The following is a 50,893-nucleotide window of genomic DNA, read 5'->3' on the forward strand; positions in this document are numbered from 1 at the left end:
ATTGAAACAAAAAGAATGCACGAGAGAGAAAAGAGATGGTCCTGTGTGGAGCAGAGATAAGAGGCGAGAGGGCAAGAGGTGAGGAGAAGAGCGGTGCTGCGCTCCTGATCACAGGAAGGTCTGGCACGGCCCTGTCTGAGCTGAACGTGGTGCCTGGCTGGCTGCCTCCAGCTCCACAGGAAGGAAGGGCACTGGGCTCCCTTCTTTTCCATCATCCACCTCCACCCCGATTCCTTCCCCTTTTTGTCCCAGCTTTTCAAAGCATTTCAGCACTTTTTGTGCAGACTAATAATTTGGCAGACATCACACAGGATTAGAATTGTTTCATCAGGGATGCAGTAAAAGATAAGTTGATGGCATAAAACACATGCATTTGTTGATTTCCAAATCAGAAGTTGCAGATTAACAGCAGGATTTCCTCCTTAATGACATCCACCCACTTTCTGACCGCTTGTATTTTATTTCTTTACACTGAAGCCATTTGAATAACTGAACTGCAGCTCCAAGTGGGGTTTTTTTTTTTCCTAAATGCTAAAAGATCTCATTGTTGGACGGCTGGCTAATTATCAGACTCTTAAGAGAGGAATGCATGGCACACCACCGTGAAGATGTCAGTGCCAGCTGTCCAGACACTTGAAATAATTTTGCACACTGGAGGGAAAAAAAAAACGCTCATATGTGCCAGATTTCCAAATGAACTCTGGAAAGAGAGAAAGTAAAGAGGATGGTTAGGAATTAAACTTTAAACGTAAAGTCCCAGCTACTGAATGTTTTTTTTCCAAAAGCATTTATTAACAATGTGCATAAAGACCCAAACAAGCTGGATTTACAAAAGTGTTATTTATGCTATGTATGCGCTCAAAGATTAAGAAGGCCACAAGCACTATTGTGTCAACAAACCTATCACAGAGATAATCTACCTTCCCTGTTCTCACAGAAACACCACCAGATCACATACTGAGCAGATGTGAGAAGCAAGCAAGTGTAAAAGCCTGCAGAAACATACTTGCTTATACAGAAATAATACTTTTTGTCCCTTGTGTCTGATACTCCAACATTGATGCAAACTCCACAGATGTCCATCAGCTGAGCGTGAGAATCAAATCTGATCACAGAGGATGACCATATGTACATGGTGGGAACTCATGAACATCATATGGCTGGCATTAAGGCCTTCCATTGTGCTGTCTCCCCTGACCACCTGGCACCCCTTCTCCAGGAACTCCTTCATGCATTGTGGTGCTCAGTCTGTCCTTTTTGTCCATGCAGCCACCTACCAGCTGCCTGCCTCTCAGCCCTGCTGATAATTCTGTTTTAAATGGGTTAACTAACATCATCCACTGCAGTAATTGCAAACAATTAGCAGAAGCTGTTCGCATGTAAGCAGCTGTTGCAGATCATGGTTTGATCTACTCCATCTAATCATTACTCCTTTTCACACAGTGATTGTGACAGTCTATTATTATTTGAAACCCTGGCATCAAACAGATCCCCTTCAACTTTATTGCTGCTTGGAATAAAAAGAAAGCCTTTATGTGACTGTAGCCGAAACAAATTACAACGACTTCTGCAAAAGCGCATGTGAGGTGTAGGATAAAATCACTTTGACTAGCTACCGTTTCCTCAGCCTTGTCTTTGTGCACCCTCTAAAGGAGCTTGGTTTTCAAGGACATTTTCATACTCAGCGTGCTCATTCCCAGCATAAGCAAGCCTATAGATGCACCCTTTTGTCCCAGGCATCCCCTAAACGAAGCCCCCACGTTCCCATCCCTCCACTAAGCTTGACCCAGACTCAGCTCCCACGTTCCCATGGAGAGAGGGGAGACAAGGGGCTGGGAAAGCTTTTCTTCCCCCTTCAGAAAGAAGCTTTGTTAGCCCTGGAAGGGGGACAGCGTTGGAGTCGGTGGCTGTGAAGCATCCATTGCACCGGGGACATTCACAGGGACACCTCAAAAGAGGGGGGATAATAGAGAGAGGGGAGAGAGGGGGGTTGAGAAAAGGGGAGAAGAGGGAGTTCTGAAACTGCTCCCTCCGTTCTCAGGGACATCACTCAGGGGAAAATAAAAAGTGACAGAGCAGAGGGAATTCAGCATGGTGAACAGTGTGGCCGTTTCAGTATGTCATCTAGTGACAAGGGGAACAATAAAGCACCGTGAACAGCGATGAAACATCATCATCACCTGCATGCGTACACTGGATTATTGTTACAACTATGCAGTGCGGGCTTAATAACAATGACATAATCTACAAAGTAAATCACTGAAATCTTTAATTTTCGGATTGTGCACGCGCAGTGTTTTGATAACGAGCTGAATGTTCCATGCTACATTTTTCCCATTTACCTGTTGCACGTTTCTGGAGATCCATGTCTCCAGAAGCAGACTCAGCCGGGACTGGTGGAACTTCTTGGTGGTCTTCACTGCGATGAAGATGTCATCCACGCTGATGTTCTCAGCTGGAGGGGGGTCCGCGAACGAGCGTGCGGGCTTCTCCACCTCCCTCCGTCCCCGGGTCAGTTTGGTGAAGTAAGCCGAGAATCCTTTCTTATCCCGTGCGCTCTCGGGCGGTGCGCTCTCCCCTTCCCCCGGCGTGGCATCTTGGAGCAGAGAGCGCGTACCGATGTCCCGTTCGCTCGTCACCTCGCTCACCTGCACCCTGTGATGCTGCACAGCAACCAGGAGCAGCAGCAGCAGGCAGAGACATGCTGTGCAGGCTACTGAGATTGCGGTCTTCTTTCCATTATTTTTCAACATGATTAAACCTAAATACGACTAAAACCTATAAAGCGCCTAAACGAACTCCCAATGCAAAGTCCATATGGTATTTTTTTTCCTCAATGAAACTCAAAAGGACAAACACCAATTCAGTAGCGCCGCATAGCTGTATAACACAGGAGCGAACGTTCACGAGGAACATATATAAGCTTCGACACTTGGCCACGCCTCGTGGGAGGTCCGTGAAGCCAGCGTTCAGCCTGTGATGCAGCAACGGGGCGTGCGTGCGTGAGTGCAGCTTGTCCTTTCACAGATCATGAAAGTGAACGTTTGACCCAAGTAAAACAAAAATTGCAGCTGGTCACGAAGAAAGGTGTGTTTCAGAGACTGCGCCTGGAGAAAAAGTGCATCATCCCCACAATGCTGTGACTCATCAGCTAATAAAAGGATTCTGTTCACCACACTGAAATCACGCTTATTTTTCCCCTCTTTAAATTTCTTTCTTTTTCAAAGTGAAGCTATTTGAATTCGCCCGAGTGTGAACCGGGTGTTCACCAGACAAACAGCCTCCATTGTTCTCCATTGACCTTGAGAGGCCACTAAACAGTTGGCCATTCCTGAACACTTGTTATTCAGATTTTGGCTCTGGCAATGGAGTGCTGGGATGCTGACCAAAAGAGATTCATTTAGACCAACATTCAGCTGGTGGAGTCTCAATAACCCGCAGCAACCGTCAGGTTTAGGCAGTCTGGTCAATCACATGGGCAGTGTTGGTCAAGTTATCAAGTAATCAGTAACTAATTACTGATTATTTCCCCAAAAAGGTAATCCCGTTACTTTACTGATTACTTATTTTCAAAAGTAATTAATTAGTTAGTTACTTTGTTACTTTTTAAAAACACGATTTACAACCTGAATAGGTGATAAAGTGATAGATCTTTCAGCCCAATTCTACTTTTTCTACATAATCCATCATACAAAATGTAATCAAATGGAAAAGTCTCTTTTTAAAACTTGTTTTATTAGTTTTAATCTTTTAACTTTATGCATCAAGCAAAAATGTAATTATATGCAACATTCACTGACTGTAAGAAATTTGTTTAACATTTAAACCTATTTTCTGCACATTCCAGCACATAAAATAAAATATTTTTTTGTGTTTACACTCAGTCTTTCAAATAGATGCAAGTAAAACACGGCAGAAAATAAATAAAATCAAAGACTAGCGGTCCTGTTGCTCTATTTTCACCTGTAAAGCAGGAGTGGGGTAGGCGGAGGTTTGCCCAGGTGCAGGTGAGCCGCAGCGGTCAATTGAAGAATCCGCGAGTTTCTCCATGAATTTCCCATTACGTGGTAGCGTGGTGCTTGCTTGGAAGTTTAGGGGTTTTTTCGCTGTAAAAATAAGTTTTCTTCCCACGCGCAAGGGACACTAATGTTTTTGTCACTTTTTATGGAATCAAACTCAAAGTAAGGTCAGTACTTCCACGCTTTAAATGCTGCACGCTCATACTCTCTCCCGCACTCTATATATTATCCATTGTTGATCTGCACACAGCTGTTGTCACGAACGTGGCACTCGCTTACGTCATTGTCATGAGACATTCTCGCAAAAAAATCACGTTTTTAGTAACGCAGTGTGCAATAGTAATCCCTTACTTTACTCGTTACTTGAAAAAAGTAATCGGATTACAGTAACGCGTTGCACATGGGTTTATTATTATCACAGTGTTCTCCTAAGATGATCAACAGTATCCAAATTAGGATGAAAAACTGCACAGACCATAATGATTGTAATACCAGCAAACTAACAGTGTCCCAAAGACTAGGCGTATCAGGGGCATCAGGAAAAGATCAACAGTCACACTTGTCCAAGTCTGAAGTCTGTGTTCCTGTTTGACTCTCTAAGTCTTTGCAGCAGTTGCAGTTCAAGAAATGAAATCAGTCTTTTTAAAGAATATGCACAAGAACAGCATATTCTCCGCTGCAGGTGTTTCATTCTGTCTAATTCTGAGACACGCAAGACAGAAGTTACTTCTCCGCTCTGTTGCTCCAGACAAGGCTCTTTGTCCACCTTTTAACAGTGAGCACAGAAAGGCGTCTAAAAGAAAGCATGAGAAACCAGACAGAAGGGGCTGTCTCTGTGGCCTTCATTAATCTTCAGTCAAACACCTCTTTCTGCTGGGTTTGCATGGATTTCTTCCTAGCAAGGAAACTGTGTTTTGGCTCTTTAGATTTGTGAAACAATGTCAACTGTTAAAATGGCAAGTCAAAACTCTCTCCAGTCTTAGAAGCCTCTGCTCCCTTTCCCGCCTCCCTCTGGGTTCACTTGATTTCAGCCATTTGAAACGCTTTCAGATGCCTTTCCTCTACCTCCTCTTTGACCTCTCCATCTAACATTACTGCTGAATACCAGCGGTATTAAACCTAGTTTCTTCAGACGAGGCCACTTCCTCACCACATTGACCACAAACCCACAAATAAACACACAGTGTGCTTGATTTTTCCCTTTGAAGGCATCAGTCTGTCAGGGGATCTGAGCCCAGATGATAAAATTAAAGGGTTGCTATATATAGCTCTTCTATTTCCAAAGGAGGCTGCATGTGAAACACATACAGCAGGTAAAGAAACCCAGGATGAAGTGGGACAGCGTGATCACCCAAGCCCACAAAAAAATCCACAAAAACCTGAAAACACACTCGGCTATAAGACAGCATGGAAGACATTAGCTCAAGGCAAGATTTTCTTTCCATTTCTTTCCATTTGTTTAACATTCCCGAGGATGGCTCCATGAATGCTGCTGCTTTTTGAAGCCTTTGTTTATTAGTGAATATTTCAGTTCCAGTCTTCCATGGTATATGCCATGTTGCTTCAGTACCGAATCTGTGACTTTCACACAGTGTCAGCAGACCAGGTCAGGACATTATTTGAAGTTGCCCTTTTTCATATGCAGTCTACTTTGAATGCAATCTCATTACTGGCAACACTCCATTTAGTTTCAGCAAGAGAGCTGCATGGACAGAGCTTGCAGGAGGGAGCATGGATAAAGCACGCTGTCTAGAGCTGTGTTTAAACAAGAACTCTGGAACATGTTAAGAGAGTCAGATTGGAACAGTGCTCAAAGTTTTCTCTTCTGACACATGCAGGAGGTAGAACACAGGACAACAATAATAATATGCCAAATTATTGTTACCCTGGCACAACTGGAAATCACTCTATAGGGCTACTAGATATGCAGCTGATTAAAGATCATCCAACAGTGTGAAAAGAACTAATGTCTCCTTTAATGTTCCTTAAAGTGGGCTTAATAATCAGATCTCAACATTTAATAAATGTTTCTGTGAGTTTTGCATTTATGAGTAACACATAAATCCTATTACTTAGGATTTATAAGTAGATAAATGTTTGATAAATTGAGTATAAGACTCTGTATTTTTGTTCTAAACTGATTTAAAAATAATTATTTAGCTAATTTCCTAAGGTATACATGAGTTATTACAACTGCGTTTCACTTGTCATTCATTTTGGAGGATTTTGTTGCAGTTACTAATATAATTTCTGACATTATAAATGCTAAAAAGGGCGAAATGAAGTATAAACTAGTCAAGTTTGATTACTTTCATTTAACTTGCTGAACTGATCAAATGAATGTAAAGAAGCAAGCATATAACCAGTATGCAGCGCATGTTTCAGATATAGCACACTGTCCAATTTTATAAAAACACTAACCACGGTGGAGGGTGGTACTGGGCACCCTGATCAAAAGTGGGACTGAATCTATAAAAAAGTACAAATGGAATAACACCACACTGAGATGGGAGCCAAGTGGTGGGATCAGTCTTCAGTTCTGTTTATTTTCCCACCGTGGACACACTATCTCTGATGGGATTACAGGTCACACCAGAAGTGAGAGCCAGGGGACCGGCCGTCCGCCTCAGATCTCGGTTTCAGTTTCCCTCCTCATGCTACATTAGCGGAAACTCTCCAAAGACCGCAACCGAGAATGCTTCAGCTGCTTTGAGAGGAGTAAATATGACCCATTTTTCTTGATTTACACACAGAATTCCCAAAAGTCTGAAAGTAGTTCCTTCACGTGAGCACAATGGAAGAACAAAACAGAGTATAATACAAGATAAAGTTCAGATAAAACACGCAAATACTCCCATCCTGAATATTATTTTCATACTGTATTAGTGTGGAGATATTCAGATAGTTTACTTGAAGAAATATTGCCTTTTTATGTACATTTTAGATTTGGTTGGTTTCATGAAATATCTATACTGTCCATCCAAACTGTTGCGCTTGTGATACACTTCTCTGTTTTCACAATAGGATGTTTGTCTCTAAATTGCACAAAACCACCTGTTGCCACTGGAAACAAGACACAACAGCGATACTTCACAAAGCTCTCAGTAAACCCAAGAGACCACTAAAAGCTGATGAATTATATAACAGGTGAATTATTTCCATATCACAATGCGTACTGTAAGAAGTAAGTTGGTGGATGAATAGCCCAGAAAAGCTCGTGTTTAAAAACAACGCAGTGTTATTACATTCTTTTCGATTGCATCAGAGCAACTCATATCCTGTTAATTGTTTGATGCATTCCTTCCTTCTCATTCCATATTGAAAACTACTGCAAATGGGTTTTGCCTAACCCATCTTTTCAACCGCAAAGTTTTCTATGTTTGCTTGCCATCACATTGAGTACACTTAACTTTTGATTTTTTGAAGAGGGAATCAGTAGCAATAAAGTTTTTTCTTAGATAAATATAAAGGAAAAAAACCCACAGCAGTCTGAGCCAAGATAATTTTTTCCTGAAGAGGAGAAAACCATAACTCTGCAGGTCCAGTGAAAACAGGAAACTCACTGCTGGTAGCTGATTTTAAAGTTCCACACACACCGCCGTCATATTCGTTCCCTTCACACTCTCCTCTTTGGTACTACAGCTATTTGCATAACTGTTCAGACCTGACAGTCACCCCCTGTTTCTGCCCTACTTCCAGTCTGTCAGCCTAATGCTTCCCAGCACTCTGTCTTTGTGGCAGCTCTTGTTGTTCCGGGAGCATCAAATGATCAACATATTAAACTGGGAGGACTCTTGTCTATTCTGGTCTGGTCTTCTGCCTCACATCCAAGGCCCCAGACTTAAATGCATTTAGTGGGTTGGCCCCAATTATGGATATCGGCTGGGGGCTGTCATGGTTTCCTACTTGTTGTTTCACCAGTGTTACGGGGGGGCTTTATGTTGTGAAACACCGAGAGTTGGAGAGATATGATCTCTGTGTGTATTGTGGTGGAAGAATAGGGCTGTGGGATCTGATACTGTGGAAATGACAGGGCAGTCTGATGTGTCAGACTCTCACGGGACGGCAGACACAGTGGAGAGAGACTCTGGTGGGAAAGTGCTGAAGTTTCACTCCAGGAGTGTTTGTGTGGGTGTTATATGTATTGTGTCATTTGTCTTTTCTTTTTTTCTCTTTTTCAGATGATCAGGGTAACTTGTGGATTTAGATGCTCACAGCCTGAGTGAAAAGGTTACAGTTTAAAATGTGAACCAACTGGAACAATGTTAAGTTAAAAAAAAAGACAGTTTCCCACAGACTGCAATCGGATGAAGCGTTCTACTTTGTGATTTGTCATTGTCATTTTGTCATAGCTTGCTGTATGGGGGTATAGCTCAGTGGTAGAGCAATTGACTGCAGATCAAAAGGTCTCTAGTTCAAAGCCAGATGCCCCTTCCTCTTAAGTATAAAAGACTCACTGCACAGGACAGTACTTGACAAATAGGTGTTCAGTTGAAAAGGCATTTCAAGACTCACTAGGCGGACAAGTTCATGTTATTGAGGATCTTACAGGGGAAAAACAAAAGCTGTTTTAAAAGTAGATCTAGCAGAGAAAACTCACCCAAGAATGTGCAGACTGCTTGGGATTCTCTTGCTGTGAGGCAACAGCGCTAACCACAGAGCCGCTCTAAACCAGTGATGCCAGCTGACAGAGGAGTGGTGCACCAATACATTATTAGCATCTGAATCCAGCTTGTATGGAAGACTTTTATGATTCCCTCTTTCCGGTGGCTTTGTGACCAAATAAAAACTCCCTTTTGATCTTACCCTTGCAGAGGCTCTTGTCATTCGATCTGTTAACCAAACCTCTGCTACCTCTTTTTCCAGGCCTTTGGATTTAGTGGAGACCTCCTCCAGGCTAAAAGGAAACTACCACTGAACAGTTGTCATTGGGGAAACCTTAATATCTCTAAGATGTCCTGATCCCCTGAGCTTTTTTCACAATATTCACGTCTGATACCACAATACCTCACACGGCGCAACGGCAGATGCTCAGTAATCTCTGCATCATTCTACATCTGTTGCTGTTTATGACTTTTAATGAATGTTTACTCTGCAGCCGAAAGTCTATTAACAGCTAGAAAGAATAAACACCCTGCTTTTAATTTCACAGTCTACAAGGAATCAGTCTTTTACATGTTGTTTTTAGGACTCGTGAGGACTTTCGTTCATGTTTTTGTAATGCAGAGCAGCAAAGTTCAGGCTTTTTGTTTACTGGGAGTGAACTCTACAGGGAGGGGGGTGATATACAGCAACATGAGGGACTGGGCAAATTAAGGAGCCATGACAATGAAAAGCAGATGTGACTGCTGAGCAGTGAAATGACTTTACTGCCATGTGAAAACATTAGACAGTGCAGCAAATACCAGTTAATTGTTGAAGACACTTGCACCAGTAGCTGGTTGAAATCATCTAATTTAAAGCATGTAGGTGACTTTTTTTTCTCTGCATATCTCAGTCTCACAAACTTTGTTTTTATGACTGGCTAATACCCTTAAAGTAGTATTTACACAACTTTGGGGGGGGGAAGTAGCTTTTTTAGCCCATTAGATAACACTAGTGGAAACTTCAGAAGTTTTTCCTCTGTAAAATGAGTAAATTTGCATAACTTAATATAGACAAATGAATCAGAAGTAAAATGTTGTTCTTTTGATTGCTTCGTTGGAATCCAAGGGTTGTTGTTTTCTCATTATTTTCTCAGCGTTGTAAGCTCTTTTAGTTTCATGATCTGATAATAGCTATTAATATCAGGGAGCTGGTGTTAACTGATAGCTGGATGGCTCGGTATTAAAGGATGAAGCTTGCAGTAATAAGGCCAAGTACGGTTTGCCACATGGCATGGTTTGAACATGCCACCTGTCAGGAAATCCTGCATGATTATGGATCCCACAAACACACACTTTCCTCCCAGACTGGCCACCGTGGTCAGCGGAGGGAATCTGTTCTGTTTTTGACTGGGATTAATTCCTGGCACCGTCACTGGTTCAGCTCCAGCCGGGAAACAAGAGCAGCTTCCATCCCACAGGGCAGCGGTTTATCTCCTGTTGTGGGTCCAACTGGGCTGATCCTCTCATATTAAATGGATTAGCGGAGGCCTTATTCTACTGTCAGTAGGATTGTAGAATTTGGGCTTTTTTTCCCCTCCCAAAAAGTTAAAAAATAGTGAATTTGAATCATGTATTTATAAAATCTGATCTGTGTGCTTTTCTTTGAGGTATTTCTGCAGACTAGTGTCAGAAACATGATTTTCACCTGATCTCCCTAAGTACCAGTCATGTTTAACCCGCGTTTAGTCGCGTTTAGTCCGTGGGAAACTGCAGCATTAGTGCTGCTTACAAGCCTTTTGATTTCCCGTGGGAGACATCACGACAGAAGCAGGTTACTTTGGCACCCAAATGCTGCATGGCATGACTGCAATCGAACAGATCATATTATGCAAATTTAGGAAAAACTCACATCAAGGCTGATCAACAGATGCTCACCAAACATTGTGCACAATCACAACTTTACATCTCTTTTATGATGCCCATTGCAAAATTTTTATCAACCTACTGTCCACTTTCTGGAAGATTGCACTTTAACAACAGATAGCTTGCTGCTGGATCTCTGCCAGTCTTGAAGCAGATTCATGAAAGGTGCACCTCCCTGTCTGTAGTCTTTTATATTAATCTCCTTCAGGCAGCCGACTGAATCAGCCTCACGGGTTTCCATACAGGTGCCACTCTGATCACACAGTTTAATAGGAGGCGATGTCTGACCGAGCTGAGATCAAGCTAGCCACAAACAACCCTGACCCTGGAACACAATGCCTGGAAGTCAAGAACCAGGCTCTGTCAGCCTATTTCAGGCCAACAATGTTAACATGATCTTTACAGTGTTCTTGCTGTAATGAGGAATTTGTGTCACTTGACAAAAAAGGCAGATAGTGGGTGTATTGTTGGGGGTTTTTTTTGCCCTTGTCAATGTTATTTAGTTTTGCTTTGTTTGCTAAAAGTTCCCATCCACTGAAATATGGTTTTTAAATTAGTATTTCACTTTTTGACCTTCAATGTTCAAAATGATGTATGCACAGCATTTAAGGGTTGGATTATAAGAACTGCCAAAATTGAGAAGCCCAAAGACTCCAGTGGAATGGATTTTCAGCAGAGTAGGGAACATCTTGTGATACTCCATATGCAGCCAAGCTTTAAATATCCACTGTTTTTCAGTGATTTTAACCACTGAAATTGGATCTTTTGTTTTCCTTAAATAGTTAGTCATAAACGCTAGACTCTTACAAGCAAAGGGTGGAGAGAGAGAGAGATCAAAAAAGAAAAGTAGGCAAAAACAGGAAGAAAAAAAAGTTTTTCAGAAGTTTTAGGAATCTTTACTTGGCCACACTGAGCTAAAGTTTCCTTTGAAGACCTTGAAGGCTGGAGTCTGAAACGATGCTCATCAAAATCTAACATGGTCGAAACTTCCAAATGCATCAGTGTAATTCAGTTTAACTCAAGTGCATCTGCAACTACATAAAAGAAAATTTGACAGTATATAAAAATATGAAATAAAGCTTAGGTTATATCACCCTGATTTCTAGTAGTTTTAGCACTGTGATCTACACCAAATCACCCCCACCTTATGATGGACTGAGATGGGCCTGCTATCGTTAAAGTCTTATGTCCATTCATTGAGGCTACACTTACTTATGGGCCCTTTCCCACAACCTCCAGGCACCTTGGGGGAAGTCATCCATGCATAACTGTGTTCCTTATTCAAAGGCTGAATGTAGAAGTTGTCCCAGAGGTTGGCTGCTGCAAGTGCGGCATTAGCAAAGCACATGCTCGCCTTTCAGAGGGAAACAATACTGCCCTTTGTGTTGGGCCACAAGTGTCTATTTTGATTTTGAAGGGGATCTCACAAGTGGATAGACGATGAGGGGACTTACAGGAACAACACACAGGATACATCAAGGACAGCATGCTACCAGAAAATTAACAAGTCCTCCAGCTATAAAACAAAGTGTGCTTTGCTGCGACATTTAAAAACAGCCACGCTCCACCAGATCTGATATCGGAGGAGATATTATCAGGTGCCTGAGATGGAGAGTAACATTCTCTGCAGCTGCTGTGACAGGTTGAATTTATCTGTATTTTTAACTTGCATAACAGATTCTATTGGGCCAGCTACAGACGTCAAAATAAGAGCTTACTGTAATGAATAGAGGAAACTACAGGATTCCTTTACCCTGTAAACAACAGGAGAAAGCATGACAGCCAAAGCATGCTTGCATAGCTGATAATTGTCATGATCATACTTTTTTTTTCTTTGTAATTGTAGCGATCTTTAAACTTTGGGTGTTTAAGTAAAATTCAGTTTTTCAAGTTAAGCAATAAAGTGTTGTCTTCATCTCCATCCCCCTTCTTATGGCCTCTTCACTGGTTTATAAATAGCAATGACCCATCTTTAAATAGGACATTGCTTTGTCTATTGTCTTTCCATGTCTGTGCTGTCCTGATCAGTGATGCTGAAGAAATGCAGTAAACATCCTCTGACCTGGCTAACCCAGGACTCCAATTCATAAGCTCCCTGTTATTAAACCTTAGTTACATTACTAAATTCTCTGTGTGGTTAAAAGCAAAAGCAAAAAAAATAGCCAGTATTTGCTTTCTGTTTTTAGCACAAACTATTGGCCATATAGCTTCATTTATATGTTTATAGTAGTAAGTAGTATTTATATATAGTATTTGGTATTAAATATTAAAATAATACATCAAGGACAAGAAGAATCATTTTAAGGAGCTTACTGTTTACTTCCTGGGACTCTAATCCCTCATACAGGGGATTACACTTCCTCATACACGGATGTGACATTTTGTCTTTTCTTTACCTTCTTAGCTAAATATACTTTGTTTATTTTGGAAAAACTACGTTTCGGTTTCAAAATCCACTGTGGTGATGTACAGAGGCAAAACTGCAAAAACTGTGCCATCGCCCCAAATCTGTACTTTCTCAGCTCTAAATAGCACACAGAAAAACATCATCTAGTGAGCATATAATAGGATTTAGTAACTAAAAAGTTGAGCAAATTTCCTTTCAGAAGGTGGTTAGAAACACAAACTGAGCTAGAAAGAAAGTAAGAGTTGATATTTACTTAAATTCAGGGGCATCATTTCCAGGGGGGGTTACAAACCAATGAAAAATGCTCTTCCAGAAGTACTGAGTGACTAAGGTTGGGATTGTTGTAACTTGCAGATAAACAAGCAGACAGCTGTGGACACCACGAGAGGATAATTATTTCTGACTAATTCTTTCAAGTCTACATGGATTCTGCCCTGAGGACACAGTTTTTCCAATAAAATGGATAAACTGGCAGGGTATGAAAAGCAGAATGGGCCAACACAACAGTGGCAATTGTGGATCAGAAGGAAAAAATACAATTATGATGTGAAAAACAAAAACTGCTCAGATGAAATAAGTTTGTTGTGTATGAACCGTGTGAAATAAAATAGCATCAGACAAAATACACAATCAAATAAAACCAGCATTTGTTTAAAGATATGCTTTAGTGGAGCTTTTCTTTTCAATGTTGTCTGGAAGTAGCCTCAAATTTAAATAAAACTTAATTTTTGCCAAGTCTTGCTTCAAGAAAAACTTCCATTTTGAACCAGTGCTTCATTTGGTAAAATAGTTTTCTTTAAGTTTGTTGAGATGGTAAAGAGGATAAAAAAAATGCTTGCTGAATTCAGTAAATAAAACATGCCTAGACGTGCCTTCTCTTTTTAACATGATTAGGCTCAGCATCAGACTGTTTAAGAGTAGTCCTTTAAAGGAAGTTTAGGGGTTTGGGGCTTGGGTTGTACTGGAGTGGTGGCTCCCTATTCTTCTCAATACCCTGCTTTGCATTTTCATTGGTTTGAAGGCCATCTATCAGGATCCCCTATAGGCCTTTTCAGAGCCAAATAAAAGGATCACTGTGGACAGACCTGTCTGTGGGTTGCCCAGACATTGGAGACAACAGATGTGTTAAATGTAGCCCTCTCCCCCACAAAAAGCCCAGAGAGCTGGGGCTGCATACTATCTAATGGAGAGGCAGCTTTATGTTAATTGCTGAATGGAGTCAGTCAAAGGTGCTGTGAGCTTTTGGTGAGCATGTTCAAGGAATCCCACATCATAAAGAAATCCTCACTTCCCTCCACTTTCAGGAAGAAAGCACTACAAAGAAAAGGCCATAAAATAGTTGCCGGGGTCTGTAACTGAACGGCAGCATTAGATCCTACAAAAACCCACCATGTAACTTTATCTGGGTGTAAAACTATGCCTGGACCTTGGATCAATGTGACTTTAAACCAGGGGGTGCTGCACTGAGCCACAGGGAATCAATATGGCAATTCTTTTTGTGATATTGTTTACTTTATTATTATCTATTATTATTTTTTTTTTTTTTTTTTTTGTTTCACACATGTTGCAGCAGTAATGCATTCCCATACACAACATTCCTTTCAATTAAAGTAACACTGTTTCCATGCATGAAAAGGAGCAGGAAGAAGAATAAATTCTTATTGATACCTGCCCCCTATCTGTGATAATACAAGTAAGCAACCAAAATTACACTATGACAATTTTCTGCACATAACAAAACAAAGCAAAGCAAACAGAACAATATACTCAACAATGAGCAATACCACTAAATATCAAACTAAAAGGATCATTTTTCTACAATTAAATTCTATTCTTTTCAACTTCTTCATATTGGTTTATCATTTTACTCTAATAGCAGATTTTAAATTGAGAAACATTTATACAACACTTAAGATGATCACTGAGAGAATTCCAGTTTCTTATGCCTATGACTGTTGGACACATTTGCCTTTGTGTGGTTCGAGCAAACCGGTGCTTAAAATAAAACTTCCTTCTTCCGTCCCCATTTTCTGAACACAATACAAATAAACTTTGTAACTTAAGAGGTGGTGTTTTATTTTGCGCCCTAAACATAATAGTTAAAGTCTGTAATTTCACTATGTCTTCTAGTTTTAACAATTTCGATTTTGTAAACAAATTATTAGTGTGTTCTCTATATTTAACATTATGCATAATTCAAAGCGCTCTCTTCTGTAATAAATATAATGGTTTCATATTAGTCAATATTCTCATTGTCTTGTAATCTAATATATATCTAACATTACCCAGGATATAAATACTTTTAGCCAACTTTTTTTTTAACATGTTCAATATGTGATTTCCATGTTGACTGGAATCTATTATGCGGAATGGGAGTCCTTTACCAGACTTTTAGCACAAATGCAGTAAAATAGGCAGAATTCGAATCTTTTAAGGTACAGGTGAAGAATTCATTGCTAGATTAAAAAAATCAGCATGTTGATGTTTTTCCAGCAAAATGCAGGACCAAATTTTAAAAAATCACTATACAAGGGCACAGCTATAGAAACTAGTTAAAATATTTAATTGTGCATGTTTTGCTAATGCAAATTAAGGCATCATAGCTTTAAAAACAGATAATAAAAGTGCAAAGTGCAAATGCAACAGATGTCTACAAAGTGACTCAGTAAAGTATTTGCACACAATAAAGTGCAATAATCCATCTTACTTCATTTCATTTTTTTTATTTATATAGGTCAGGAACTAGTTTAAATAGTAAGTTAGAAGAGCTTACAATATCAAGAACAACAAAGGTCTGAGTTCTTAGTGATGGTGGGAAAGAAGAGCTGAAAGCAGCACCATCTGAGACAAAAAGGACCACATAAACCTCCCTGTATGCAAAAATAATCGAATTGTAGTTTTTAACTGTTCATAAAAAAATATAAAACTACTGATATCTGTGATTCTGACGCCATTATCACACTTTTTAAAAAATAAATTTTGTGGTTTCACAAGGCTCTCTTATTTTGACTCAGTGCTTTGGTTGGAGATAACAATAGAAAACATGGCTTCTAGTACGATAGCAAGCTGTGAGAGCTTGCTGCTGTTTCCCTGCTGGGCCCACGCTTACCTCCTGTATTCCTGTGGGAATCAGGATAATCCTTGGTATCGCACCCTTTTGTCACAGCATTAGTGTTTCATTTTATTTACCCACTATATCTTATACATACTTAGCTTCCTTATTCATAGCAACATGCTGTATACCTTATATTAAAGCATATTTTCAATATTGGAAACTTTATTGGTGTTACTAGAATTAGAAGGTTTAAATTCAACTTCAGCATCCTAGGACCCTTTGTGACACTGAAGGAGGAGGAACAAAGGTTCCTGCATCAAACCCTTCGGTCTAAACAATGGCAGCTTGGCGTGGTTAGCCTGAGGCGAAGCCATCTGCCACTGAGAGTGGAGTCTCTTTGTCGGCTATTGTGGAATGTGGAAGCAGATTGATGAGGGCCGGGTGATTCCTTTAGGCCCCGATGAGGCAGCAGGCAGCACAGAAATCCGAACAGACGCCACTGGGAACTCCCTCTTCTTCTGTCTCCACAGCAGTCACATGACGGAGCAGCCAGACACCAAAACCTGGGAACATGAAAAGGGAAAGTGTTTTCAGAGGTTGATGCAATGTGTTAGAAAAATCAGTAAAACTTGTGTTCTCCAGGATCATTCTAGGAAAAAGGCTTTATTTTGATCTGTTGCAGTGATAGCTTGAAGGAAAATGAGAAGAATGAATTTTCTTAACTGTGCTTCTTTCTCCTCTGCTATGTGGTGTGGGGGACCAAGGCTGGAGCCCTGCAGGTCATGTCCTTGCTGGGATGATGACCTCTAACCCTCTCAGCAGGTGTGTGTGGATGGCCTTTATTGAGAAAGGCCTGTCCAAAAGCTCTGCAGCTTTTGGAGTGGGTGGCTCAGTGAGGGGGGACAGGGCAGATGTTGTATGTGAAATCCCCCAGGGAAAGTGTGCCACCATTGAGGGAAAGGGTCAGGGCAAAAGGGCGGATCTCACACAACCAATACAGCATGCAGCCATGGTTTCCATGGCAGCTTGCTTGCATCACTAAGCTTTCTGTTGTCTGGGACATAAAATGGCAATTTAGGCTCTGGGATCTCTGGCAAAACAAGGCTTTATTTTGTTTCTGGTTGCAGATATTCTGCAGAACTTGGTTCAGAACCACAGGCAGGATCAGGTTTACTTTTGAGTAATTTTGCAGATGAAAGAAATATGAAGTGACAGTGAAACAGGAAAGCAGGACTCCGTGAAAACAAGCAGATATAAAAACAAAACTGCTGATGGTATATTGTTTAATTTTTTTTTTAAGCTGTAGCAGCCTGAGAGGATCTTTATTTACTGTTCAAATCATTCACCATTTTTTTAAATAATTTTTACAGTTCAAAAGTACTGTATGTGACTGTGTGCGTGTGATTTTCTTGCATACTTTTCTGTACACCACACAAACATGAAATCTTTATCTATAAACAGTCACTATAATAAGAAACCTTAATGTCTGTAGATGGTTTCAGCTGGGAGAACTGCAAAGCCACGGGGTGCTGTAGAAAAGGCAGAGATAAAAAAGCAGACCTTGACGTTCTGACAGTTTACTGTGGCTTCACTGTAAGTCATTTCCTTTGAGGTGATGGCTACAGAAGAATCAAGTCTTTGATCAAATCCTGGCTTCAACATCTTATCTCACCAAATGGGCAATAAATCATTCGCTTAACTGAGTGAAAGGCAGCCCAAAGATCCGGCTAAGCTAATTATGTCTTTATTGCAACTTTAAGGGAACTTTTTGTTCTTCAGCTAAAATCATTGGACAGGATTATATGTCATATTATGATAGCATGTTACTCCAAAGCTTGTTAAAGACAATTTATTGTGGGAGTTAAACACAATTACAACTTTTATCAATCTTTAACATCAAAGCAACATTGACTATAAATCTCAAAAGTCTTGCAATGCTGAAATAAGGAAACCACAAAGTATACTGCAGCATCAAGAGCTTTGTTCTTCTCAAAGGCCGCTCAAATAAAGAGCCAGCTTGAGTTATAAATGGCTTGAGGAAACAACAGACATTACAAATAATTAAGCGGAAGCATTTTTTGAGATGGCATTGACAGCAGAAACCTTACAGCATTTTTTCCCCTGCTAAACCTTGTATGTAATAAACCATTGGGCTAGGGGGTCCCTGTTTTCATACAAAGGACCTTTTCTGCAACAGTGCTCGTAGGCCAAATGCAAGAGCTATCAGTCCTGTGATGCATGACATTTGTATAACATCACCAGGGTCACGGCATAGACTGGAGTGGGTCAGGACTCTGGACAAACTGTGGATTTCAGTCGGCATGAAGAAAGCACAGGTCAGAGCACACTTAGATATGCATCTTAAGCCAATGCTTGGCCACAGTGACTGAAAAAGGGCCATCGCTCTATAAAGCTACTGTTGAAGAACAAAAGGAACAGTCTCAGAGGATAAAAGAAATATTATACAATATCAGCAGATGCATCAAAGGGTTCAAAAGTCAATTATTCTGTTCAGAAAACATGAAATAAATTCATTACAAGCCTTTTTAACTCAATAATGCCATAAAACATGGCAATGGGTATATGAGCCGAGAGTTATTCACAATGGTGGGAGTTTTACTATGCTGATCTTGGAATAAATTATATAATAATTATATAATATACTTAAATAATTATATAATAGATTATGGTGTATGTCCTGTATATGAAAAATGGATGGATTCATTGTCACCTACAGGTTAGTGAAGGCCTGTTGTGAAGTCTAAAGCTGACTAGTTTCTTGGGGTTTTGAAACATGGCCCATCATCTGACTCACAGGCGAACAGCTACTCTGCCATGAGATAAATTTAACTCTACTGTTTTTGTTATTCTTTTTTACTTTAAAAGGGACTCTATTTTACAAAATAAGACTTGAAACTACCTGCTGGGGCCATAAACTCATTAGGAAAGAGTTGGATGGATGGCAGTGGTTTGAAAAAATTTAATATTTAGGTCAAGTTTCAAGTTTGGAGCCATTTTTCTGCTAGCCAAAGCTGCATTTCATCAACCATGTTTGTCTTCTGTGGGGCTAACTCTTTTTATATTTGCAGTGTGTACATAACAACTAAAGAAAGGGGAATAGTAACATTAAAAAATTACATCAGAAGCACAAAGGAGATGTATGGTCTGGACTCCAACAATGGACATCTGTTAAAGATTCAAATGTCTCAACAAAACATCATAACCATTCAGCTGCCAGTAATATATTCTAATCTAGGCCAAAGTGGTTGACTGACTGACAGCCAGTGTTTGTTATAAATTCAGTCATGTCCCACTGTCACTGAAAATTGAAATACATTTGAGGTGACGAGAAAATGGACATGGAAATTAAGCCTGAATTAGTTTTTCAAGATGTGGTTTACAATAACTTTATCTGTGGATTATGTGGTCCAGGAATTTGGGCAAAAACTATGTGAAAGGAAACTGAATAATTACATTTACAGGGATTCAGAATTTAGGCAGTGATAAACAAGATTAATTGATGAAACTCTGGCTTCCTCTCTTCCATGCAAAGACAGAAGATAAGTATCTGTATCATCAACTTGTGCCAGAAAGGATACATGTACCGCCAGGCGTCCACGAGCCAACACAAACATGGAAACCTCTTCACTGTCAGAGCAGAGGTAGAGGGAGGAGACCTTCCCTCTGATTAGCTGGAAAGGGTCATCATCCCCTGACATCTCTTTGTCTCTGCAGTATTGACGGAAAGATCCCGATTTCCCAGGTCACTACCGCTGCTTCGTTGGTCTTGGCCAGAGTTTGCCTGACGTGTCTCGGTGTGACCTTTGATGAGACAATGAGAACATAGTCACATATTCAGGAAAGGTGCACATGGAGATTGTGCCTTTGTAGTCGTGTGCTGTAAATACCATCCAGGAATAGCTTTTCTTGTGATATTACAAAAAAAAAAATTGTGGATGCAACAATGCATCAGGCTTATTGGTGTGTTAGTATTTAGCAGATAATAAATCGGTACAAACATAGCATGATAAGTATTATAAATGTATTTTCCCTGTCCCACACAGTAGTGAGGGGTTTACTTTTACTCTCAATACGTTTAACATCTGAGGATGGTGTCAGTGTTTCAGCCATGAAAAACATGACATCGGCCAGCTTTAGCCTCCGGACTCAGCAACAGCCTGGAAAAAACATGATACAGGCCACGCAAATAATCACAGAAGGATATCATATATTGAAATGCCATACATCAGTCGGACAGTCTTCAAAGGCTTTAAGGACTTTACACTTGCCAAGTCATGCCTTAAGGTTGGATATAGAGTCCTCCGTAGATGAAAAATGACAGTTAAGAGCAGTATTCTTTCTAATTATACTCTTTTATATTGGTTTTACACGACTTTGCGGCAAGGTCACCCCAAAGACTGCATTTTACAACAATTCTTAAAATCCTGCGGTTTCCTAAGTGTCATTCCATGCTTTCTTGTTCATGAGTTGTAGTAGTGTAGAGTTCTGCAGTTTGTAGAATTTTCCATATGTTGCCGAGCCTTTAAAGAAGGCTTTTTGAGATGATTCCCTATAGCCTTATTCCCCAATCGGGATCCCACGTGTGTGTGTGTGTTGGCGTAGATTAGAATAACAGGACAAACACTGAGTAGGATGTGAGCCACCCAACTCTGACCTCCATCTGTGCGGTTTCCTCTCCATTCTTCCTGGGTGGGACTCCCCCCAGGAGGTCCAAACTTACACATACCTACTGTACCCCAGTCGTGTCTTCCATAGTGCAATGCTATGACCTCTTGGACTAGCTGTAGTGTTTCTCAAAGTGCCAAGGTTGGGGACGTTCATAGATGTGATTTTGTTGCAGTTGGGCTACTGCCAGCAGAGATATGAATCTCCAGTCATGGTGTAGGAAATCAAAAATAAACTGCAGAACACATTGAATTAGTGGGACCGGCTAGATAATCCACCTTTATCATAACAATTAAGTTAACAGACTTGTTTCTCAGAAAACATGTAGTGTTGACATCATTTATATCTGAGGAACATCATCTTAACACAAGACTTTGTGGGAAATGAGCTGCAGCAGCCTTCAAGGCTAAACAATGAAGCAAAAGAACAGCAAAGAGGCAAAAATTACACTTCCTTATTCTTTTATCAGCAGGGAACCATATATGGCCAAATGATTTGCACCTCCAATAACACTCCAGGGTTGAAAAATCTGTATGCTCTATAAAGGCCTGAGTCAGAGTTACAGCAGAAAAAAGAAGAATGTTTGAAGCCTGGTACAAAAATCACTTTTGTTTCTATAGTGAATATATCCCATCATAACAAACAGTGTACTGGAGCCGATTTACTTTAATAGATAACCAGTTTAATATTTATTAAGGCTTAAAACTGTGTGCACGAGGGTTTTAAATGCCACTGGTCACCAGTGACTCTGCATCAGGGTTAGGCAGTTCATTTTCTTAAGGGGCTGCATGAGAATCTATGAGATACTATTGTGATGGACATCAATAAGCTAAACTCGGTTCTGTTCAGTATTAATTTTATCACTCTATAAACCACTACTGGCAAGATTAGATGTTACAACTAGGCCCTATTTGTGGCCTGTTGAGAAAATTAATTGGCCACCCTTGCTCTATGAGGGTATGAACCGATGTTTTATTGGCTGCTTTAATTTGAACTATGAGTGTGATGAAACAGTTCAAGAGACACTGTTAAAAATAGTTATTTGATTTCAAGTAAAAATTAGAACTAACGAAAGAGAATTAATAACAGTGAAATATCACATCAATTCAATTTTATTTATACAGTGCCAAATCACAACAACAGTCGCCTCAAGGCGCTTCATATTGTAAGGTTGACCCTACAATAATACATACAGAGAAAACCCCAACAATCATATGATCCCGCCATGAGCAAGCACTTTGGCGACAGTGGGAAGGAAAAACTCCCTTTTAACAGGAAGAAACCTCCGGCAGAGCCAGGCTCAGGGAGAGGCGGGATTTATAACAAGTACGATTCAATGCAGATGACTGGAGAAGAAATACTCAATCCATCATGGGAACCCCCCAGCAGCCTACACCTATTGCAGCATAACTAAGAGAGGATTCAGGGTCACCCGGTCCAGCCCTAACTATATGCTTACTATATGTTCATCATGCCAATAAGGTAATGGTGATAGCATCGGTATGTTGATGTTTAGTAGCAATCTTAGTTCATTTTCTAATTAGCACCAAATACAAAGCACGACTAAGGCTGGAGGAAATTTTATTCTGACGATAGCAGCAGGTAAAAGGTCAAAGATCAGTTACAATTACATGATTGATACACAAGTTATGTATCCACTGGGGATGATGAGTTTATCTCTTCAACAGTTGTTAATATCATCCCTTAGAGCCATACTGGTAGCCCATCTTTAATACCAGGCAGTGTGCACTACACCTTTGGATACTGTTAGACCTCCATACTGAGAACAACTGTTTGTTTTTTCCAGTTGTTTATCTGTCTATCTCAGGGGTGGGCAATTCCAGGCCCCGAGGGCCGGTGTCCCTGCAGGTTTTAGATGTGTCCTTGAACCAACACAGCTGATTTAAATGGCTAAATTAGCTCCTCAACGTATTCCAGAGGCCTGGTAATGAAGTAATCATGTGATTCAGGTGTGTTGATCCAAGGTGAGATCTAAAACCTGAAGGACACCGGCCCTCAGGGCCTGGAATTGCCCACCCCTGGTCTATCTTATTCTTCTGAAAGTAGTACTGCATATCAAGAACACTTACAGATACAGAGCTGGTACAAAAGTCCCCTAGAACCAGGCATGAAATGATTAGAATTTGGTAGTCAAAGGTCACTGAAGCTCAACTATTCCTATGCTTATTATGACAGCATTTTAGACAAATTTGTAATGAAATCAAATGAGAAAGTGCTGATATTAAGACCATGTTGATGTTCTTCCTTGTGATGTTGTTATTTTATCCAAAAATAACTTTCTTAGTGCCATAACTCAAGAACAGAAGTCAGATTGTGTCTGTGTTAATTTGTGAAACGTTGTTTACTGTTATGACTACAACTTTGTGTTTTGTGTTTATGGGCAGACAAAAAAACACTTAATACTTTTCATTAAATTCCTTTAAAGTCTCATTTTTATCCAGTATGTGGAGACATGTAAACTCTAACAGCTCTGAGCTGGCTGGTGGTGGTAATTCTAGTTTTAAGCCCTGAAAATATACAAATGCCCCCACAGCTTATGTCTGCTTTTTTTTCACATGCAGTCTTTTAGGTTTTGCATACAGATACATGCAGACAGAGATGCAAGCAAGAATTTGTCTGGTTGGCTGGAACACTTCCACCCCGTTATGGAGAATGGGGTTCAGTCTGGTGTAGATCCCAATCCCCTCAGGAAGTGTGTGCATCAGAGCAAGCAAAAGGAAGTTTACACTGCTGCTCAACAGATCGCTGTTTATGTTGGGGCCACCTCTTGAGGATGCATAGGGGCTTTGATTTTTCAGTGTACCATTAGATGAGTCACTTTTTTCCATATGTTAAATGAAAAGCAAACAAAGTGATTATGTTGTTGTTGCTATTTGAGGGTTACGGACCAGTGGTATGGTGATTCTCTGAGTCTGGAAAGTTGGGAAGGCTTATTGTTAAATCTAAATTCAGTATCAGTTGATTGGAATACTCTAGCCAACAAAAAAGAATCTGAAAGCTTCTTAATTACAAAATCAATTGTTTTTATAGCTAAAGAGCTGACAGCCTCATAGATAAAGACAGAGTGACAGACAAAAACTCACTGACCATTGTATGACCTTTCATAAGGTCAGTCAGAGTTCATCCATTTTCTTTTGCTTGATTATGCTTTTGCTTTGCAGATTAAGCTTATTCTGTGAATACAGTTCAAGTCAATCAGACAGTGATTGACTGTGTTTTTCCTTTTCTATTTGATGTCTCTTGTTTTATCTTTACCTGAAAGTTGCTAAAGCAGAAAAGATTATTGTTGCTCTGCTGATCAGAGAAACTGACAATGAAACAGATTGTCGAGAAACTCTTTGTTTCCTTCCCTCGATTTCTCCACACAAGCATAGCAGTACTTGCAATGATGTCCTTCTTTAATGGGTCTGCCAAGGCTGTGTTATGCATATTCCTGTACTTATATGCCTAAATGCACTTGTCACAAATACAATATGAAACAGCAAATCTCTCAACTACTGTTGTGTCTAATTGTTGATTGTAACATGTTGAGAATGTTTTCATTTGGAATTTAACAGGATAGGAAAAAGTCGGAGAAGTCTTCATTTTTAAAGCAGTAGTGTTATAAAGATCCATACCATTAACTAGGCTCTTGAACCGAGGTTTCTTTGGTCAAAGTGTCTGGATTACTTCTTTGTGTAGCACCTGCTTTGGGCTACTAACCCATTACACAAGCATAGTTAACAACTTATATAAGTGTAAAAGATTGTTTGTGCTAGAGTAGTCTATTAGTCTATTAGTCCTTCTTCCCACAGTTTTGTCCACAAGTGTGGCCTAGCTCCTGCATTTTGCTTATAACAAAAATAGACTTGATGTTAAAAGCCAGGGCTTTTTAATTAAGACACATTTGCATGTTTAGCTAATAAAATGCACAACTGGGGCCAATTCGATATGGTTCATGTCTCAAAATAAAGCAGCTTGAAGCATTTTCTAAAAAGGGTTTTATACCAACTATTGGACGTAAATGTAAAACTTATGCCCTAATAAGTCTCCAAACACAAACACACACCAATCTGCTCTCTCTTCTTACCAAATATGTTTTCATACATGTTACAAAATGCCACTTTGTCCCAAGAGACAAAACATTACAAACGATCAGATTTCCTCTCTTTGAATTATGGCGGTCTTACAGATGCAATCTATCTTAAGAAACGAGATTTGGTGAGAGAAAAATGACGGCTTTGTTTTTTCTGTTGCGGAATGTTTGGGATTGGCTGTTATCTCCAACATGTTTTACGCACTGCAATGAAACAGAGATGTTCTGGCAGCCAGGCACACAATGGCACAGGGTTATCAGCCGTGTCACTTCAGCTTGTCTTGCATTGAAAACACCCCCTCTGTTTCACGGGAAGGTGGTCTAACATGTGCTTGGCCTGCAAAAGAAGTATGTCAGTCGGGGTCATAACTACCACTGAGGACACGGGAGGTGGGTGGGAGGTCATGCATTTTTTGCATTGAAGCGCTAGCATTCATTTGTCACAAAGGGTTTGAATAGGTTTTTAAGGTTCTTGTTTTCAGGCTTCTGTTGGATTGTACATAAAACCTCTCTGAGTAAGAACATTTCTCTAACAAAGACATGCCAAATGTTATTTATTTTCATTGTACCAGCCTACATCAACAACTCTCGCCCATAAACTGAACACAACAATGTCATTTTGATAGTACTTTTCTTTGATGTTACATTGCAGAATTGTTGGGGGAGTTTCTACTGTGTTATGAAGAAGGAAATTCAACCAACTATCTGTGAGGTCTGTCAACATGTGTGTTCTCCTTTTTCTGTCAGTGGAAAAGTTGCAGCCTACATCTGAGCCTCATCCAGAGTGAAATATTTTAATAATCTTATGATTATGGTGAGATTTTTAACATTACACATAACATATGCATGGTTGATTTAGAGTAGGAATCCTGCCAAGGTGGAAAGACACAAGATATCCTCCAGATTTCCTGAACTATGAATCACAAAGCTCTTAAACTGAAATTGAAAATGTGCCATCGTGTTAAATTTTATTCGTTTTAAGCAGGTCTCACTAAATAACCAGCATTTAAGTGGCCTTTAATGCTTAAGGAGGTCGAATTTGTAGGAGATCCCATGTGAATACATTCCTTTCTCTTGACTAGATACAGATTGTATTGCTACAAAGGGAACATAATTGAAATCAGTCAGAGAGTTATTGGGTGTGGTCCTTCCATCTGATCTCTTTTGTTCTCTTTTCAGCTGTAATTTACTAAAGAAACAAGATACTGTTTTTTCCATTCATAGAGAAAATAATAAAGAAACAGGTCATTGTGAAATCCCTTTCACTTCCTTCCCTTAATGTGTGCAGCACACAAGCACAACTAGACCCCAAACAAAGGCTTTTAAAACTGTCATATGTAGCCCACACATTTTTTTTAATAAGCCAACAAAAAGCCAGAAGAGATTTCTGCTGATTTAAGATGATATCATGTTGAAATTTAGTTATTTTCTTTAGAATTTAAGAGATGTCAGTTCATCATTATTTAAGAAGAAACTGGACATTAATTTACACATCATTTGGTTCTTTATCCAATCATCTGCATCCAAAATGTAAACATTTATTGCACTTTTGCACTCTGTGAATTATTTGTACGTAAATAGGGCCATGGCACAACCCAGTATCAGCCATGCTTTAGCTGTCAGGCAGATGATCTCACATTTGAGTCTAGAATACTTTTACAGACAAGTTCATGGTTGACTCAATGACTTCAAGGTGCCCAGGTCTGTAAAACAAGCCCCGATTCCCTGAATGTTGCATACCAGTAAACTGCCCAAACGTCTGCTTTCATAGAACTGCTCACACTTGTTGATAATCAATTAATCAAGTGCATTTGATTAGCGACAGAACCTGCTTGCCAGTTGGTAGTTTTCTTCTCTTTTTTGCAGTTTTTCTTATCATTGTTATTTGGGATGAATTTGTTGGGACGTTTGGGAAAATTGCGGTACTGTTTAAACACACCTGAATGATCCAGATCAGCAAACAGCCAAACTTCTTCTTCTGAGTTGCTCACACTTGCTGATTATTGCTCAATCAAGTGCATTTGATTAACAGCCAAATCCCTGCTTGAAGGTTGGTATGAGGTGTGTGTGTGCTCATCTGCTGTGTTCCGTTTCCACCAAATGCGATGTGATGCTCGCCAAAGGACATTGTTCGACAAGTCTTCAGAAGCTACTTAAGCTGTTCTTCCATTAAAGACAAGAGCCTTTCTCTTGGCAACCCTTCCAAACAAGCCATACTTGTTCACTTTTCTAAACGTAATGTCATAAATTTTAAAATTTTGCATGCTAACTGAGGCTTGTAACATTTGGGATGTAGATATTAGGTTTTTACAATTTAGGACCTGACCTGTCTGACCTTGAGATGAATTTGCTGGGACTTCCAGTCAATTAACTGATGATCAGTTAATTGACTACATTTGATTAGGAGCTACCTATTGGCTGTCACCTAATGTCCTATTTCCCATTAAAGCAAAAAAAAAAAAAGGCTGCATCAAGTCCAACAAAAACTTTATTTATTTATTTTTAAATGACTTCATGTGAGATTTGGGGGAACTTGTGGATTTGGAGTTAAACACCTGTTGGGGAAGTTAGAAATACAGAGAAACAAACCAGCAGCTATAGGATTGACAGTACAGTATGTGCAACTGGAAGCTATTGTCTCCTTAATGTAGTCATTGTGTATAAGCAAATGCATTCACTTCAGTGGGAACCGTGCCCCAGGATCAGTTATGTAAATACATTCTGAACACAGAGAAAAGAACTTGCTTACAAAGTATAAGTGGATTATATTTGACAAAAAGTAAAATGCCAAACTTACTTAACAAATACCCCTTTTATTATTTTTGACCTAGCAGGTCATTTTCCCATCTTCATTTTTACTGATGAGGTACACATTCAGACTGAAGTAATGAAAGTCTAATTAAGTTGGGCAGAGCCCAGTGAAAAATGGGCCACTGTGACCATGTCTGTCTGAGATGTGGGAACTGAGGTCACACATGAAGAGGAGGGTTTTTTTTCTCATGATAAATGACCAAGTGAAAATGAAAATAGTGAAGCACAAAAATAAAGAGGACAACAACAACAAAAAAGATCTTCACAATACTGTGGTTTGGTTAAGTAGGTTGCGCGAACAGAATTTTTAAAATGCAACTAACTGTGGTTACCCAAGGCCACATAGCTATGGTCTGTGAACACTTTCTGAGCTAGATGGCAAGCAAGTGGAATTTCTTCTGTCTATTGTGAAATTAGACTTTAGACTGATGAGACGAGACAAAGAGCAAATTAAATGCCACTGTGGATTTTACATTACATAGTTATAATTCTATTTCCTACAGTGTATGAGGGGCACTGACAGCTGATTTATTAAAAATAATAATAATAAAATAAGATTGCGCTCTAAAAACAGTGGCTGTGAAAGTCAAAACAATCTGTGCTTTAATCACAGACACCACAGTAGTTTGCTGCAATACGAGATAAGAAATAAGATCCACCAGAGGAGGCAGGATGGGGAGATCGATTACTCTGAGGTTTCCCATGATTCTGACTCTCTCCGGGGAGACCGAGCTCCTGCTCCAGCGCTGCGTGGGTCTCTTAACTGTCATTATCACCAATGGGAGCCACAATAGGTCAGGGAGATGAGATAACATTGTGAGCAGTGGAGCAGCAGGTGAGAGGCTCAACAGGGCATGATTAGGTATCCGGGTCCCAGGGTGTAGCATTGCCTGGGGCCTCGGGGGCCTCGGCCCCACCATCTGCCAGGGTGAATTCTTCTCACTGCACAGGAACTGCTCAATAATAGCACAAACTGTTGCTGAGGGGCGTTCCTTTGAGTTTCTCCTGTTACACTTCATAGGGAGAAGTGTTACACTTTACAGTGCAGGTCTTTATTTACCTTCTCAAAACACGAACTCAAAGAATTCAACAAAACAAAAGACTAAAACTTCTGGTATTTCTGTAGTAATTCTGTTATTTATGTAGTTTGTATTCATTAGCAATAGATGCCTGTTCGAGTACAAATGAATATACATTCCATGAGGACACAAATCACCTGGTTTATCTGAAAATAGCACATGTTTAATATGTAATCCAGATTCTGCCTGATCAGGGCTCCAGTGTGAGGCCATCACCCAGCAGGAGCACACCCCGGGGCTGCTCTGATGACAGCCATGCTGGATGGTTCACACATGACCCAAAATTGCTGCTGCACACAACACCCTGTCCTGTGACCCGCCAGCACCAGCCGCCCTTTTGATCTGATGACATGGTGTAAAATTGGAGATGCCCACCGCAGTCACACATGCCAAACATGCAGTTTGTATGACAGGCAGGCATGGACGCCGAGAATATTGAATTAGTAGATGTCGTGTAAATCTGCAGTGTAGCTGCATGGCTCTCGACTTACCAGACAGACCAGGTGAGCAGTTATCAATCAGCGTTTTGTAACAGATACTCTTTGAAGTGTTCGAATTTTGCCCTTCAGCGAACGTTCACTCACATGCAAACAGGAATCATAAGGTTAATAAAAGCATGTTTTTACAAAAGCACCCACAAACTGATGAGTCTGCAAGTGAAGAGCAGCAGCCACATCTGCTAGATCACTTAAAATCAGTTAAGAAGCTCAAGGTGCTGCTGTAGATAACGGACACTGATAACTGTGACCAGAACCTTTAACCTTAAAGACATAGATCTTGACATGCCTATTAGCCACCATATCCACTTTCACTGGCTTTAACTGAAGGCCATCCAAACCCATATTTAATATATATGACTGCAGTGTGCAGCCTGACCACATGGCACTTTGTTTGTGGCCGAGAATCGTGTCATAATAATACGCCTTTGGACCCTTTTTGTCCGTTCAAAAATATAATGGAATGGCCAGATGTGGAGGGTGACCCCATGTTGACCTGTAGTGGAGTCTATAGTGTTTGTGTTGTGCACCCTAGCAGGCCGCCACAGGGAAGTGGTGGGTTTAATGGTTCTGTATTATATTGCAGTAGAAGAAAAAAGTCTGTAGCAATATAATACATTTATCCCTCATAGGGTAGACTTAAATTTAGAGGTGATTTTTTGAGATTCAGGAAACAAGCTTACCTTTGTGTTGAGCAGTCTGTTATTTTGTCTGTAGTACAGACCACAGAGTGAAAGACTTTATCTGTTAAAGCCCAGGCTACTCTGTATTACACAAAACAGTCTCTGCATCTGCTCAGTCCATCAGGTCTGATGCCGTTAACAGCCTCCAAACAGCCCATGATCAGGCTCCAGCTTCGGTGACTTTGCAACCTCCTGCTGGCTCACCAGAAGGGCTCTGTTTTGATTGTTTGATTACCCTCACTGGGATGACCCTTAAAGTTAACATCCCTACCATTAGGTACACAAGTAAGCATGGCTGCAAGCATGCTCCATGACTCTGGGTAAACATGTTGGCAGACTGGAGGAATGTGAAGTGACCTGGCTGTGTGTCCACTGTCATGGCCAGAAAATATATAGATAACAATGTTTAAAGAGTACTATTGAACAGAAGAACATGTTGCAATACTGCTGTTTGCAGATATTAGCGTGCTGAGACCCCTTTTATATGAGTGTGCTAAAAAAAAATAGGCTTTTTACAGAATACATTTGTTTCATATGCACAGAGGGCCCGAGTAAGCCACCAGTGATGGATGCTCTACTAAATTCCACTCTACACAGAATCTATCTTCACTTTTTGTGATGCATCCAAATGGAAACTTGAAATTAGTTTAGCAGAAGCGTGACTGGTTTCTCCATCTCAAAGCTGAGCCCTGAATTGCAGGGCTTGTGTTTCAAGAAGTGAGGATGAAAATGCAAATCAATACAGGTTTTTTTTGTTGCTGTTTTTGAATTCAGCAATCAGACTTGCGTGGAAGAAAATACACAGAACAATGGCACAAAGAAATGTATGTCTGCATCTTGTGCGTCAGAAGTTTTGAAAACTCTTTAGCTTAAATGATTAGCACAGTTTATCTTAGCTTTCTGGATCTATGCACAACAACAGCAACATCGCCAGGCTTATCTACCCGTACATATCCATCACAGTTTTGACAGTCAGTTTTGGTTTATTATGGTTGCTCAGACTTCTTAAGGGATCAGACCTCTGCCCTCAGACAAACACTCCTTGGGAGCATGCTTGCACTCATGTGGGCTGGGGGTCCTTCAGGGCCATCATGCTCCCTGGGGTGTCTGCTTGTGAGAGAGCCTGTTATTCCGAGAACATCCTGCAAGCCCTCCCACCCTCCCGTAGTGTCGGCAATGAAGGAGAGAAAGAGCTGGGAAAGCCCCGGTACAGAGGACAATTTGTGGTTTGAAGCTGGGACACTGCTGTTTAGGTAAACACTGCAGCATGGGTGGAGAGCTACATTATTATTATTACAGCAAAAACAAAAGTAAAAACTGTAATTGAGGGAAATATTTGTTTTTCCATAGCAAAGCTTCAGAAGAACAGCTGCTCAGTCTGCTAATCATTAAATGACTTACATGGCTGAGCTCACATTAACCACTTTCTCCTTTTCACATCATCACCATATGTCCCACAATCACTAGAGCACTGAGAAAAAAGCATGTACTGTTAATAGTGACTCCTCTGTCACGGCACTCAGCTAGCAGACGGTAAAGGGGGTCGGGGGGCTGACTGATTCCCACACAGAAGAGCTGTCAGCTTCTCAAGCAGAAATAAGGACAAATGCAAATGAATCAGCTGAGAAGCACACTTGTTGTGTATTTCTCTGAATCTCAGACACACTGAGCATCTTTGGGCCTTAACAGTACAAAATAATGAGGTCATATTGTGGCTGCAGCATTATGCAAGTGTCATTTTCCATATCCAAGAGATATGATTTGAAAAAAATCAATGTAATGTATTTTATTCATTATCATTATTAATTCAAGCATTAATTTTACATTTAATTACATTGTGGTTTGTTTTGATTTGTTTGTTTGTTTTTTAAGTATAACTAATACCATTATGTTTAATTGTACATACATACAGATTAAATTCAAACTGAATTTCTGTTATTGCTGCTGCCCACCTGCAGTACCTTAATGGCCCAACAGGAGGCCCTGAATCACACCTTTGGAATCACTGAAATAGACATTAATGTTATTCAACAGTAATCCAATATTATTTTATATATTATTATATAACTCTTCTTTCTGTGAGAGATGAAAATGCATATTTTATGCATATTCATAATTCATTTGTACTTTTCTTTGTTTTATTTTTTTTACCACTGTTGCCACTTTTACTTTGTTGTTTAGTTATTGTATTGTACTATTTTGTGAGATCAATAAAGTATATTCTATCTATTGTTTTATTATTATTATTATATTTTATTATTAAAAATTCTATTAACATAATTTTTATTTACAAAGCAAGTATTGTCATTTGTTTCATGAATGATTGCAATCGGACAAAATCTGGTGGCTAATCCATTTACCACATATGTTAGATTCAAGAGTAAATAGATTCAAACAGCTATCTGTTGCCCCCTGCTGGTGATAATAGGGAGATTGGTTAGGAACAGGTTGATGCATTTTGATTGCTTAAAAAATAATTATGAATACATGCTACAGCATGACCCAGTGTTTGAGTGAGACACTATGTGGGTTTTTTGTTTTTTGTGCACAAAACTAATTGTTTTTTTAGACTCTCAAGACTCTCAAGTGGAAAAGTGAGGTTGAAGAGGTCCATTTGCATCTTCCATCTCATTGGTCCAGTAGTCATTTCATAATCTCTTTTGTGCTTTTAGTGCCATGTCTAGCAACTGCATGGATTTAATGCTTTTTACAGGCTAATTAAAAAACATACTTATTAAGCTAAATGTTCCATCATTGCCAAGCTGCTTTAACTAGTCTTCAGTTAGGAAATAACTCTCTTTCAGCCTTAGGACACCCAAGTTATTGAAGGTAGAATTATTTACAATTTATCACTAAAAGCATTTGTAGGCTACTAGAAACACCTGCCAGCTGCAGTAATGTACCTTGTAGGGACAATCTATGGGATTTATTTTATTAAAACAGTAGAGCAGCCACCCTGAGAAAGACCAATAAAGCTGGTAAGTGAACTAAAGCACTGAATATAAAAATATAGATTCAACTTTATCTACTCAACTTCAAAAGCCTCACCTTGTTTGCATTATTTTGTCTACTAGTTTTGAGAAAAACAATGTACACTCTCTTTCATTTCTAAGGTTTAATTTATGAAGATGTAAAACATGTTTTCTGTAGCAGGGCTTACATGACCTCAAACTATAGTCCAGATGAACTACAAAACATATTACACCATGCGATTAATAATCTGACAACAATTTGAATCAAAATTCAAAAATTTCAATTCAAAATTCAAAAAAAATGTGTGTGAAAATCAAGTCCACCCTTATTGCTTACACGGGAAACAATAGGGAAAGCAGCAAGTGTGAGAACATCTATAAAAGAAAATGAAAGAACTTCTATTTTATAGCCCTCTCTTGGCAGTTTGCTGCAGCATTCAGGTGTTAAAATAATGTTGAGGAGATAAATTGTTAACAATCTGGGAGCAATTGTTCCTCGGACTTGGGAACAATGCTCTTTAAATCTTGTAGAGCCAAACGTGAAGCCATCTGTTTGACCAATAAAGCCTGGTTCAAACCTGGTCATGCAACAGTATAATGATTCCAAGCACAGCAACAAACTTACAATAGTTGAAAAAGACAAGAATCAAGATGTTGTATTAGCAAAGTCCACACAATTAAAATGCTGTGCAGAGAAACCCTCACTAATGCAGTAAGAAAGTGAGCCCAAACTCATACCCAATAAAAAGACTGATAGTCTTTGTATGCAGTCACTACAGTTCATTGTGCTGTTTTTAAAGGTGAACAGTTTAGAAACACGCTGTTGAATCTTGATGTATTTTAACTCACTGCTTCTGCATTTTTCTTTTGTTTTTGTTCACTCACAGTATGTTATTTGTTGCTGCTCATCCAGGCTTGTATTTAAATAATTCCAGAACCAGAACTTTTGTGCCCTGATAAATTTTAGAATTGAAAGAGAGTGTACCTTATCATGACTGCAATTCCAGATTTTATAGACTTTTAGACCAGGAAGCAGAGTACCCAAAATTAAAATACTTAATTTTCATACAAGTACTTCATAAATGCATCAATAATATTGTTACAGTGACCATTAATACGTAGAGTGCCGTCTCTTTATTATGCTCAAACTACTGGAAATAAATCCACACAAAAATGTTTTATATTTCAGTCTGCTCCGGAAAATTTAACCAAGATTTTCTTTATTTCAAAATGAGACAAATTAGCCGACGGCAGACATCTCGTTCAAAGTCACATCTAAAACTTCTGGAACTGCTTCTTGGCTCCAGCGGCCTTTGTCACTTTGAGGACGTTAAATCTCACTGTCTTGCTGAGGGGTCGGCACTCCCCGACAGTCACAATGTCTCCAACTGTGACGTCTCTGCGGAAGACAAAACAAACAAAGAAAAAAAAAAAAAAAAAAAAAACCAGTGCAAAGGGGAATTTAATATGGGTATGCATGTCCAAAAATAAGTTGACAGAAAATGTTGTCATACTGAAGCAAAGCTGCATCAGTTTTTGCCAAAGGCAGTGTCGTCAGAGCTTCCTGAGCTTGGAAGACCATCGTGAGAAAAAACATCATATGCAGCAAAATAAGAGGCTTTGAAGGAACACAGTTATTAATTAAAGGGTTATTTAACAAAACATAATGTGAGGTGCTATACCTAAAGCAAGGTGACAGATGGACCGAGAGGTTCTTGTGCCTCTTCTCAAAGCGGTTGTACTTGCGGATGTAATGCAGGTAGTCACGTCTGATGACAATGGTCCTCTGCATCTTCATTTTGGTCACCACACCTTCAGACAGACAATGGACAGCATTTTGTGTTATACCACTTTCTCTAGTCATAAAATGGCACTGGATAGATTTAGAAAACTGCTCTTAGAACTTTTGTCACTAGACTACATCAGTGTTGCCATTAGGCATTGTCGTCAGAACCCAAAGGGCTTGGAAGACCATCGTGAGATAAGCATCATTTGCAGGACAGTGACAAAAAAGGAAGACATGTGGTTTCTAGTAAATTACACTGTTCTGGTTTCATTTAAAATAAAGTTAAGTTTAGGACGTCTGTAAAAACACTTGTCTGTGCTACGAGACATTCAACTGACCAGAGAGAATACGGCCACGGATGGAAACATTTCCAGTGAAGGGGCATTTCTTGTCAATGTAGGTGCCTTCAATAGCCTGGAGAAAAAACAAACATGTTACTGTATATGAATAAGTGATAAGACTATCAAATCTAACATGAAATCATAATCACAAGTTTGCATCAGTGTTGCCAAAAGGCATTGTCGTCAGAACCTTGCAGGCTTGGAAGACCATCGTGAGAAAAACATCATCTGCAGCTTACAACCAAATAGTTTTAAATGTATTTAAACGTTTGAAAAATGCCTTGAAATGATTCATTTACCTCTCTTGGTGTTTTGAAGCCCAGCCCAACACTCTTGTGGTAGCGAGGAAGCTTTTCCTTGGTCTCCTTGCCACCATCTGTGATCAGAACACGCTTTTTGTTCTGGAAGATGGTAGGCTGCTTCTGATAGGATCTCTCGGTCTGGTCAGAAATACAGATCAGCGAGTTAAAGCTTTGAAATAGAAATCACATCACCTTCACCACGCATTTCTCTCACACGCCGCCGCTCGTTAGTCGACTTAAGACTTACTTCCTCTCACTAAACCTATGTTCACTTTTGGTTAATATGACATGCAGCCTAACAAGTTACAGAAGACGTGCCTAAAAGCTAAGACTTAACACGCACATCATGCAAAGAGTAGAAGCCGTATTAATAGGGAATGGTAAGTAATAGCACGCTAAGCTAACCAGACTACCATTCCGGCTACTTGAGCGCTGCACGAGGGAGTACAGAGGAGCAAAAAATGTTGACTATAAGCGCGTAAATGTAGTTTGAAGTGACTCAGGAACAAATATAAGAACACTATAATGGCATATACTTAATTCTAGATGAGTAAAATGTTTATTAAAGTGTAAATATGTCGATTTAAAGTCACCACGCCGTTTTGCCGAACATACTTGTGCATCCGCCATCTTTGCCAGCCGAGTCGTAAAGAGGCCTGTGTATGCGCGCGACGGACGGAAGACACCGAGGTACGGGAAATGACGTTCATTTAGGCGAGGCTAAAAAAAGATTTAACAGACTTTTTTTGGACTAAAATTACAGAGTTATCGTACCACTTTACGTGCGGTAGGGGGCATTATAGTTTTTCCCTATTTCTGTTGCCTATAGTTCTATTTGTATATTTGTAAATTAAACTAGAGGGTGAAAAAGTGAGGGTGGCAAGTGCCGCCCACTGGTACGAACAAATAACTGTTATCACGTGATTGCACGGGAACCAGAAACGACCCAAACAGAAAAGAAGATGGCATCACACCCAGGAGGAGGCGATCAAGGTAGTAGCAGCTATCGTCAACAAATAAAATACATATATTTCGACTCTGACAGTGTCGGTGGGAGTCCGATAGACACAGATAATGTGGCGCTTTAACAGTTAACATTTAGTTTGCCGCTTTATTGCTTGCTAAGTGTATCGTTAACATGGATAGGGCTTAGCTTAGCAAAAGTAGCTAAACGTTAGCTTTTCGTTAGCACTGCGTTGTGTAGATGTTCGCGTTACAAAGAGTAAGCAAACGCGTTTGACCGAAAGCGAAACGTACACATTTGGAAACGGCATCCTTTTGACATTAAAAAAAAATGGCAAATTTCCTCAGTTACGACAGTGTTGAACGCGAATTAACTTAAATTAATACTATCAACTAAATAACTAACACCAGATTTGATGTATTGCCTTTGTATATGTTACGGACAAACAGGTGTCTAGAGTTGAGTTGAACAGGAGATATAAATAATTTACAAAAACAATAGTTTTAAAAACGTGTTTAAACTAATTGTTACGAAAAAAATACCTACGATGAAACTGAGAATTGACGTATAATTTTTCTGTCATCTAAAGTGATCTCATAATAATTTGGCGCAATGCTTATTTATCAGCATTTGAGTCATCTAATGAGTGTCTACCTTTGTCTTTCAGGGAATTCCGGAGATCAGATACTGGAAGTCGGAACTATTTTGTTACAGGAGTGAGTACACACTACACTCTTGGGTAGCAGTTATATGTGGAATATATCATTTTTGTGAAGGAAATCAACTTGATATAAGGGGTTAGGTGTAAGGAGTTTGAGTGCCTTTGTTGACTTGTTTCAGAAGGAAGAGCTGATCACCTACCAATTGCAAGGCTATTTGTTTGATCTTCTAGGTTGTATGTCAACATAAATAGTGAATCTCATGTTGACCTTGACACATCCGTCAGAGTGCTAGTGTCCTAACGTTGGGTTAAAAGTGCTTTGGCACAGAGAAAATATGTATCATATGTGAACGAGGTTTGTTGTAAGAAAACACATTCAACGCTCAAAGAGAGTAGTAAAGTGCTATATATAAGTAACAGTCCATTTTGAAAGTGCTAATGTGCCAAGGTCCAATGATGACAACCAGCTTAGGTAACCAGGTCATCTTAACCCCTTCACTTTGGTTTCTTGCTGTTGAACTAGAGAAAGTGTAAGATGGCTTGCTGTTGTGTATTTGTGCTGTATAGTTTCATCTATGAGCGAGTTCAGAGGCAAGGAGATGGCAATAAGGCAGTGACGAGAGAACAGCTTGGTGGAAGCCAGCTGACTGACCCAAAACATAAGAAGCTTGCTCAGTGCCTGCAGCAGATTGGAGACGAGCTGGATGGAAATGTAGAGCTCCAAAGGTTGGTAACTTGTCTGTGTGCCTCTTCAGGCAACTTTAAAGGCGTGGAGTATTATGATATGCAAGTTTGTTCAACTATAACTGTAATAACTTAATTATTTGCTTACCATTATTCAATCTTTTTCCCTAGAATGATAAATGACTCTTCGCTTTGTCCCACAAGAGAGGTTTTTATGAGAGTGGCCTATGAGATCTTTTCAGATGGAATATTTAACTGGGGCAGGGTGGTTGCACTGTTCTACTTTGCATGCCGACTCGTTATCAAAGTACGTGAAACTGCTATGTTTGGTATTTTAAAATTAATAAATAACAAAAGTAAGGCATGTATTATTGAATTAAAAAAATCTAAAGATCTTCTCTTTACACCTTTACAGGCTCTTGTAACTCAGATTCCGGATATTATCAGAACCATTATCAGTTGGACCATAGACTATCTCCGGGAACATGTGATCAACTGGATCAGGGAGCAAGGTGGCTGGGTAAGGAGCAAACTAATAAACCTAATTTATTAGCAATAATCTATGTGTCCATATTAAATTTCCTGTCTTTTCGGCATTTTTAGGAGGGTATTCGCTCCTACTTTGGCACACCAACATGGCAGACGGTCGGAGTTTTCTTGGCAGGAGTCCTTACCACTGTTCTTGTCATTCGCAAGATGTGAGGGGCAGCATGAAGAGCAGAGAGGAGAAAGACAGCAAGAATTACAATTGAGGGAAATGGCACAGGAGGAAGAAGAATGCAGAAAGAAATACACTCAACAGGAAGAACTTATCTCGAATTAATTGTTCTTCATTTCTGCCTCTTATTCATATGTAAGAATTGGGAGTTGGACTAATAGCGCTGTTGCACTCAAGATGCCTATGCCACTGGGGAAGCGAGCTGTGCAGGATTACGTGCACAAAATTGAAGGATGGGGAGAGGTTGTCAAGACTTGAACAAGGAATGCATTTTAATTAATTTATTTTTTACTTGGTACACAAGTCACTGCATTCTGTTTTCTACCTTAAATGATATTATGAGAAATGTTTTGATCAAATTAAGAGTTTCCCTTGTTTTGTTTAGTTTTTTGCTATTTTTTTTCACAGAAATTGCCTTTCTGCTCTTCCCACTCTCTCCATCCTTTACATCATTGTCTGTATGCTAGCCAATCCACATTCTCATGTATTTGTGAGTGTTCACTGGTGTAAATCTGTAATGTTCTGCTGGCACTGAATGTGTAAGGTGGTCATATTCGATGGAGTTAAAGAGATATTTTTGCGGAAATATTTAGAAAACGGTATATACTAAGAGAACTCTGATAAAAGTTTGGGTTTAATTAACCCCCAGTTCATTTCTCTTCTTCCAGTAGGTGCAGCACCCAATTCTTCTATATAAAGTTATGTTTACGTTTAACATGAATCATCAGATGGTTAAAAAACAGTCAGATAATCTCTCTGAAAGGATAGTAAAAGAACTGCAATCTTGTGTAATATACAATCATATGGTGTTTGGGGGCATTTTGACCAGCATTCTGACCTTAACGTGACACTCAATAATTCTGTTACTTCTCGGTGTTCTTTTGGTCTACTGAAGGTTTGACGCTGCAGACACAGAAAGCAATGGATTGCTCACAGATTCTTACCTCACTTTACACATATTCAAAGTACTGTATTTTGTACGTGAGTTATTCAAACTGCGACTTTGTCTAAACAGCAAAAGTCTTTTTATACGTTCTTCTTGTTTGTCAGTGCCTTGGTGGTTTTTGTTTTCTTTTTTAACTCTGAAATCATTTTGATATTCTCAAGTTTTCACCTTTTCTATATCATATTTGTAAGAGTAAAATTTCCTTCAAGTCTCCCTTGAAATCTTTTTGCAGTGACTTTGTATGCTGTAATATTAAAAATAAATCTTTCAACTATTATCTGTAGCTGTGCTTTAATCACACACAGAATGTTGACTAGGGCTGCCACGATTAGTCGACTAGTCACGATTATGTCGACTATTAAAATCGTCGACGACTAATTTAATAGTCGACGCATCGTTTGAAGCTTTGTAAGATCACAAAGGACGCAGGAATGAGTAGTAGGATTTAAGAGTGTAATAACGGACTGAAACAGAAGATGGCAGCACTGCATGTACAAGGATGCCAGCTGCCGTTAAACCCCGAAGAAAAAGCTGTGTCCCAGAATTCAGCGCAGCTGTCAACAATGGCGGCAGCTAGTTAGTTTTAACTTTACTCTTACGTTTAACATATTTTCAGGCGAGAATGTAGCTGTGTAAACCTCAAATATCTGCTCAGTTTATCAAGACACCACATACTTTCAAAAGCGCTCCGACGTTTTCGGAGACGTCTGTTACCCACTAGCTCGTTAGCTAGGCGGGGGCAAGGCTAACTAGAGCCGTGAGAACACCGGACTCCCGGCAAATCATTTTCAAACCCACCGCCGTCTTTCGCTACTCAGGTTAAACATATATATAAGTCACTTAGATAACTTAAAAATGTTATTGTTTGGCTTTCTTTAGTATTTTATTTGTTCCTGAGTAAATCGGTTTGGCTGAGATTAAAGTTATAGTTTTTTGCACAGCTAAAACTGTCAAGCAGACAGCTGATTATCAGAAGTGTGAGACTCTGGAGAATATACTCCGGTGTCCTGTTATATTTTAGAAAGCAAGGAGTTTATTAAACTTCACCGAAACAATCTGCAAATTTCATTAAAAATTAATAAACTACCATCTTGTCTTTATTTTTAGTTAGCACAAACACTTCAAGCTGTAAGCTAATGATAGTTATATAAGACCAGATGCTGCCGGTGCAATAAGCTGTACGCTGTACGTCCAATGGATGATGATCTGATTAGTCGACTAATCGCAAAAATAATCGGTGACTAGTCGACTATCAAAATAATCGTTTGTGGCAGCCCTAATGTTGACTATACTAAAAAGGCTTACAGCAATATGATCTCATAAAATATGGCTCAGACTTTTTGCCATCAGTCACACCCCCTACTTTTTCTTACGTCAGTAAATCAGCATACCAGCTATTCCTGTTTTCCTGTTCCTAGAAAATGCATATGTTGCTGGAAATGTAGAGACAAATAGAAACTTAGTCTCCCGAGAGGTGTTTGAACTTGTATAGATCTACACAAACAATGTGCTAGTTAGATTATACATTAGTGTCAATTTTTAATGCAAAGTAAGACGCCAGGAAGCACACTGATATTATTTAATGTCCAAGTTAAGACATCAACCTTTTCATTTTTATAAACATAACCCAAGGCTTAGTAATCCAAAGTATAGCCTTCAGATAATTTTGGAGAAATGGTGGATTATCAAACTGGTAAATAATCTTTAGATATTAATAATGTCTTCTCTGGCATTAGCCTTGCTCTGCACCAAAGTTTCTGATAAATATGTCATAGTCATCAGTCACCAGACTAAGGCCTTTCTTTTATCATTATTATTATTATTAATTAAAGGATATTGGATATAACCTTAAAAGGCTGAAAAGTAAAATGAGACCAACTTTATCCTAATAGGAAACCATTATATTTATTATAGTAATAGTAATAATATAATTAGTAACTATATAGCTGTAACTTCTAAATCATGTGAACTATCAATTTATAAGTATTACAAACTTGTTTTTTTTTATGAAATAAAAAGAGAGCTCAAACTTTTTTCACAGACTTCACAGTTTTCTATTTATTGACTCAACATAAACATTGACACATGCAACATTACAAGACACAATGCTAAAAATCAATCCTCTTTTATATTTCATTTTATTTTTAATTTACGATATTTTAGGCAAAAGCAGTTTGTTAAAGTGGAGGCTCACAAATGTTTTATGGTCCCTCACACATCAACAAAAGCCAAAGACACTTGTTCGAAGCACAACATGAAATGATGAGCGGTTAATATGAAATTGCAGCTGGAATAAAGTAGCTGAGGGCTCTATCGAGTTTCCAGCATGCCATCTTTGATTCTCCATCTCCAAGAAGTGCTGAAGTCTGGAGCTGGAAAACAGCGGAGCTCCAGGCCGGACTCTTGTACCTCCTCATCGTGACCAATCTGCTGGCCGTGCTCAGTTTTCAGTGTGTAAACCCTCTCAGAGATCTAAATCAGACACAGATAAACGTCAAACTAGTATAATCTTCTATTTTTTCTACTTAAATGGACAAACAACATATACTTTTTGGATATAATAGTGTGGGATTCTGTGAGTATACCTCACCTGATCACTGATTCCAGTGGCAATATGGCCCACCTTCACCCGACGCATCTCTCTGATCCGGATTTTCTTATCACTAAAGTCTCTGATGCAGACATCCACCCCTGGACCAATCATAAAGCAGAGTGAGGCACATGACCAAAGAGAAAAAAAATTATATACAATTAGGTATCATATTAAACAGAAGAGCTTTTTATCTCACCTTCAAAACAGCAAGGTGGTGGCTGCTGTGTGTGACCCAGGAAATCCAAACTGAACACCTGCACATCTGGCTGGCTATTGTAGGAGAAGACACCGGAGCTGAGGTCGTCTCCTGGGCTCAGAGACCAGCGGCCAGAGTCCTGGAAAAAGGGGAACACAAACCAAACAGTAGGTCTATTATTTCTGCTGTTAACCAAAACAATAGGCCGCCAGAGAAGTTCTTTTAAAAACTGTTCGCCTAACATGTTTTCCCTGATATTTTGGCTTTATTTCTGCTCTGCATTTTGATTTACCTTTTTGTCCAATGGTTCCCAGTTCGAGTAAGGGTCACTGCTGAGGCAAGACAACAACTGCTCCTGCATCTCAGCAGAATGAAGCTGGGAGAGGCTGCTCAGATAGAAATCTGCAAACAAACGAAAAAACAAAAGCATACAGAGTTCAAGCATCTGCCATACTTAACACCTGAAATTAAATACAGCTTAAAGAAAACCTCACCTCCAACCAGCTTCCGTAGCTCAAGTTCAGGTACCGTGGTGATTTTGTTGTCCCTCTTGTGGCTCAGCTCCGAGATCAGCATTTGTGGTTCATGAGGCGAGCCTCGTTTCGATTTCTTAGAATCAGCGTCTGCCTCTTCCTCATCAGTCAGTTTCTTTGTCCTCCTCCCTGTTGTGATCAGCTTTTCCATGGACTCTTGGTGCATCTCTTCATCCTCAAAGTCAGCACTGCTGCTGATGAGTTGCATGGAGTCACTTGGTTTGTTGGTGTTAAGCAAGGGCTCTAAATAGGGACCCTTCACTGGGTTGGTGAGTCCTCCAACTGCAATCAAATCAATAAAAATTAAATGAACTTATGTACCTACGATAAACTGATTAAAAAATGTATAGCAGGTATTACTAAACTCAATGTGGTCAACTGATGGTCACTAAAAAGAGCATTCTATACCATATAAATGCAAAATAACAAACTCTCAATTGTCTGTAAACTCACTGCTGAAACCACCATCAAGCCAGATGCAGTGCAGATTTACCTTCTCTTAGAGCTCTGTCAGTTTTTTCTCTGAGGTCAGTTGCTGATGATCTCTTCAGTGGATCCTTCTGGAGTCCTGCTTTTATAACTTCAGCAGTGAGAGAGCCACAGTCAGGTGGGATCTCTCTCAGAGGCGGGGGCTCGTTAGCAATCTGTAAACCAATCAACCAAGGAAATTCAGTCAAGGCTTGATACGAGTACTCTAAAGAACAAACATCTGTCAATAAAGTATTCGAAGAATACCTTCAAGTAAAGGCGACAATTATAGTATCTTGTCCAAGGCTGACAACCATTGAGCATGTGCAGTAACATACAGCAGCTGCTCCACACATCTGCTTTAGCTCCGCGGGGTTCTCCTTTTATTATTTCAGGGGCCATGTGAGTCTCTGTGCCCTTCAGATCTGTAATCAAATACATTGAGAAAATTGTGAATTCGGACATGTAAGTGGAGAAATTGCACATCTTGCCAAATTACTCAGTGACAAAGTATTTACCTTTGGACCTACTGAGGCTCTGACCCTGATTGTCGAGCCTTTCGGCATGTCCAAAGTCACATAGGAAGGTGTCTCTACCATCGTCCGACAGCAACACGTTGTCGGCTGTGAGAAACAAGTAGAGTCAGTAATCCATTGCATTAATCTGTGTGCTGCTGTGTGATGTCAGTGGTGCTTGGTTGATTTCCATGACTTGTGCTGTGTAGTTTTTAGATGACATAATTAGAAACAGGGCAGCTGCTTAGACAAAACAGTCTAAGACAAAGGAGCCAAATGAATGGAAAATATGAAGTCACACAGGGACAGCTGCTGTGCTAAACTCTTTAATGTGGAATGGATGTGGAAACTAGTCACAAACCGTACGCAGATAAAGAAGAGATGTGGTATTATTGTCTAGCTTTTCCTGAGAAATTACAGACAGCAGATGGCGCTTGAGATACACCACAAAACATGTCTTGTCAGCTCTTAAGATATTCTCTGTCTTTTTTGCTCTTCCTCAATCTCAGTTTCTGTTCTGTTTTTGTGTTTCCTTTGTTCTTCTATATAACCCTTTCCACTTTATTTTCATCTTCTGTATTCTTTCTGTCCATTGTACTTTTTCTCCTCTTCTTCTCTTTCGAACTACTTCCTGCTCTTTGTCCCATCCCCCCCCTCACTCCGTTTTGTTCTCCCTTTCTCTCTCGCTCTCCTGATTTTGTGCACATGCGCCGTGTCTAGAGAACAGCAGTGAGTCACACTGTGGGAAATTCCCAGCCCGTCTTTTTCTCTGTGGTAATCTGGTTTCACAACCCAGGTGCTTGAAGATCAAATCTAGACTGTATCTATGACACTTGTGTTCCAAACAACAGCTGCGCATAGACACAAAATCCTCTGATGAGAACTAATTACAAATCTGACTTTCTCTCTGTCTTTTTTTCAACTTTCCACTACCACAACAAGTAAAAGTCAAGCTGACACATTTCTTAGTTTTACTGTTATTACTATTGTTCTCTAGCTGTTAATGTTCATAATGAAAGTGTTGTGAGGCAGTGCCAATATCGATATATTGTTACTTTTTTGGATTTAACATTTACATTCCATACTTTATCACTCGACAACATCACCAATATTTAGGAAGTCACAGGAACAGTCCCAGTCATTATTAATTTGTACATTATATAGAGATAAAAAGTGGATAAAACTTAACAACTTCACTTTGTGGATTTATTTGCTGTTGTAAATTGATTAAATTACACTAAATTTCTTATAAAAGCTCACTCTTAAGATACGTGTCATGTTCAGTCATAAAGTGGGCACACCAAACATCATAAATATGAGGCTAACATTCAAGTCATCTAAGATTTCAAAGGTATGGTATTTGTATAATATACCTTTAATATCGAGATGCACCACCCTTTTCTTCACTAAGTACTCCAACGCTGTTAAAACTTGAGAGTGGTAGTGGAGACTTAAATCCTCTGGCAGTCGACCACGTTCCACTATCAGCTGGCCCAAAGAGCCTGGAATAACACAAAATGTTAGAGCGGAACAAAGACTGCTGTCTTAGCAATATTTACCAACAGAGAGCATCTGATTAATCTTTTCCTCTGGGTTATGGCTTGTAAAGAAGCCAGCATTTAATGACAATGGAAAAATGTGTCAGGTATATCAATGTTTATCAGGAAGGGAGCTTGCGTCACACGTTTGGTGCAGTTTGGACAAACACTCTTTGAGTAAGGTCAACAGTCATTTCGAGCATCCCAGAAACACCCACTTCCGCATCTCAACACTAATCACATCCGTATTTTTCTGCACTTCAACTCAGTCGACTCAAGTTCCATGTACTGTACATGTTTGTGCACTTAATTGATTCCATCTGTTTCTTGAGTTTAAATGACAACAGGAGTAGTTAGTATCAACAACATACGCTGTGTGTGAAGGGAAGATAGTGGGATTGTTTACCAGCTTTGTGTTCCATCAGAAGGACGACATTAGGCCCCTCTCTAACCACTCCAAAGAGCTTCACCACATGAGGAGATCTGAGGGCACTCCACGCACCCACCTCCTCACTGTTGAACCTCTTCAGGGCAATCTTTAAGAAAAAGATGGAACGTAAAATACTAAGATTATGTACATACTTTTATACAAGACTGTTTTTATACAAATCGATATGCTGTAAATTACCTTTTTGGCAGCAAATTTGAACCCACTGTTCACATCTTCAGCACTGTGTACTTCACCATAGGAGCCTTCCTTGATGAAGTGCTGGAGGACATACTCTCTCCCTTCTTTGTATTCTGAGTCCACAGGCTGAATTTTCTGTCAGGAAGAGACAAACAGGTTAGTTTGGTTCAGCCACTTTTCAAATCAAAACATACCGAAGCAAGCAGACTGAAGCAAAGCAGAACTTACTTCATGATAAAAAATGAGTCCCTCATTGCTAACAGAGTCAGCTTCCGAGAACTCGTCTTCGTCTTCCCTAGTCTCCCTCTCCACTTCTTTGAAAAATGGCCCTGTGTAGCATGGATCCCCCTGACTGACAAGGCCTCTGAGCCCAGCAAGGGCCAGTGAGCAGTCTCCCACACTGCTAAGAGAGTCTGAGCTGCTGTTGTGCTCATATGACCGAACACTGGAGAGGTTACCCAAAACTGGCCAGTTCAAAGGGGAACAGCTTGAGCCTTTGTTGTAAACTTGTTGGCTGTAAAAAGAAGCCCTTCGGGCGTCTTCCTCTGAGCTTTCAAAGCTGCTACAGCAAGAGGTACTGAGATCGCTTCTCTCTTCAACAGAAGAGTCCCCCTACAAGAAGAAGAAGAAGGAAAAAAAAGTTCTTAGACAATATAGTGTTTACATCCTCCGATAAATTTGCTCTAGGCTTAAAAATTCAAGGCCGAAAGAGGCGGGGCTGTTGGAATTCAATGTTTCACTTCCACAATTTAGGAAGGGTAATGTTTACATGGGAACTTCTAGAGATTAGGACCCTATTGTTGAAGATGATTTAAATTCTTTTAACAGCACAGCATACTAAATATTAACACATTTTTGAATCCAGTTTCATAGTCAAGACTCAGAGAGATGTGAAGAGTAACCTCACCAGGATCGGGATCAGAGAACTTCCACTTTCTTGTTCAGGCACTCCAGAAGGCATTCGACGTCTCTGTCGCTGCTTGTCCTTCTTCTTCTGCTGCTTCTTCCTCTTCCCCTTACGTTTCTGTCTCCTATGGGTACTCTTTCTTGAGGAGAGTATTGATGTGCTTGCTTCCTGGATGGTGGCCATTGTTTGGCACGCCACATTGTTTTGGTCAGATGAAAGACTTCAAAAGAAATTTGAAGAAAGCAAAAGGAATTTAAGGCATGTTTACACAATTCAGCACAGACCCTTAAACAGAAATTTAATTTATAATGCGGAGAATGTCCCCAAGATCTTACCTGGTGGTTAAGCATTTAGGGAAGGCACGGAAGGAGCGGTCATAACAGGACGGGCTGAACTCTTGGGAGTCCTGGGTTTCACCTAAACGAGCACAGTGTTAATGTAAAATTGGCTCACAGGAAAGTTCATTGATGTGATACACTATAAAAATAAGATATATTTACATTCTGCCTGAGCAACAATGGTTGAGGTCTTGAACTGCATTTCTTCCACTTGTTCTGCAGTTCCATGTGTCAGGAGTTTAGTGAGTTTATCAGCAGACCACTTTTGCGTAAATCCCATTTTGCCATCCTTCCCCTCATCTTGCGCCTCCTCAGTCTCCTGCTCTGCATTGGAGCATGATGGATATGTCCCCTTCAGGTCAGCTTTTGGTGGTCCAGTGAAAGGCGCTGTTGAGTTGAAGAGCCTCTGTCTCACCGCCATGTTATCTTCTAAATCTGCAAGAGACACAAGCAGCTGATAAATAACGATCTTCCTTATCAACTGTCTCCTGCCTTTATGTTTTGTCTTTAATCTTAAATAAGAGTTAATCAATTTCGTTTTAGTTATAGATGCCAGGGTTGTTTGTGTGGCTATAACCAGAGAGTTAAAAGTAACTTTTTTAGTATTATTATTTAAATATTAATTAGTGAATTTGTCTTTGGTCGAGGGCAACATATTTGGCTCCTTTATAAACCGAGCTTTCGATTTTGATGAACAAGTTACTTCAGAGCTCACAGTGCGTGATATTTATTCAGTTAGTCAGATGCTTGCTGCGACTCATCAAGAGTGACCTTTAGAAATGTTGTGAAGTTTGTATAAGCATAAACCATTTCTCCAAAATGTAACAAAGGACTTTTATCTGCTAATGTGAGCGTGGGAGTGAGGATACCTAAAAAGGGGAACAAATGGATTCTGAAAACTAAACACATCTCAGGTTAAAGGTTGCAATGCATTTTGCTGTTTGTTTTTGTTCATTTTTTCTTAATTTTTCATTCTTAGTATTTTTTCAGTTTGCATCTATGGCACACTTTGCAAATACTTTCCACGGTGCCATTTGCCTGCTGTAATCGAGCACAACAGAAAAGCTCATAAATCTGACTGAAGATTCGACTGAAAGGTTTACGACGGAAATATACACCCATGCATAAACGCAAAAATAATTTGATATGCTTCATTATGGCTCGTTTGAAGTTTAACATATTTTACTGCGCCACACATGGTTAGGAGCGCAGATGAACTGAAACTGTGAAATTTGAGGTGGGCAGATGAGACAGGAAATTAAACCCCGGCCTTGTTTTCACAGTTGCAAACTCTGTCGCTCAGTGCATGCAGTCTGTTTCAGTCAGAGGAAGTAACCTAGGCAATGCCTGGGCTGCACAGCCTGGGCTAATTTGAAATAAAGATTTGCATGGCTGCCTGTTCACACCTTAAAAGTTATCACCAGCACAACAGGTAGGACTGTAAAACCAACACAGGAAAACTACATGCAGTTTAAAAGGCACAAACTGAGAACTACATTTAGAGCACTACAGTTGCAATTAGTTGCATCAGTTTGTCCATTACACTAGCAGCTTATCACACAAAGATTAAGCCTAAATTCTTGACTAAAACAATCACATGCACACTACATGCTTTTGCTGCTGACAACACCAATAAAGTATAGATACAAGTAACAATACAGCAAAAAATAACATCAAAACATAATCAAAATTACGTTAAAGCTGTTTGAGTTTATTAATGATACTACCTTATACGCAGACTTCATGCACCGCAAGATTATCTAGAGCGAAGCAACTCAACTGTCACTTCCGTCTTAAGACGCTGCACCACCACACCCCAATGAATTTACGTGGAAAGGAAATAGAGAAAACCCCACTGCAACAAACAGGCACAAAAACAGACTCTGTATGTGTGAGCCGACGTAGCGGGCAGACATACCAATAGATGCCAGTCTGAACTGCATTCTCAAGTATTTGTTCTGAATAACCTGTCATCGACACGAACTAGGTGCTCCGTTTGCGTGCCTTCATGTTCGACTTTTCAGTAACGACTCGGCTCAGTCGCTGCCGCTTTGCTTTCTGCTCTCTTGATGCTGGCTTTCAGCCAACTGGGGGGAGGAGCTGGCTGACTATGACTTATGGGAAATGCATCTACACTTCCCCATATTCCCCCCTCCTTCTGCTCCCTCTAACAGGGCTGGTTTACTTGCTCTGCCCTCTTGAGTACTACCAATTAAAGGATCAGGTTTGCTTATGGGTATGGTGACAAACATAAAATGTGAACTATGAACTGTGATGCAAGTAGTGGTAATATCTAAACCCTTTCAATCTTTGCATACTATCAAGATACAGGGTTTTAATGAGGAATAAGTAAAGGATATGATTAGTACAGCACAGCACTGAATTCAAATTTGTTCAAAAAGCAAAAAATCAGTTAAAAAAGTTTCTTTAATGGGTGAAAAACAATTTCAATTCTGTGTGCACTTTAAACCAGGTAGTCTGATAATCACCTGGAATGGACAGTCAACTTTCTGTACACATTCACACCACTAAATGTGAAGGGATTTGTGGCCTTTCATTTGCTCTGATATTCTAATAAGTGCGTGCCCTGTAGCAAGCCAACATTCAAGAGCCCGTCACATGTCATGTCACACGCCCACATTCTCCACTATATGTCCTGTTGTTAAAACAACAAAGAGTTTCTTTCTTTATGAAAATGTGGCAGTGTGAAAACTCACATTATGAGCATCTTCTTGCGAAAAATTATTTCCGAAAACAGTGTTTAGACTGAGGCAAGCGTATGAGCTGTCAATAATCTGATGGCTCTATCTGAAATAATCTCACTTGCTTTTCTCTTGAGCAGAAAAACAACTTAGTCATATAAAAACCACTACAGGAAACTCGGAACACCACTTGACAGGTTCTGGTACATGCCATAATCGAAAAGCTCAATGGAAGTTGCTCACTCCACCCCTACTGATAAGGAAACTGTTTGTCATGACAACAATATCTCTGCTAAACCGGCATAAGTTTAAGGACACAGGTACAGACATTGTAGACAGTCAAAGCATTTAGAATTTTGTTTTTGGTACTCTATTAGTCACCAACTTCACATATTATGACTCATAAAAAAGGCAACAATTAGTACAAATTATCAGTTCGTCTGCCAATCATTTTCTCATTTACTCATTCTGTCTAGAGCTGAAATATTTAGTCAGTTTAGCCACAACATTATGTGCAACAGATTAACTGTGTGACAAAAAAAAACTGTCAAAAGTTACTAGCTCAAGGTTCAAGATTTTAAGGTTTCTTTTAAGATGTCACTGTGACCAGTGTTTTTTGGGGTGAAGTTGTTTTTTGCTTTGCAATTTGCTGGCTTTGATTTTTAAATTTCATGTTTTTAATTGCCTCTTCATATTATTAAAAGCTTGACAGAAATTCTGCTTTGTTTTGGATGGATTGTTTTAAGCTGTGAATGAATCTGGAAACAGACTGTTAAACAGATAAGTATCGGCCTATACGTCTCAGCTTGGGGCACACCACCAATTCTGACCATATTCCAAACTTCATTTCTAGAAACCCTATACCTGAAATGAATCTCCAATGTACTTCACTATTGCCATATATTGCTCATGCAGTCCTGAGAATATTTCACTTTTTGCAAAAGAAGTCTGTGCAACTCTAAGGTCATTTTTTAACTTCTGTTCCAACTTTCTGCACTGACAAGCATGGCATTTTACTAACTGGAGAAATGGCAATGACTGGTTATCAAATTCTGCAAATTCATTTTGCAGGTCAAGTAATCAACACTAAAGTCTTTTCATTTACATGCAAACTGAACCTACACTTCCCTGTCAGTGTCACCAGAAACCTAAACAATTATGCTTTAGAGGAGTTTTGCACCCTAAATGTCTACACATATCTAATAAACATGTAACTAATAGTGCACACTATAAACTTTAATCCATAATGACCTTTGCTG

General features: G+C 39.6%; 4 protein-coding genes and 3 non-coding genes across 8 annotated transcripts in view; 1 reads left to right on the plus strand and 6 right to left on the minus strand.

Annotated features, from left to right (window-relative positions):
- Positions 1–3,006, minus strand: part of lfng (LFNG O-fucosylpeptide 3-beta-N-acetylglucosaminyltransferase) — a 7,721-nt gene extending 4,715 nt beyond the window's left edge. The window contains exon 1 of the mRNA XM_086289709.1: positions 2,343–3,006. Coding sequence (XP_086145835.1) covers positions 2,343–2,753 — 411 coding nt within the window. The 5' untranslated portion in view covers positions 2,754–3,006. The remainder of the gene's footprint in view (positions 1–2,342) is intronic.
- Positions 3,007–33,990: 30,984 nt separating this feature from the next.
- Positions 33,991–36,011, minus strand: rps11 (ribosomal protein S11). Its single transcript, XM_086289714.1, has 5 exons — positions 35,859–36,011; positions 35,241–35,381; positions 34,939–35,014; positions 34,497–34,626; positions 33,991–34,213 (listed from the first exon to the last, which is right to left on the minus strand). Exons 1-5 carry the CDS (start codon positions 35,871–35,873, stop codon positions 34,090–34,092), a joined length of 486 nt encoding a protein of 161 aa, XP_086145840.1. The 5' UTR covers positions 35,874–36,011; the 3' UTR covers positions 33,991–34,089.
- LOC147332905 (small nucleolar RNA SNORD35) lies at positions 34,335–34,419 on the minus strand. The gene has a single exon (XR_015128960.1). It is a non-coding gene; the product is annotated as a small nucleolar RNA SNORD35 (small nucleolar RNA).
- On the minus strand, positions 34,728–34,811 carry LOC147332906 (small nucleolar RNA SNORD35). Its single transcript, XR_015128961.1, has one exon. It is a non-coding gene; the product is annotated as a small nucleolar RNA SNORD35 (small nucleolar RNA).
- On the minus strand, positions 35,091–35,174 carry LOC147332907 (small nucleolar RNA SNORD35). The gene has a single exon (XR_015128959.1). It is a non-coding gene; the product is annotated as a small nucleolar RNA SNORD35 (small nucleolar RNA).
- Positions 36,012–36,128: 117 nt separating the features above from the next.
- Positions 36,129–39,493, plus strand: LOC147332908 (apoptosis regulator BAX-like). Of its 2 annotated transcripts, XM_086289713.1 has the most exons (6): positions 36,129–36,236; positions 36,875–36,923; positions 37,436–37,594; positions 37,724–37,859; positions 37,968–38,072; positions 38,156–39,493. In XM_086289713.1, exons 1-6 carry the CDS (start codon positions 36,206–36,208, stop codon positions 38,252–38,254), a joined length of 579 nt encoding a protein of 192 aa, XP_086145839.1. In that variant the 5' UTR covers positions 36,129–36,205; the 3' UTR covers positions 38,255–39,493. The 2 variants fall into 2 exon arrangements, with proteins under 2 accessions (XP_086145839.1, XP_086145838.1); XM_086289712.1 differs by lacking the exon at positions 36,129–36,236 and having other exon boundaries at positions 36,805–36,923.
- A 1,759-nt stretch (positions 39,494–41,252) lies between these two features.
- map3k14a (mitogen-activated protein kinase kinase kinase 14a) lies at positions 41,253–49,061 on the minus strand. Its single transcript, XM_086289710.1, has 16 exons — positions 48,851–49,061; positions 47,095–47,367; positions 46,930–47,011; positions 46,595–46,814; positions 45,916–46,299; positions 45,688–45,822; positions 45,466–45,595; positions 44,895–45,023; positions 43,525–43,629; positions 43,274–43,431; positions 43,032–43,182; positions 42,500–42,820; positions 42,298–42,407; positions 42,006–42,144; positions 41,807–41,907; positions 41,253–41,688 (listed from the first exon to the last, which is right to left on the minus strand). The coding sequence occupies exons 1-16, from the start codon at positions 48,873–48,875 to the stop codon at positions 41,527–41,529; spliced, it is 2,625 nt and encodes an 874-aa protein (XP_086145836.1). The 5' UTR covers positions 48,876–49,061; the 3' UTR covers positions 41,253–41,526.
- Between the last annotated feature and the right edge of the window lie 1,832 nt (positions 49,062–50,893).

The sequence above is a fragment of the Aulonocara sp. 'chitande type north' Nkhata Bay genome, linkage group LG4 (assembly GCF_057382095.1).
Source record: "Aulonocara sp. 'chitande type north' Nkhata Bay isolate Kocher_YH1m ecotype deep benthic linkage group LG4, A_spYH_male_GT1.1, whole genome shotgun sequence".
NCBI classification, from domain to species: domain Eukaryota; kingdom Metazoa; phylum Chordata; class Actinopteri; order Cichliformes; family Cichlidae; genus Aulonocara; species Aulonocara sp. 'chitande type north' Nkhata Bay.

Excerpts from the sequence above, each read along its gene's own strand:
- map3k14a (XM_086289710.1), bottom strand. The coding sequence starts at position 48,875 with ATGCAGTTCAGACTGGCATCTATTG. Across the intron at positions 45,596-45,687 it reads TCAAATTTGCTGCCAAAAAG|ATTGCCCTGAAGAGGTTCAA; the intron begins GTAATTTACAGC and ends TTTTTCTTAAAG. Across the intron at positions 43,183-43,273 it reads ATTGTCGCCTTTACTTGAAG|ATTGCTAACGAGCCCCCGCC; the intron begins GTATTCTTCGAA and ends ATTGGTTTACAG.
- rps11 (XM_086289714.1), bottom strand. Across the intron at positions 35,015-35,240 it reads GCTTCAAAACACCAAGAGAG|GCTATTGAAGGCACCTACAT; the intron begins GTAAATGAATCA and ends TTTTTTCTCCAG. Across the intron at positions 34,627-34,938 it reads CCGTGGCCGTATTCTCTCTG|GTGTGGTGACCAAAATGAAG; the intron begins GTCAGTTGAATG and ends GTCTGTCTGAAG.
- LOC147332908 (XM_086289712.1), top strand. The coding sequence starts at position 36,820 with ATGCTTATTTATCAGCATTTGAGTCATCTAATGAGTGTCTACCTTTGT. Across the intron at positions 37,860-37,967 it reads CATGCCGACTCGTTATCAAA|GCTCTTGTAACTCAGATTCC; the intron begins GTACGTGAAACT and ends ACACCTTTACAG. Across the intron at positions 38,073-38,155 it reads TCAGGGAGCAAGGTGGCTGG|GAGGGTATTCGCTCCTACTT; the intron begins GTAAGGAGCAAA and ends CGGCATTTTTAG.